General features: G+C 36.4%; 4 protein-coding genes and 1 non-coding gene across 6 annotated transcripts; 3 read left to right on the top strand and 2 right to left on the bottom strand.

The window, feature by feature from the left end:
• Positions 1-14610: 14610 nt before the first annotated feature.
• LOC107768229 (uncharacterized) lies at positions 14611-17486 on the top strand. The gene is made up of 2 exons (XR_012696926.1): positions 14611-17147; positions 17248-17486. It is a non-coding gene; the product is annotated as an uncharacterized LOC107768229 (transcript).
• Positions 17487-27854: 10368 nt separating this feature from the next.
• On the bottom strand, positions 27855-28472 carry LOC107797582 (uncharacterized). The gene is made up of 2 exons (XM_016620479.1): positions 28391-28472; positions 27855-28318 (listed from the first exon to the last, which is right to left on the bottom strand). The coding sequence occupies exons 1-2, from the start codon at positions 28470-28472 to the stop codon at positions 27855-27857; spliced, it is 546 nt and encodes a 181-aa protein (XP_016475965.1).
• A 13336-nt stretch (positions 28473-41808) lies between these two features.
• Positions 41809-50502, top strand: LOC107797584 (uncharacterized). The gene is made up of 8 exons (XM_075225088.1): positions 41809-41940; positions 42616-42639; positions 42718-42823; positions 42917-42985; positions 43517-44010; positions 48919-49180; positions 49902-50110; positions 50269-50502. The coding sequence occupies exons 1-8, from the start codon at positions 41936-41938 to the stop codon at positions 50333-50335; spliced, it is 1236 nt and encodes a 411-aa protein (XP_075081189.1). The 5' UTR covers positions 41809-41935; the 3' UTR covers positions 50336-50502.
• A 2249-nt stretch (positions 50503-52751) lies between these two features.
• On the top strand, positions 52752-56246 carry LOC107801802 (uncharacterized). Of its 2 annotated transcripts, none has more exons than XM_075225086.1 (6): positions 52752-52921; positions 53273-54348; positions 54445-54857; positions 54936-55161; positions 55246-55536; positions 55608-56246. In XM_075225086.1, the coding sequence occupies exons 3-5, from the start codon at positions 54547-54549 to the stop codon at positions 55291-55293; spliced, it is 585 nt and encodes a 194-aa protein (XP_075081187.1). In that variant the 5' UTR covers positions 52752-52921; positions 53273-54348; positions 54445-54546; the 3' UTR covers positions 55294-55536; positions 55608-56246. The 2 variants fall into 2 exon arrangements, with proteins under 2 accessions (XP_075081187.1, XP_075081188.1); XM_075225087.1 differs by having other exon boundaries at positions 52765-52921; positions 53482-54348.
• A 14575-nt stretch (positions 56247-70821) lies between these two features.
• LOC142165865 (uncharacterized) lies at positions 70822-71397 on the bottom strand. Its single transcript, XM_075224245.1, has 2 exons — positions 71253-71397; positions 70822-71210 (listed from the first exon to the last, which is right to left on the bottom strand). Exons 1-2 carry the CDS (start codon positions 71395-71397, stop codon positions 70822-70824), a joined length of 534 nt encoding a protein of 177 aa, XP_075080346.1.
• Positions 71398-72089: the final 692 nt, after the last annotated feature.

Raw genomic sequence — 72089 nt, 5'->3', positions numbered from 1 at the left:
TGAGGGTCGAGTTGATGTCGGATTTTGGTAAAATTGGTATGGTTGAACTCGTTGGGAGAAAGGAACCAGTTGATGTAAAAAAATTGAGTTTCAAGAAGTGGGCTCGGGGCTCAGGTTTTGCTAATTTCGAGATTTTTGGTGCTTTTCGATTTTTTTTGCTTGGGCCTTGTTCCCTTAGCATATTGTGACGTATTCGTTCTGATTTTAAATAGATTCGACGCGCGTGGAGGCCAATTTGAGGGGCAAAGGCATCGCGGGCTAGAGTTTTAGCCAGTTCGAGGTGAGTAATTGATGTAAATGATGTCCTGAGGGTTTGAAACCCCGGAATTTCACATCGTAACGCTATATTGAGGTGACTTGCACGCCGGATAACGGGCGTGGGGTAGAGCACCATTGGGGATTGTGACTTGGTCCGTCCCGAGAGATGTTTTTACCATGTTTTCTACTTGAACTAAATTGAGAATCATCCTTACTTGGATTTTACTGTTACATTTGGGCTTCTTGCCAATTATTCGAATCCTTCAGGGATTGACATCACTGTTTTCGCATACATGCATATCATTTGATCTCAGTCCAAGGTTTTTAAATACTGTTTTGCAAACTCAGCCATCTTTCTAAGATTTGAAAACTTTAATGGTATTTTTAAATGATATTTCGGGCTGAGAACTACTGTTTTACAAATGCCCAAGGGGCTTATGATGGTTTCTGGACTGAGCATGGATCGGGTTGCGTGCCGCAGCAGTATTACATTGATATTGAGGCCGAGAGCCTAGTTGAGTACATTGATATTGAGGCCGAGAGCCTGGTTGATTATACTGAGATTGATATGAGGCCGAGGGCCTAGATTTGATGCCACGAGATGGCTTGATATTGTGCTTGGGTTGTAGGAGCCCCTCCGGAGTCTGCACACACCCCCAGTGAGCGCCGTCGACGATAAATAAATGGATGGCTCGGGCTGCACGCCGCAGTGGGTACTAGAGTGTACCATAATATGCATTGCATTGCACTCATGCATTTATTTTTATCTGTTATACCTGTCTCAGTATTTGGTACTCTGACTTAATTGACTTGTTGCTTCACTATTTGTTGTTCAAAACTTCCAGTTATAGTTTACTTTATATTTTTCCATGATTTCTTATTCTCAGCATTTATTTATGTTTATTACTCACTGGGTCGGAGTACTCACATTACTCCATGCACCTTGTGTGCAGATCCAGGTACACTACAGGCTGAGTGAGGATTTGTTTAGCTGAGCAGCAGTATCCGGGAGTATCGAGGTAGCTGCATGGCGTTTGCAGCCTTGATCTCTCCCATCTATATCTATCTTTTATTCCGTATTTTTCCTAGACAGACTTGTAATAGGTGGATATTCTGTATTAGAGGCTCATATTCGTAACACCGGATTCTGTTGGGCTATGGTGTGGTATTTTAATTGAATTTCCGCAAATTTTATTATTAATTATACACTTGAATGAAATGACTTAGTAAATTCTCTGTGATATTTATCTATAATCTGAATAAGAATTTGGGGTAATGTTTTTGAATGGTCGGGCTTGCCTAGTAGTGTGTTGGGCGCCATCATGACCGGGGTTGGGGTCGTGACAAGTTGGTATCAGAGCCTAGGTTAATTGGTCTCGCGAGTCATGAGCCGGTTTAGTAGAGTCTCGCAGATCGGTACGGAGACGTCTGTATTTATCCTCGAGAGGCTGCAGAACCTTTAGGAAAACTTCACATTCTTGAATTCTTATCGTGCGTCCTTGATTCATCTTGAAAAAAAACTTTTGAAATTCCTTCCACGCGTTCGTATGCGCGCATGGGTGCTCAGTATCAGATGTGCCTCGATGTCTTATTATTCCCCGATCGAGGGGCGAGGTGTTATCTCTGTGAATTTATGGTGGGCCAGTCTGGAGGACTTGAGGTTAGATCTTTGCCAATGGCGGGAGCGCCAAGGTGCTGATTGTGTGAACAAGTGTTTTTGAACTTATATGTTCGGTAGTGTCCCTATTAGAGGAAATAATGGTTGTGGCTATGTGATGAGTATGTTAGTACTGCGAGGCATATCTATATGATTTGGAAGCGACGAGAAGGGTCTGCTGAATGATGGAAGAACTAATAGATGCTTGAAGTCCATCGTGATTCAAGTTATAGCCCGAGTTATGGGCGTGTGAAGAATCTTTTCATGTCTCATAGTTGGGAGTGAAGTAAATTTCATGTTGCGGTATGAGTATAGACTCAGGAAGATCAAGTGACTACGTAATGCTTATGGCGGTGGAAGGTATGCAGAAATGTTAGTTGGGGGCAAAGCAGGTGGGTCATCTCCTGCGGAGTGTTCTAAAGTTGTGTTATCCTTATGTTATCTATTAGAAGACCTCAATTGCAAGTGAATAAAATGTGTTGAAATCTAAATTGGATCGCCTAGAGAGTGGGCTTAACTGTTGTGTGAGTGAATGCGAGATTTGCAGAAGAGTTAAAAATTCTAAATGATTTATGTTTCCACAAGCTTATGAAGGATCGAGTTTAATCTCACTATGGTATTGAGGCAACAATGGAGTATATGCGTTATGAGTATAGTATGTTGTGATCTATGGCTTCGAGCCAAGTTGGGGAGCTTGCTACTATTAGTTAGAGGATTGTGCGGTTATGTACTATGTTAGTTCCGATTTGATGCATGCTGGTGAATCAGTTCTGGTTGTGGAAATTGGGCCGAGAATGGCACGAGTGAAGGAAATTTTTTGACAAGATGTCATGAGCTCGGATGAGCAAGAGATAAGTTTCGATGTTTACTGTAAATTGGTATTGTCTTCAGCGTCACCTAAGATCGGTGTTTTGTAAAAAGGGTTTTGCGTACTGGTTAATGATTCTTGATCGCTCTTTAGCGTTAGTGCGACCGGTGGTTTGGAGGTACACTCTAGATATTGTTGTGGTAGGTTGTGGGAGTGTGTCCCACGGGAAGATTATATAAGTGTGGCATGTGATCACTTGATTGATTAAAGATGTAAACCAAGTATGAAGTTTGTGACAGTGTCGTTAAATAGAAGATTCATGCCTGGAGGGCACTTGGCATATTGGGTTGTGAACTGGGGAGGATTACTCCGATTGTGATGGTTGTTCTTATGTGTTATGAGAAAAAAATGGGAGTTATTATGGACCTTTAAAAGGTTATCAGACTAGTTCAGTGTGATCAGAATCAGCTTGAAGTCGGTCGATAGATTTAATGTGAATAATGGCTCTGTATCAGGCCAGATCGCGGTCCTCATGGAGGAGTAGTTAGGTTGATGTTTCGTTGTCAGATATTTCGCGGAGTAATGCATTGCGCCATGTGAGCTATAAGACGGCTTGAGAAATTGCTATGTGTTGATAATCCGCGTAAGAATGACGTTATATGAGCATCTTGGCTCTTGAAATTTAGACTGTACATCGCACCTCAGTTGTGCTTGAGTTTTGTAGCTTATAATGCTATATGTCCCTCAGAGATATTATTATGCACTTAGCATGCTTACGACCGATACTTGGTATTTTGTTGTAATGAGCAAATTTGGCTCGATGTGCATCTCCTTATGTGAGATCTATGTGTGGATCGGGTGGCACGCCGCCATGGGTATGTTATCTGGATCGGGTTGCACGCCACAACAGTGTGATGTTGAGTATAGTTTTCTATATGCTATTTTGTATGCCTTGTTTCTTGTTTTCTAAGGAAAGTCTGTATTAGTGCGTGGGATTGGTAATTCGTTCCAGAGTTCGTTTTCTTTTTTTTTTGTATCGCGTTCGAATTGGTAGTCTATTGGCATATTAGGGCATCATATGCGGCTTTTGATTATGTCTGGGGTGGCTTATTGCCTGAGCAGTTCGTAATGGGTGAAACGATATCATTGAATTCGAGATCAGTGCAATCTAAGTATATGAAGTAAATTAAGGGGTTAAGACCATTGTTTGGTTCGGAAGGGAGGTGAAGTCCTCATGTTACCTTAGGATGATATGGTATATGCGATATGTTGTGAAGGATTGAGATTTGCGTGTGTAAGGTTATGGTTCAGTTCTGAATGGAAATTCATAACATTCTTAGGCAGTACGGGCAACTTTAGGTGATTAGGGGGATGAGCTTCAGATGATTAGGGTGAATGATTTTCAGATGATTAAGGAAATTGTATTTCTAATCATAGTGATTTGTAGAGGGTATATGTTTCAGAAAAAAAGGCCAATGTGATTAAGTTAATGGCACTTCAATAGTATTGCGACACTTTAAGGCTGGATCGACTACTGATATTCGAGTTGCTTGTATGGCACATGGAAAATTTAGAGTATTTATCATGGAATGATTGGGTATCAAAGGTGTGCATGTATTCGCACTGTGGAAACTGGAATCAGGTATGATGATTTGTGTGCCATATGGAGTTGGAGACTGGGAGTTCTCATGTACAGGCTAGGTTGTGGTGGTGGATCGTGTGTATTCGGCACCGTTTAGCGGCAATCGGGATTCAGAGGCTCGAGTGGATATTTGTTTGCTGGTATGTCAGATTTTGGATGTGATGTTTGAATTCAGACTGGTTGTCTTAGTGTTGAGTGATTCTGAACTATTGTGCTACGGGAAATACCGAAAATGCCACGGGTTGGGTGATGAAGTGCATTGGATTATGTTCTAGCATAGTGGTTTATATTTCAAAGGACCAGCGGACGGTTGGGAAGGATTGCTTTCTTAATTGGGCATTCGTGATGGATGTTAGTGCAAAGGTTGCTATCATTAATTCAGTTCCGGTGTTGGGGGAATTTTCAGATGAGTTTCATATGGTTATGCATGTCACCGGGCGAGGTTGTTGATTTCGGTATTAATTTGGTGTCGGGCACTAGATCGTCTAGCTCCGATAGGAGTTGTAGTAGTGGAAGTCGAGCGGGATGAGTAATTGGGTGTTGCTCGGTGAATAACGTACCTGTTATGTTCTATCAGGTTTGCGTGGTGTGTGTTATTTGTTTCACCATGGGTGTAATGATTTGTTTTGGCTCCAGACATCAATTGAGCATGGTTGTCGATTTCAAGCATAGTGACTTGAGGTGTTTCTTGTGGAGTAGTATTTGGATAGGAACGCGTGTTGCAGCAAAGCTGTGTGGAAACATGACATTGCGGGTCAAATTTGTGTGTCCTGTTTCTATGATGTGAGACAGGGTCTCAGCCTTGTGTTGCGGCAGTACTGGTGAGTTTGAGGTACAACTCTCTCAGTTGAGTCATTTTCATGAATTGAGTATGTTCGGACCGTTTCTTATCGGTGCACGTATTATGAAAGTTGTGGCTTAGGCATGTATTGATGTGTCATGTCACCTGAGTAGTGTGTTTGGTCAGAAGAGATCGTTGAAATCATTAATGAATGCGAACGGATTCGATTTCAGTATGTGTGATGGGTAAATATTAAGGTTCGTTCAAAATTTGCTATGGTAATTACCAGGAGAGAAATGACTTCATGAATGGTTGACATAGGAAATGGTTATGATTTATTATGTGTTTCCTTTATCATTGGCAGTATGTGAAAGTGTTGGAATGAGGCTTTAGTTGTTAAGAGGTTTCCTATCGATATTCGATTATTATGTGCAGCTACTGTGAATAAAAATTATCGTTCCGAGTTTCTGAGTTATGTGGTATATCAGATAATTGCACCTGATGTTGCAGGTATGAGTTATTACAGCTGGTTCGGGCTTATTCTGAGTATGGATGTGAAGTTCTAATCTTGTGTATGATTTCAGAAGGTGCAGTGTGGTTCTATGGTTTATGGACTAGATGGATTGTGAAATTTCAGCTATATTATGTTATCGTACCTATGCGAGATAGGGTAATGTGGGATCACCCACGGGTATATTCTTGCTAAAGTCGTTCAGCTATTGGTTGGCTTATAGGACAACTCTAGGTACGCTCGAGGACGAGCATTTGTTTAAGTTGGGGAGGATGTGACGACCCGACCCGTCGTCTCGTGAGTTATCGCCCCGTTTTCCCCATTTCCTATTTCTTTATGCTTAATTATCAGTGGTGGGTGTGAACGAGTTGATTCGGAAAGGTTTTGAAAGGAATTGAGAAACTTAGTCTCTTTTAAGAAGGCTTAAGTTGAAAAAGTCAACCGGACGTTGACTTATGAGTTAGAGGGCTCTGATGTGAGTTCCGATGATTCAGTTAGCTTCGGGAGGTGATTTGTGACTTAGGAGTGTGATCAGAAGTGGTTTTGGAGGTCCGGTGTAGAATTAGGCTTGAATTGGCGAAGTTAGTATTTTGGCGATTTCCGGTTGATAGGTGAGATTTTGATCCAGGGGTCGGAATGGAATTCCGAGAGTTGCTTTAGCTTCATTATGTTATTTGGGATTTGTATGCAAAATTTGAAGTCATTCCGAATTCATTTTATACGTTTTGGCATGCGCTTTGTAAAAGGAAAAGTTTAAAACTCATAAGTCCGAATTGAGGTGTGAATTGTAGTTTCGACGTAGCTTGGCATGATTTGAAACTCCGAGTAAGTCCACATGATATTTTAGGACTTGTTGATATATTTTATTGAGGTTCCGAGGGCCTCGGGTGGAGTTTGGATGGTTATTGGAGTTTAACTTGGGCATTTCAAGAATGTTTTGATGTCGTTCTTCAAGAGTAAGTGGTATCCCATTATGCAAATGAGCTCCAAATTCAGTTTTTATTGAAACATTAGATCCGTATAGAAATTTCGAAGCCATAGCAAAAAGAATCATCCAATTCGGACATCGCATGAGAGAGTTATGCCCCTTTTTCGTGTCGGGGAAAAATAATTTCCCATCGCCAGCGCCCAGGGTAGCGCGGGGCGCCATCCATGGCGCCGGGATTTATTTTGGCTACTGGAACTAGCGCCACAGGCAGCGCTCGGCGCCACCTGTGGCGCCCGAATCGGAAAAATGTTATAAAACGGGATTTTTGGCCATTTTGACAAAAATAGAGTTGGGGGAGCTCGGGTGAGGCAATTTTTCGAGAGATTTTCAAGAAAAACATCAGGGTAAGTTTTCTTAACTCAATTTTTGGTTAGATTACTCGAATCCATCGTTGGTTTTAACATTTAGTTTGTGATTTTAGTTGGTAAAATCTTGAAAATCCTCTTGGTTTAATTTGAAGATTTGAGGGTCGAGTTGATGTCGGATTTTGGTAAAATTGGTATGGTTGAACTCGTTGGGAGATAAGGAACCAATTGATGTAAAAATTTCTGAGTTTCGAGAAGTGGGACCGGGGCTCGGGTTTTGCTAGTTTCGAGATTTTTGGTGCTTTTCGATTGTTTTTGCTTGGGCCTTGTTCCCTTAGCATATTGTGACGTATTCGTTCTGATTTTAAATAGATTCGACGCGCGTGGAGGCCAATTTGAGGGGCAAAGGCATCGCGGGCTAGAGTTTTAGCCAGTTCGAGGTGAGTAATTGATGTAAATGATGTCCTGAGGGTTTGAAACCCTGGAATTTCACATCGTAACGCTATATTGAGGTGACTTGCATGCCGGATAACGGGTGTGGGGTAGAGCACCATTGGGGATTGTGACTTGGTCCGTCCCGAGATTTATTTTTACCATGTTTTCTACTTGAACTAAATTGAGAATCATCCTTACTTGGATTTAACTGTTACATTTGGGCTTCTTGCCAATTATTTGAATCATTCAGGGATTGACATCACTGTTTTCGCATACATGCATATCATTTGATCTTAGTCCAAGGTTTTTAAATACTGTTTTGCAAACTCAGCCATCTTTCTAAGATTTGAAAACTTTAATGGTATTTTTAAATGATATTTCGGGCTGAGAACTACTGTTTTACAAATGCCCAAGGGGCTTATGATGGTTTCTGGACTGAGCATGGATCGGGATGCGCGCCGCAGCAGTATTACATTGATATTGAGGCCGAGAGCCTAGTTGAGTACATTGATATTGAGGCCGAGAGCCTGGTTGATTATACTGAGATTGATATGAGGTCGAGGGCCTAGATTTGATGCCACGAGATGGCTTGATATTGCGCTTGGGCTGTAGGAGCCCCTCCGGAGTCTGCACACACACCCAGTGAGCGTCATCGACGATAAATAAATGGATGGCTCGGGCTGCACACCACAGTGGGTACTAGAGTGTACCATCATATGCATTGCATTGCACTCATGCATTTGTTTTTATCTGTTATACCTGTCTCAGTATTTAGTACTCTGACTTAATTGACTTGTTGCTTCACTATTTGTTGTTCTAAACTTCCAGTTATAGTTTACTTTATATTTTTTCATGATTTCTTATTCTCAGCCTTTATTTATGTTTATTACTCACTGGGTCGGAGTACTCACATTACTCCCTGCGCTTTGTGTGCAGATCCAGGTACACTACAGGCTGAGTGAGGATTTGTTTAGCTGAGCAGCAGTATCCGGGAGTATCAAGGTAGCTGCATGGCGTTCGCAGCCTTGATCTCTCCCATATATCTCTATCTTTTATTCCGTATTTTTCCTAGACAGACTTGTAATAGGTGGATATTCTGTATTAGAGGCTCATATTCATGACACCGGATTCTGTTGGGCTATGGTGTAGTATTTTAATTGAATTTCCGCAGATTTTATTATTAATTATACACTTGAATGAAATGACTTAGTAAATTCTCTATGATATTTATCTATAATCTGAATAAAAATTTGGGATAATGTTGTTGAATGGTCGGGCTTGCCTAGCAGTGTGTTGGGCGCCATCATGACCGGGGTTGGGGTCGTGACAAGAGTCTCTTGGGTGCAAGTACACAGGTGAAGGTGGAGTTCTGAAAGTTTCTCATTGTGCTCTTGTGATCATGAAAGCACGCAGATCTGGTACGTTGTATACTCTATTGGGATCTACTGTTACAGGTGTTGCTGCAGTTTCAATATCAGATAAATCAAATTCTGATATCACCATATTGTGGCATATGCGATTGGGGCATATGAGTGAAAAAGGTCTTTCCATCCTCAGCAAAAGAGGTCTATTGTATGGCTAAAGTACCGAAAATATGGAGTACTGTGAACACTGTGTGTTCGGGAAACAGAAAAGAGTCAGCTTCAAATCTCTAGCAATTCATAAAACAAAAGGTACTTTAGATTACATTCATTCAGATCTTTGGGGTCCTTCACGTACCCCGTCAAAAGGTGGTGCCAGGTATATGTTAACTTTCATTGATGATTATTCAAGTAAAGTTTGGGTTTATTTCCTAAAAAATAAAAGTGATGTTTTCTTAACTTTCAAACAATGGGAAGTTTTGATTGAGAAGCAGACAGGAAAACAAGTTAAGCGGCTTAGAACAGATAATGGCTTGGAATTTTCTAATGATGAATTCAATGAATTTTGCAAGAAGGAATTGCTCGATACCGTACTGTGAGAATGACGCCTCAGCAAAATGGTGTGGCAGAAAGGATGAATAGAACTCTATTGGAAAGGGCTCGTTGCATGATTTCAAATGTTGGGTTGACAAATGCCTTTTGGGCAGAAGCTATCTCTACAGCTTGTTATTGTGACGACCCGGCCAGTCGTCTCATGAGTTACCGCTATGTTTTCCCCATTTCTGTTTCTTTATGATTTGTTTATCCATGTTATATTATATCGGGTTGGTCGGATCGAATACGGAAGGAATTTGGTAAGGTTTGAGACACTTATTTAAGGAAGTTTAAGTTGAAAAAGTTAACCGGATGTTGACTTATGTGTTAGAGGGCTCGGATGTGAATTTCGATGGTTCGGATAGCTTCGGGAGGTGATTTGTGACTTAGGAGTGTAATCGGAATGCGTTTTGGAGGTTCGGAGTAGAATTAGGCTTGAATTGGTAAAGTTGTTATTTTGGCGATTTCCGGTTGGTAGGCGAGATTTTGATATAGGGGTCGGAATGGAATTCTGAGAGTTGCAATAGCTTTGTTGGGTCATTTGGGATGTGTGTGCAAAATTTCAAGTCATTCGGACATGGTTTGGTTAGGTTTTTTATCAAAAGCGTAATTTGGAAGATTTTAGAAAGTTTGGTTTGAATCCGATGTGTGTTGGATGATTTGATGTTGTTTGAGGTGTTTTGGTGATTGGAACAAGTTTGAATAAGGTTTTAGGGTATGTTGGTGCCTTTGGTTGAGGTCCCGGGGGCCTCGGGTGAGTTTCGAGGGGTTGAACGGATCATTTTGGAGTTAAGAAAATTGCAGAAATTGCAGGTTCAGCTGTTGCAGGTTTTTACTCTTCGCATTCGTGAGTGGACCCTCGCGTTCGCGAAGAGTCAGTGGAATTTTGGCCTTCGCGTTCGCGTAGAAGAATTGGGTCAGCCGAGTTAGTATGCATCGCGTTCGTGAGAGGCATTGTCACATTTGCGTAGGTTTGAGAGGCTGAAGTATCGCGTTCGTGATGGTAGGGTCGCGTTCGCGTAGGAGAAAAATTGGTCAAAGTAAATTTGTGCTTCGTGAATGCAAGGCTTTGGCCGCGTTCGCGAAAAAGGAAATTGGGCCTGGGCATAAGGTTTTTAAATTCGTCTTGTCCGCGAGGATTGAGTTTATTTCCTCCATAGTTGGTCATTTTGGGAGATTTTTGAAGGAGATTGAAGATGGATTCAAGGGGAATCGTTGGGAGGTAAGATTCTTGGACTTAAAACTCGATTATTATGTGACTTCCACCTAGAAAATCATGAAATCTAAGCCTAAAAATTTAAGAGCTAGGGCTTGAAATTGGAGACCAAACACTTGGGATTTGTAGGGCCATTTGTGGATGGATTTTGATGTTCTTGGTATGTATGAACTCATGGGGAGATAATGAATCTATTGGTGTGAAAATTTCTGAATTTTGAGACATGGGCCCGGGGGTCGGGTTTTGGTAATTTCGGGATTTGTGCCCTTTATTGATTGTTTTCACTTGGGCTTTGTTCCCTTAGCATATTTTGACGTCCTCGTTCTGATTTTGGATAGATTCGATGCGCGTGGAGGCCGATTCAAGGGGCAAAGGCATCGCGAGCTAGAGATTTAGCCGGTTCGAGGTGAGTAATGATTGTAAATGATGTTTTGAGGATTTGAAACCCCGGATTGCACATCGTAGTGCTATATTGAGGTGAGACACATGTTTGGTGATGAGCGTGGGGTCGTGAACTATTGGGGATTGTGACTTGGCCTGTCCCGATTGATGATTTTACCGCGTATTTGACTGGAATCTATTTGCTATCATCATTATTTGGGCTGGATGTCATATTTGGGCTTCGTGCCAACTATTTGAACTCTTCGGGGATTTTTATTGATATTTTCTCACTGTTTTGACTATATACTTGAACTCAGTCACGTTATTTTCCACTATTTTAGTACTCAGTCATGTTTACTCAGTTTTAATACTTAAATGATATTTTTAAATGATGTTTTGGGCTGAGAAACACTATTTTACTATAGCTCGAGTGGCTTGTGAGATTTTTGACTGAGTAAGGCCGAGGGCCTATGTTTTGAGGAAACATTTGATACTGATTATGAGGCCGAGGGACTGAGATATGTCTGCCACGAGGTGGCTTGATTGATATGAGGCCGAGGTCCTAGTGATGATGCCACGAGGTGGCTTGATATTACGTTTGGGCTGTAAGGGGCCCCTCCAGGAGTTTGCACACCCCCAGTGAGCGCAGGTACCCATTGTGATGTGAGATTGAGCCCGAGGGGCTGGTATTGTTCTATGTGATAGCCCGAGGGGCTGGTACTGTTCTGAGATGTTGCCCGAGGGGCGGATTTGTTGAATTGTGCCCGAGGGGCGAACTTCTATGTGTTTTACTGCTTCATTATAGAATGCCTTGTGCCTTACGTGATTTCTTGCTTTCAGTCTTTATTTACATTTATTACTCACTGAGTTGGAGTAATCACTTTACTCCCTGCATCTCGTGTGCAGATTCAGGCATTGCTGATCCTGCCAGTGCGAGTTGAGAGCTCCCGACGGACATTCGGAGTTCACGAGGTAGCTACTTGACGTCCACAGTCCCGTGTTTCTCTTTCTTTATCATTTCTATCTCTTATTAGACATTTGTAATAGTTGTAGACTCTTCAGACTTGTATTAGGTTTTATAGATGCTCATGACTAGTGACACCCCGATTATGGCTGTATTGTGTTGTTCTTTCGCGTATTTATGATATTATCTGCTACTTTGGATTACTTTATCATGTTTCGGCTGTTTCTAAATGCTTAATGGTTAATAAAATTTGAAAATGGGAAGTGTCGACTGGCCTTGTCTTCACGAGAGGCGCCATCACGACCGGGTCCGGATTTGGGTCGTGACAGTTATATTGTCAACCGTGCTCCTTCTGCACCCTTAAACTTTAAGACTCCAGAAGAAATGTGGTCAGGTACTCCTACTAATTATTATGATTTAAAGATATTTGGTTGCCCTGCATACATGCATGTAAATGATGGAAAATTAGAGCCAAGGGCTAAAAAGTGAATTTTCCTTGGGTATGCATCTGGGGTGAAAGGATACCGACTATGGTATCCTGATCCCATGGCACCAAAATTCATAATTAGCATAGATGTAACTTGATGAATCGTCTATGTTACATTCCAGAAAAGAGTCTTCTAGTTCTTATAATACAAATAAAGGGAAGAGTATAAAGAAGCAGGTGGAGGTTAAAATTGGCATTCCTTTTGAGCCAAGTTCATCAACTTTAGAGCAAAATACAATTGAAACTCCTGAAGTTGAGCGAGAAGCTAAAATTCCTGAAGTTGAGACTTCTGAAGTTGATCCAGAAGAAGAGGAGTATTCTATAGCCAAACATAGACCAAGAAGAGAAAGTAAACAACCACTAAGATTTGAAGATTATGTTGCATTTGCTTTTTTAGTTTCACAGGAAACTGAAGAAATTGGAGAACCATCAAAATATTCAGAAGCAATTTCTGGTGCTGACTCAACCAAGTGGTTGATGGCAATGAATGAAGAAATTGAGTCTCTCCACAAGAATGGTACTTGGTCTCTTGTGAAGCCGCCATCAGGAAAAAGAATTGTTGGTTGCAAATGGGTCTTCAAGAAAAAAGATGGCATTCCAGGGGTTGAAGATGCGAGTTATAAGGCACGATTAGTTGCAAAGGTCTATAGTCAGGTACAAGGAGTTGATTTTAATGATATTTTCTCACATGTTGTTAAACATAGCTCTATTCGTATTTTTCTTGCCTTAGTTGCCATGTATGATTTGGAATTAAAATAGCTTGATGTTAAGACAGCTTTCTTACATGGTGAACTTGAGGAATAAATATACATGCATCAACCCGAAGGATTTTAAATTGAAGGAAAAGAAGATCATGTTTGCTTGTTAAAGAAATCCTTATACAGATTAAAGCAGTCTCCAAGACAATGGTATAATAGGTTTGATTCATTTATGTTGGGTCATGGTTATTCAAGAAGCATGTATGATAGTTGTGTTTACTTCTGGAAGTTGAATGATAGTTCATTTGTGTACTTATTATTATTATATGTTGATGACATGCTCATTGCTGCTAAGGATTTGACAGAAATTCACAATTTGAAAAGTCAATTGAAAAGTAAATTTGAAATGAAAAATTTGAGAGTAGCTAAGAAAATCCTTGGCATGGAGATCAAAAGTGATCGAGGAGCCAACAGGCTATTCCTGACCCAGAAGAAGAACTTGGAGAAAGTCTTGGATAGGTTTGGCATGAAAGATGCTAAACCAGTGAGTACCCCTCTTGCTGCTCATTTTAAGTTATCAGCTGCTCAATCCCCGTAGTCAGAGGAAGAAGAGAGGTATATGGCACAGGTACCTTATTCCAGTGCAGTCGACAGTATTATGTATGCTATGGTTTGTACACGTCCAGGTATTTCACAAGCAGCGAGCGTGGTAATCTGATATATGGCTTGCCCTGGTAAAGCACATTGGCAGGCTGTAAAATAGATTCTCAGCTACTTGCAAGGTACTTCAAACACATGTTTAGAGTTTGGAAAAAATACTAACACTTTGGTTGGTTTTGTAGACTCAGATTATGCATGTGATCTTGATAAAAGAAGATCATTGACAGGCTATGTATTTTGCATTGGTTGTTGCGCTATCAGTTGGAAAGCTATATTACAATATGTAGTAGCTTTATCTACTATCGAAACAGAATATATGGCAGTGACCGAGGCTATCAAAGAAGCCTTATGGTTGAAGGGTCTCTTTGCTGAACTCAGTTTACACCAAGGTGGTATTATCATTTTTTGTGATAGTCAAAATGTCATTCACTTGACTAAAGACCAAATGTATCATGAGAGAACGAAGCATATTGATATCAAGTACCATTTTATCCGGGAAACCATTGCTGATGGAAAAGTTTCTGTTTAGAAGATCAACACTAGAGACAATCCTGCTGCTATGTTCACGAAACCTCTTCCAGTTGTCAAGTTCAAGCTTTGCGTGAACTTGATTGGCATTTATAAAGAATGATTTTGCCCACTGAGGCTTTTGCGGAGAAGGTGAAGCAAATTTACTATAATAGCCAAAATCAGACCAAGGTGGAGATTTGTAATAACGTGGCCTTGTTTTGGCCTTGTTGTAAGAGGCCTTGGTGGCCAATTTGAAACCATTAGAATTGAGATTTGCTGGTCAAGTTATAACCAAGCAAATCCAATTCCTTTGGTTATAAATTGAGCCGATTCTGGCTCATTTGAAGTACACCAACAAGATTTGGATTATTCATTTTTTGTTTCTTCTCCTCCTCCTTTAGTAATTAAGATTATTTTGTAAGAGAGTTGAGTGTCGGGAAATACTTGTGTGAACCCTTCTTTGGAGTGATCTTGTGAGATTATTCTCTTGGGATATTTGGGATTAATTAGAGTTTTTACTCTAATTTTGTACTCTCTTTTGTAGTCTTATTGTTATAGTAAAATTGCTCCTCTCCGCTTGTGGACGTAGGTCGCACTGACCGAACCACGTTAAATTGGTGTCCTCTTTATCTGCTTTAATTACCATTATTATCAACTGACATTATCTTTGTTATTGTCATTATAACATTGTTTGGCTAAATTTTGCACTACCCGGGTTCCCGATTCTAACATTGGTATTGGCTAGTAAGATGCAGGTCGTGATGCACATTTGATACCAAATGATTGACATTGTATTGTGTTTTTTCATCTGTTTCTCGTGGATCTGATTGATATTAACGGTAATTAGTGATGCCAATAATCAAGATATTGACAAAATAATATAGCTTATGGAGTTTGTGTACAATTTTTTGTATTCGGTTAGACCAACGACAAATTTTCCAAATTTTAAATACTGTCATATTAATTTACACTTTAGAAAATTTGATTCCATGCATTATTGATACTTAAATTTTTCCTAACAGGTGAAATATATAGTCCAGAGAAGGGATAAAGTGGAATATATAGCCAATAGAAAGGTTAGAACTTTGAAAAATAATAGATTTATCAATGAGAAGAGTGTAGCTAGAATTATGAGATTGCCAAATTTTTAGGGAGCAAACATGGAATATCTTTATTCTAAGCATGGTTAGAATCTTACTTTAACTAAATATTTCTAAACCATTAGTTTTAAAATATAACAAGCGTCTCCCATCCAAGTAAAAACTTTGAGAAAAATAGGGAGGAGTTCCATCCAACTATATGAGTGTTAACTGACCATAATCTCCATTTAATGCACAAAATATATAATGGTATGGTCACTTTTAATGTTTTAGAAAAAAATTTATGCATTATTTTCTCAAATATATAAGAGCTACGTCAATTTGAATCAAATTGAATGTTCTCCAGGAATAAAAGATAGCCAAAGATAGGTGTTTAAAAAAGATGAACACAGCTATTCTCCAAAAGATTTCTCAAAACTAATTCAATTATAGACATTCTTCAGTTCACTAGTCCTTTTCCAAAATTTATTTTTAATTATAGACCAAAACTAAATCTTAACACAATTTCTCGATTTCTCTTGAGTAAGTTTAGTAAACAAATTGGGTGAACTATAGGCTGTAGGGCTGCTTATCGGCTTTTAAATATATTAATTTGCTAGCCACCCGATAAGATATCGGGCGGATTGGTATCGGTTTAGCTCTTATTGAGCGGTTATGGGGCGGTTTATCGGCCTAATTCAATTTATATTGCGTGCATTAATTTTTTGCTAGCAGCCTAGCATATAAATTTAGAAATCGAAATTACACATTGAGTTCAGATATACATGTCTGTTAATGCCTACATAAAAATGATGTAGTGTGTCATGTGTTGGAGAAAAAAGCAGAACACATTGTACATTATATGCTACATTAACGGAAGATAAACTGAATGAGTTGATTCATTACCTTTCCAACATTGCCATTGCTAAAGATGTTACTGCAATTGAGATCTCTATGAATAACACAAGGGTCATGAGTGTGTAGATAATTCAAGCCCTGTAGTATTTGTCTAGACCACTTCTTCAATGCCTTAATCGAAACATGACGATGCTTCTTCGTATAATCCCTCAAATTACCAGAGGCACATTCCTCAGTTATAAAATTAAGGATGTTATGTTCATTGTCTTTCCAGACATGATATAGTACTGTGATGTTGTCATTCTTCAAGTTCTTCAACAGTGCAATCTCCGAATAGATCTTCAACAGTGCAATTTCTGGAAGTGGAAGGGTTTTTGATATTTAATATATATATGGATAAAATAAATTATATATATATATATATATATATATATATATATTCTTAACGGGTTAACGGATTATCCGTTAAGAAAATTGAATAATCCGCCCCCAAACCGATAAGCCGTTAATAAAAAAATTCAATCTGTTCTCCGTCCGTTAAACTGTTAACCTGATACTAATAAGTCATTAAGCTTCGGTTTCGATTCGATTTTCGGATCGGTTTTGAACACCCCTAATAGGATGTAACACCTCTAGCATCACGTAAATATATGGTTTCAATCTCACCAGTTATTTCTTCATTTATTTCTCTCTCTAGCCTCTTCATTGGCTCATCACACCTGAAATTATATTTTTCAAGAAAAGAAAAAATAAATTTAACCAAAGTCCTTAGCGGGCCGATCCGACCCGCCCCTTTTTATTTTACCCGAGCTGAGCATCGGGCAAAGCGGAAAATCGTGTGCCACTGTACTGGAACCAACAGAGAGTACAACAACAGAGGTAGCAGGAAAATGTGGAAAGACAGAGGACCTGGAGTGAAGATCCTCTGGCTTTGGGCCATTGGAACTGCTGGCAGTATAATACCCCTCTTCTCCATTTCTCGAGTTCTTTTTTTCATTTTTATTTAGGTCTTAATACCCTTTTGGCCAATATTCAATTTTCTTCTTTCTTGCAGTTTTAGTGGCCAGCGTTGTGAGGACCAGAATGCGGGATATGGAGCAGCTCATGAATTCTCAACAACAAACGCCTCAACGTATTGACTCACCTGTGATTAGCGACAATGGTGATACTCAAGCGGCGAATTCTGAGGACTTCATTCGGGAGGAGAAAGTGTGAGAAAGTTGTATGCTACGTGTTTGATGATTTGTCTGAACGATTATTGTTCTTCTACAGAATTTGGAATCTTTTGACTCTTTTCGGTTCTCTTAGGGTTTCTCCTTTTCTCATTTTGCATTAGCGTTTTAACTTCACCGGCTTTATTTGAATGCTGTATAAAGTACACAACCAGTAAATCATTTGATGGGCTTGATTGAGAAGTGATACTTGGTCATTATATAGGGATCTTTCTTCTTGTCGATCCTTGGTTTTCTTCATTATTTAGAATGGCATTCATCCGAGTGTGACTGTAGTTTCTAAAGTTTCTGCTTTTTCCTTGTATTAAGGTAATCCTTTCTAGAGGTAATGGCTTTCATAGAACCCAGTTTTGGAGTTAAAATGTGCAAATTAGTGCGTATTTACTGAAACTGAGCTTAATAAAGCTTGGTTCTTATACCATGTGAAAGAATATGAACATGTAATACTGAACGCCAATAACTAAAGTGATCCAAAACTACATCCAAGGGTGTGACCTAGTGGTCAATGAAGTGGGTTGAGAACCTGAGGTCTCCGGTTCAAATTTCAGCATGGACAAACACACTAGGTGATTTCTTCCCATATGTCCAAGCCTTGGTGGATAGAGTTACTTGGTACCTATTGCGGGTAGGAGGTAGCAGGTATCCGGTGGAATTAGTCGAGGTATGCGCAAGCTGACCCGGAATTATAAAAAAAAGGTGATCCAAAACCTTTAAAATATAATATAGTTGCTGTCACACCTCCTTTTTGCGCGTCCCGCCCCGAAGGGTTAAATGCGCGAGGGAGTTTTTCCAATTTAAGTGACAATATTCGAAATGGGATTATTTATTTAATTCAGAGTCGCCACTTGGGAAAGGTTTGGTTTTTGGTGTCTCAAGTCACCGGTTTATCTTGAATCCCAAATCGAGGAAATTTTCGACTTTTCCAAATGAAGTCTGCGAACCAGAAATTCTAAGTAAGTAATTCTGTTGACCCGAGGGAAGTTGTTAGGCACCCTCGAATCCCGTGGTTCTAGCACGGTCGCTTAAATTGTTATAATGGCTAAATATCTGATTTAAATACATGTTGTGACTTATGTGCTTTTATTAAGTTTAAAACCGTTTTTATTATTATCATTTATTTTTATAGAATTGCAACGTCGTGAAAATGCATCTCGAACCACGTCGCAATCAATGCACCTGTAGTTATTAATACATTTCGACTCCGTTGAGATTTGGATTCGGGCCACATCAATGTGCACCCGAGTTTAAGAATGTAATTTAATTAAGCCGCGCCTAAAGGGCCTAACGCGTTATTATCTTTGGGGAAGGAGTGAACTTTTCTAGACAGTCCATCCCAAAACTTACGTATTTATTAAAAGCGGTTTTTGAGGGCCCCGCGATGTGTGTCTTTATTTGACGAGGCTCGTCCCATTACCTTTTAAAGGATATCCTAAAGCGACTACATTTCTATTACATTTGTCTCTAAAAATAAAAGAGAAAGATACCAAACTTACTTGTTTAAGCAACTAACATACTAAATCTCTACTATGTTTGACGGATCCGAATTTTGCTTGATTACCTAATTGGTTGTTTATGAGGTGAGAATTATTTCATGCCTTGTCTTCAAAGAGTGAATAAGCTTTGTTAATTTGATAAGGGAGATTGCAAGCAAACTAATAACACATACTAAATTTACATTAAACGACCCTCAAGTTTGAATTTTAAAATTAACTTATTTAGGCTTGATAAATGAAACCGGCCATTTATTAAGAAAACTACTACTAACTGGATTCGAAAATGCCTATTAGTTTTCCTTAAAAGTCATCGCATTATTTCGAAACAATGAATCTATATTGAAGCCCATATCGAACCTATATAGGAACAAGTAATCTAACAAGAGGGTTGACATACATTATCACCCTGTTAACGTAACGCCGTATGAGAATTAGTTTGGGGTACACTTATCTTGAAATCAAATGGGACCAAATATAACAGATTTGACAGTTCAGAGATCTAGACAAAAATACATACAGATGCTTGCTATGATTCTATGTTATAATGTCATAACTAAAACAAAACCTAATGGTTGTATGCGTTAAACACGTCTGATCTAACAAACAAATGCTATCTAATAGTTCATCTCAAATCAGAATGTACGTTAATTCATACAGAGTATTTGCAGTTTGAAATTAAACAAATACAGGCCAAACTAACATTCGACCTATTTTGAACACAAGTATTGTAAAGTAAACAGACGTTCGTTTCTTTATTTCTGCTTCAAACTTCAAACTTTCAACAACATATGGTTTCAGAAGTTGTGTACCTGGAAGTGTTTTACAATTGAAGAAGTAGAGAAGTCAGCAGAGTAACAATGGCAACAAATGCAGCAGCAGTAACAGCAGGTAACCAATAAAACAAATCCCAGTGCAAGATGCAGTTAGAGCCGATGGAAAAATGGCAGAATGAAGCAAATACCCAATAGTGTGGAATCAGAGTTTAGGCAGAACAAATCCAGAAATGAACTAATGCTACACACAACCAGTAACCTCAATCAGGACTCAGAAGAAATTAGTGTGGAACAGGCAAATCCAGACCCGTGAGAATCAAGACAACGATGGAAATGCAATTCCTATTTTTCTGTGTTATGCCTCTCTCAATGTGTATCTGTATGTCCTCTCTATTTCTCTCTTCTTCTGAAATTTAGTGTCAACTTTCAGTCTCCCCTAAATCTGTCTGTCTTCTCTTTTTTTCAAAATTTAGTTCTCAAAATCAATCCAGTCCCCTATGTGTATCTGTGCCTGTGTCTTAATGTGTATCCCCCTCTTATAAGCCTAAAACTCAAACCTTTAACAGCCTGTTTATCAATCAGAAAACCCCTCACATGTGCTATCTTCTTTTCAGTTTCCACTTAGTATTTAAATAAAAACACACCCCCATGATATTCCCTGGCAGACTTACCTTTTGAGTAAGGTTTATTATTTCTGAACTAAAGCAGAATATGGGCAGCAGAATGTAATCTGACAGCATGTGCTGTCAAACTATTTTAATCCAAAGGGGCCTTTATGCACATGTTGTGCACCAATGCACATGCCCTCCAATTCACACTGTAACTAAACAAAAACATTCCTTTTACATTTCTGATTCAAATTAACAACTATAGGTAACTAAACTCAGTTCTTAATTGATTCAGGTAATGCTTAACAGAAGCAGGTCAATTTGTTATTGTTCAGACAGCTAAAACTAATTGACGACATATGTCGACTCGACTATACTAATCATAACATGTACAATTGGAACCATGATCAGATGTCTAACAGTATCGAACACATGACTCGAATCGTACTGATTAAGCAAAACTGTACTGGGGAATCTGTTAATCAGTCAAATTTGAGGTTCAATTGATTGCACAGCACATACACATATACACATTATCAGTGAAAATAAAAGAAGGACTCAATCAAACACAGAGGTTCAGGCAAGGTGGACAGGACACAGTTGGTAAAATTCAAAACACAAATTAAACAAGACATTTTGCCAATGGACAGACCTTTAATCAACACATGAACTGAATAAAGAAAAAAGAAAGAACAAACTCACCTTAAACCTCCGAAAAATCAGGAAATCTTAGGTCGGATTTGCACAGACCCTTCTTGGGGTTGAACGGACTTTAATCGAAGTGTTTCTCAAATGAGAAACACTTCGATTAAGGTCCATTAGACCCTAATCACTCGGCTCAAACAGACACAGACCGGGCTTGGGGTTTCTAGGGTTCATAGATGGTAGATTTGGGATTTGGGTTTCCATGGTTAGATTCGGACCAAACCAAACATGGTTTGGTCACGAGGGAGGTCCGGGGACTATCTGGTACGGAACTGGGGTGCATCGGTGTAAGTCGAGTTTTGACTCGAATCTTCAAATGAAGATTCGAGAAGGTGGGATGGGATTCGAGTTGAACGGTTGGTGGATTCATGTTCAGGGTGTCAAGGTGGTCCTAGGGTGTTAAGGTGAAGGCCACCGGCGTTCATGCCGCCGGGATTAATGGTGAGGAATAAGGGGGCAGCTAGGGTTTCGTGGGGAAGGGGATGAGGACGAAGGCGGGGGTCTTGGATAGGGGGCAGGGTATGGTAGGAAGCTTATATATGGAATGGGTGGATTGATTTCAGCCGTTGGATGAGGCAAGATGGAAGGCCAAGATCTTTCACCTGATGGGGAAACGGTGTCGTTTCAAATGCCAGGGTTTGGGTTGGTTCGGGTAAGACGGGTCGGATCTGTTCGTGGGTACGGGGTGTGTGATCTTGACCGTTGATCATTCTGAAATCAACGGCCCAGATCAGACCAGATTAAAACGGTGTCGTTTGGAAGTTCTTGAAGTAGGCTAGTCTGGACCGGGGCAAGCACAGATTTTGGGCTTGATTTGGTTCAGTTTTGGGCCTGTTTTGTTTTAACTTGGACTGGCCTGGTCCGAAAATCCTTCTCCCTTTCTTTTTTTTTTCTTTAATTTATTAAATTAATTTGCCAAATAATACTATATAAAACATTGAACAACAATTATCACGCGATTAACATTTAATTATACTAAACACTTAATGACAAAATACAATGAAAGATGCACACTTTTTATTTTTATTTTTAAATAAACGGATTACAGTTCACTCGACATATATATTTTTTTTTTGTTTGAATAAGATAGCCACGGGCAAGATCACAAATAACTAGCAAAAAATGCCACGTAAAAATCCAGAAAATGTACAGCAAGACCAATTGCTATTATTTTGTTTCTTTCGGAGTGATTGTCGCGTAAAAACAAAAATCACGTGCTCACAGTTGCTCTAGAGGGCCAAGGGCATATGAGAACATTTTTACCGGAAAGAAGGTTTGAATGGCTTGCCTATTGTCTTGTCATTCTGGAATTCATCAATCAGGTAACCTCACGCATGCCCATCTCATTGGCTTTAGGAAGGAAACGGGTTCATCTACCTTAGTAGCCATACTTTCTTCCCACGCTAAGGATTTATTGCCATTTATTGTTATCAAGACGTGGGAAAAGGCAGCTTTCTCGCTAGTCATTCCTCCTAGGGTAGCCCGGTGCACTAAGCTCCCGCTATGCGCGGGGTCCGGGGAAGGGCCGGACAACAAGGGTTTATCGTACGCAGCCTTACCCTGCATTTCACTTTGAAATTTTGCTCGACATTTATCGCCATTCTTTCGTGTTGCTGGGAGGATGAGGTTGGATAGTCTACGATTCTCAGTATAGGAGGATCTTGTATCAAGCTTTAGGCTCATATTTGATTCAAGAGAAACTGGGAATCTTGAGAACATATAGTAGCTTAAAGCTGCCTATCTTTGTCTTTTCATTAGTTTTATGCTTTGTAACGTCGTTTTACCGTATAAAGTATTCTTGTTGTATACATGTTGAGGCTAAATGGAGTGTATAGTTGATCTGTTATCCGTGAGTCTTAGACTTTACTCTTGATGGCAATGGCAGGGAGATGAACCAGAGAACTTAATAAAATTGTAAATTTTACTCATCCTTGATAGTTACCTTTGCTTTGAGGAGGAGATGAACTAAACTGGATATTAGATGAGACGACATTAATCTGCATCTCAAATCGAACACTGCCTCCTTAGTATCATAGATTTGAGAAAGTACATTATCTACTTATTTATTCATTTTTATTATCGACTCCTTGGTTTGGGTATACCTCCTTAATTTTGTGGATGTTGGGACAGTAGATAATGTACTTATCTGATGTGTTTCTGATATCATGTTAGGGGCTTGTGTTTTTTGTATTAAGGAAATTACTCCAATGATTAAATTGGAATTTTAATGATTAGCTGTTCAAGGCTGTTTCATTTTCGGGGCATGAGATTTGATGAATGGCAAGAAAGAAAGACCAGATTGTATACAAATAGGCTTTCTGATGCTTGAAATATAAAGCAGAAAATGTTCATGTGGTAAAGCCACACGAGAAAGGAACTGGGAGATAAAAGCTACATCAAGCCATTGTATTTAGTTGTGTAAACTGTAATGGGGTATTGCCCTCATAATTTTTGTTACTGTCAAGTTTGTCACTGAGAACAGGTGAGAACGAGCTCAACCATATCTGCCAATGCCATGGTGAAGAATGAAGCTTCTAGAGAGAATGAGAGAAAGAAAGAGAATAAAACTGATGAAATGAAGCCCAAACCTTTATTGAGACAATACGCAGTATATATATATATATATACATTTGTACAACTGGCATTGTTAACCAATACTAACCGACCTAACTAACACTAACATTACTTAATTGCTTAAACTAAATATCTGATTATGAAAAGCATTAAATAAGATATCTCAATACCCCCCTCAAGTTGGAAGTGGTGAAAACACTACCAACTTGTCTAGAACACTAGAATGTTTGATGCATGTTAGAGCGTTGGCAAGTATATCTGTAGGTTAATGGTCAGTTGTATTGTGATGCAATGAAATAAGACCTTCTTGCAGTTGTTTCCTCACAAAGTGGCAATCAACTTCGATGTATTTGTACGCTCATGAAATACGGGATTCTTAGCTATATGTAAGGCTGACAAATTATTACAAAATACTGAAATGGGATGAATAGAAGGAACTCTTAGCTCAGTCAGTAGCCTGCTCAACCAGACCAGTTCACCAACCACTTTTCTAAGGGACTTGTACTCTGCCTCTGCTGAAGATAGAGAAACAGTCTCCTGCTTTTTAGATTTCCAGCTGAGTGGGCTATTTCCCAACAGAACAATGTACCCACTCACAGACCTTCTTGTGTCTGGACAGGAAACCCAATCAGAATCACAAAAGGCTCTAACAAATCAGCCTCCGGTGTTGGACATGAAAACTCCCAAAGTAGGATCACCCTTGAGATATCTCACAAGTGATAGGCTGCCTTCAAGTGAGGTTCCCTAGGATTTTGCATGAATTGGCTTAAGTGTTATACTCCAAAGGCTATATCCAGTCTTGTGTTAGTAAGAAAGTTTAACTTGCCTATTAGCTTTCTGTAAAAGGTTAGATCATCTAATTGTTTGCCCTCCTTGAACTTTATCTTTTCATTAGGGTCGAGTGGTGAACTCAAAGCAATGTACTTCAAGCAATTGTACTCTCTCAGTAAATCTAGAACAAACTTTCTTTGAGAAATAATCACACCATCAGGCTTGTATAGAACATCCAGACCTAAGAGGTAGTGCAAGTTGCCCAAATCCTTTATCTTAAACTTATCATGAAGGAAAGCTTTCGGCTGGTGTATTTCCTCCTGATCTGTGCTTGTGACTAAGACATCATCTACATATACTGTCACATAAATCACTAAATCTCCATGTTGCTTGTAAAACAATGAATAGTCATTCAATAAGTGATTGAAACCTTTGGAACACAGGACCTCAGTTAACTTCGCATACCACTGTCTACTAGCCTGTTTAAGATCATATGGGGATTTATTCAATTTGCAAACTAGGGATTGATCTTTCACCATGAGGTCTGGTGGAACTTGCATATACACTTCTTCATGTAAATCCCCATGAAGGAAAGCATTATTTACATCATTGGAACATTGACCAATTATTATTTACTGCAACTGAAATAAGTGTTCCCACTGTAGTCATCTTCACTACTGGAGAAAAAGTCTCTGTGAAGCTACACCCTCCTGCTGAGTATAACCTTTTACAACTAGTCTGGCTTTGAATCTTTCTATTATGCCATCGGATCTGTGCTTCACTTTGTAAACCCATCTACAACTTATTGCCTTCTTGTTGGGAGGAAGAGGCACTAGGCTCCAGGTGTTGTTAGCAAAGAGTGACTCAAACTCTTGGACTATGGCTGCCTGCCAAGCAGGACTGACAGCAGCATCTTCAAAAGAAGATGGTTCACTATCATTGCAATGCTGCTTACCAAAGCCTGACTGTTAGGATTTATTGATTCAAGGGCTATGTGGTGACAACTAGAAACAGGGTGTTGAGAGAAAAATAATGTTTATCAGCATTACTAACATTGTGTACATAGTCTTTCAGATATCTAGGATTTTGTGTTCCCTCTGTGACCTTCTTAAAGGTTCATAGGAATGATGCACTGGTGGACAACTAAGAGAAGGAGGTGAGTATGAAGGAGAAGGTGCAGAAGTGTCAAGAAGAGAAATTGAAAAGGGAGAAACATAAGGTGAACAAAGTGAAGGAGGAGAAGTGGGTATAGAGTCAACTGGACAAGGTGAAGTTATATAGGAAGAATTAGGTGGTGAATCATTAGTGGGCATTCTGGTGGCATCGTCATGGCTAGTAGTCACAAGTTCATCAGAAGAGACAGCATCAAAGAATGTAGGAAAGGGCACAGACTTAGCCTTAGAACAGATCTCAAAAGTAAAGATAAACTCATGGATGATAATGTCTTTGGTAATGTGTATTTTCTTTGTTGACAAATCCAAAACTTTATAACCTTTGACACCAAAGGGTAACCCAAAAAGACATGTGGAACTGATCTTGGCTCAAATTTGTTGATGTGAATCTTAGGTGTTGTAGGAAAGCACAAGCAACCAAAGCTTCTTAGTTGTGCATAGTCTGGTTTCTTGCCATATAGGACTTCAAAGGAGACCTATTTTGGAGATATGTAGTAAGTAACATGTTTATAATGTGAGTGACTATTACAACACACTTCCCCCCATACTTCAAAGGCAGTTTAGATTGGAAAGTACAGCTCTAGCTATTTTAAGCAAATATCTGTGTTTTCTTTCCAGCACTCCATTTTGTTGTGGTGTATAAGGACAAGTTCTTTGGTGGACAATCCCTTTTGACTGAAAAAAACATTGGGTTCTAGATTGTTAAACTCCAATCCATTGTCAGATCTAATGGACTTGACATTGGTTTTGAACTGATTTTCAACTAAGGAGATAAAGGCCTTGATTGTTTGTAAGGCATTGCTTTTGCATGCCAACAATTGAGTCCAAATAGTTCTATTATAGTCATCTACCTTAGTGATGAAGTATCTATATTTGTCATGAGTGTGTTTATGATAAGGTCCCCATAAGTCTACATGGAGTAATTCAAAAACTTTGGAAGAAATACTGGCTTTTTGGGGAAATGGTAGTCTAGTTTGTCTAGCCATGGGGCAGATTGTGCATATGAATGGTTGCTTGGGGGAAAATTCAACAGGTATAGTGGAGATACCTTTTATTTTTGCAAATGACACATGCCCAAGACTACTATGCCATAAGATGTTCACATTATTGGACAAACAAGAATTAGATCCAGGTGCATCAACATTCAAAGTAAAGATATTAACAGTTGAAAGGTAAAGGTTCTGCATTTGATTCAGAGGTGACTTATTTACAAATGAAGGTGAATGATGTTGCAGATTATTCAAAAAAGGACTATTTACATCACAAGAATGATCAGAAGCTTTGGTGGAAGAGTTGTTGTATCTCAAACACTTGGAGCAAAGCAGGTACAAGCCATCTCTTACTTTACCAATCTTCAGATGCCTCTTCACTGAAGGGGCCTGCAGAAGACAAGTATTATCAGTAAATGATGACATGCCTTTAAGATGTTTGGTTAACCAATAGACAGACACAAGGTTGAACTTGAAAGAGAGAACTAAAAGGACTTTGTACAGTACTATTTTTTATGTGAGAACAACATCACCAATCTCCGATACTTTGACTTTGTATCCATTATGTAGGACTACTAGGAGAGGATAAGGTAAGAATTTAATATTAGACAGTAAGGATTTATTAAAGGTCATGTGATTGGAAGCCCCTGAGTCTAGTATCCATGTATCAGTTTTGGATTCAAAGCATTTACATGAAAGTTTTCCAAAATCAATGGAAGAAGTGCATACTATCATACCTGCAAAATTGATAGCATTGGCGCTAGATGAACGTGAATTCCCTGAGGATTTCCCAGCATCTTCATTCCCCACATGAAATTGTTGAAGTAAGCTCACAAGTTGTCAATACTGTTCTTCAGTTAGGTTCACATTCTTTCCATCATTTGGTGTTCTGCTTTCATTTTCCTTAGTGATAACAGTTTCATTGGGAGTTCCTTGTACATTTGCAATTACTCATTTGCCTTTATTGTATCTAGAATTTTGGCCATAGTTCTGACCATTTGGGAAGTGCCTTGGAGTGAAGTTCTGAATAGAATTCTGACTGTTCTGTGGGTAACCATGAAACTTGTAACATCTCTCCTTATTATGTCTTGGCTTTTTGCAGTATTCACATATGAGTCGAGCTCTAGGAATTTCACTATAATTGTTATTTGTTGGAAAATTTGTCTTAAATGAACCTCGTCCTGACGCATTCACGTTTAGTGAGGTTGACTCAACAGACAAATGGCTAATTGGCTTAATCTCTCTTTGTTTCTCATCCTGAACTAGGAGTAAAAATGCTGGTGCTAGGCTTGGTAATGGATTCATTATAAGTATGATGCCTCGAACTACTATGTACACCTCATTCTATCCCATAAGGAACTGTATCAGTCTCCTATCTTGCTCAGCTTTGTACATACTCTCTTTTACACCATAATTACAGGTACAACTGCATTGAGCCCTTTTGTTCAACGTAGTGAGTTCTTCCCAAAGTTTCTTCAATTTAGTATAGTAAGTAGTAATATCAAGAGTACCTTGAGAAAGGTCGTTGATTATATTCTGAATTTGATACAGCCTAGATCCATTAGTTTGTTTATAGCGATCCTCCAGTTCCTTCCAAAGTTCAACAACATCATTTGCATATTCTACACTGTCTGCGATTTCCTTATAAAGTAAATTTAGGATCCAAGACGTCACCATATTATCACATTGCTCCCATTGGCAAAATTGTGGTGACGAAGGATCTGGTTTTTTGCACTCACCGCTTATGAAACCTAGTTTGTTCTTCACAGACAATCCCCTCAATACACTTCTCCTCCAAGACTTGTACCCTACTCTGTCAAAAGCAGCTTAAACGAGCATAGCTCCTGGATTATCAAATGGGTGGAGGTATAGAGGATTACTTGGATCAATTCCTGTGCTTGTAGCAGTAACAGTGGTGGTAGTTTCCACTCCAGTCAAATCGTCTTGGTCAAGTACGACCATGATTGAATGAAATTGGTGAAGAAAATAAAGGAATTTTCAATTATCACAAATTTTGACAACAATTCGCTAACAAATAAACGAAATCCCTAAAATTAGGGCAAAGTTTGAAATCTAATAAAATCGAACAAGGAGACAGATCAAAAAAGCAAAATGCAGGGGAAGATGATGTGCGGGATTAACCTCGCTCTGATACCATGTCAAGTTTGTCACTGAGAACCAGTGAGAACGAGCTCAACCATATCTTCCATGGTGAAGAATAAAGCTTCTATAACTCAGTGTGAGAGAATGAGAGAAAAAAAGAGAATAAAATTGATGAAATGAAGCTCAAACCTTTATTGAGACAATACACAATATATATATATATATATATTTGTACAGCTTGCACTGCTAACCAATACTAACCTACCTAACTAATACTAACAGTACTTAACTACATAACTGCTTAAACTAATTATCTGATTATGAAGACTAAGCATTAAATAAGATATCTCAATTGTTACAACAATTTTCGGATTTAACGAATGTTTCTAGATATTCACTATGATTTTACTGGTAATTTCAGTGCATTTCTTTCAAAAACGGTTCAACAGGAGGTTTGCCTAGTTCGAGAGAATGGAGGATTTTCATCAACTCATAGTTTCACAAATTATGCGAGGTGATTTTTTCCTTTAACAAACTCCATAAGTTGAAGCATGGTCAAGTCATTTGCAAGTAAACAAGCAAGTAGACATTTATGTTATCGGTATTCTATATCAATCCAAAGAATATATGATATATGTCTCTTTGTTTATACTTTAGTATAGTGTGTTATTCTTCTTTTCTGTACTTTCTGTTCCGCATGAATTGTGAAACTAAAGATGATGGTATGGTTTTAAAAAATTTCAGTTCAGTATTATCGACATTTGATTTCTTAAAATATCAAATACTATGTCAAAACCAAACATGATTAAATTCGATAAGCGTTGATTTTTCTCTTTTTAATTTTCATGTTATTCAGTACAATTTGTTCGGGTCAAGTCTGATTATCCAGTTTTTACTGAACTATGAGAACTCTTAAACTAGGTATCGTAACACAAACAACCAAAGATGTATTAATTGGGAAATGATCCTTATCCCTCGAGGTAAAGCTCGGAATTCAACCAAGTGGATCATTCAACCATTTGAAGCATGAGACCAGCAAATAATATTTTAATTCTAGAAAATATATACATAAAATACCTAGTTTAGCGAAAAATCTTCACTTGCCCCATATATTAGACAATAAATCAATCCCTATTTGTCAACATTTTTAGTTTAAATGGTGCCTTGTATGTTAGATGATAAATCAAATCCTATCTATCAACATTTTTAGTTTAAGCGGTTGGATGATCGATTAATTAAGTTAATTCCTTCCTTCACCTTGGAAATCATGGGGGAAGTGAGCCTGAATATTTTATTACCAAGACTAAAGTACACATCGCATGGGCCATGAACAACAGGTCTCGAAAACATCAACCATAATGCACATGCTTTTATTCTAGATAAGGAAAAATATTATATAGATGTATGGAAATATTATATAGCAACTATCAAAATAATAGTCGATATGGATGGATAGATAGATAGATAGATAGATAGATAGATAGATAGATAGATAGATAGATAGATAGATAGATAGATAGATATTTATGTATGTTATATATAAAAACTATGCAACAATTTTATATGATTTTGCGGCTACTGAATATAATAGATAGATAGATAGATAGATAGAATATTTATGTATATTATATATAAAAACTATGCAACAATTTTATATGATTTTGCGGCTACTGAATATAAATAATAGGGATTTTTACCTATCTATACTACATATGAAACTTATTTACCTTCCCTAATCAAGTTTTAACTTAATTACATGGGCATATATAATTTACCAGTTATATAAAATTTAGTATTAATGAGTATCCTTTTATATTAAGAATTTAATAGGAATCAACTATTTCCCCATCCCTGCTCTCTCTCTCTCTCTCTCACTACAAGAAACTGGACTTATTATGGCGACATATTGTGGCGACCCATTGCGTTGCAGCAAAAGTTATAGTTTTAGCGGCGACTTTAAAATGTCGCTACAAAATGACAATATTTAGTTGCAACTTTATTAGGTCGCCTCTGATATATGCAACTAAAGGCTGAAATATTTCATTCCCGCGAAAGTAAAATTTTGGCTCCACGGATTTTGTGGCGATTTTAATAGAGTCACCGCTAAATAGTTTTTGGAGCGACTGGGTCGACTCTATTACTTAGTTATTTTAATTTAAAAAAAAGAGGCACATAACAATTAAAACAACAGAAGACCTTAAAAAAATAAAATTCTTGCTTTCCTCTCCATTTCTCAATTTTATTGTTCCCTCACTAGAAACCCTCTTTCTTCTAAAACTCACTGCTCTCCCCTACTCTGCTCAAAATCCCTAAAATCATAAAATGTGAATCTCATATAGATGCTCCATTTCTCAACTACAAAGGAAGAACTATGTTGGCTGCTCCGTTTCTCTGCTTCCAGTTACTGACCCAAAAACTCAAATCATGTATGTGTTAAAATCTCTAAATACTTTCATTTTTCTTTTGGGTTATACGAAAGCATGTTGGGTTTTCTTAGGATTTCCAAATACAACAAGTATTAAGGGAACATTTTATATTTTGGGTTCTTTATAATGATTCTAGAAGGCAAAATTTTTAGCATGCAGCTAGCAATAATTATTATTTTAATGTTTTTACATTTGTATTCTCATATTTCATCTCAAATTTCTTTGACCCATTTGAATATTTACAGGAATTCATACAGTTTGTGTCATCTAAGTTTTGACTGAACTCTCAACTATATATTTTTCTGGGTAAGTGAAAGTTTCTTCTTGAAAGACCCTTTGGTGTTGTTATTGTGATTGCATTTTTGGTATTTCATTCTTTTTATGTTTTTATATGGTTATGTGCATTTTCAATTTTTTTGACAATATTTATCTGGGTTTTGTTCGAACCTTCAATCTGAGGTCAGTTTTATTTTTCTATGTTTCTCTTTATTTTTGTTCGAACCTCAATCTGACACTATTTCATTATTTTTATGTTCTTATATACTTTCTTAAAATTAGTGAATGAGTCTTTTTGCCGTATGATTTGATATTTAAACAGAAGGTAGAGTTAAAACATTGGAAGAAGATTTGTGGCAGTATATGCTCTTGAGGAAAAAGCCTAATTTGAGTGAAACTGAAGCAATCAATTTAGGGGACCAGGATGATGTTAAGGAAACCAAGATAAGTGTGCATTTAGAATCGCAAGTTAAGGATGAAATAATCAAAACAATAAAATACTTTGCTGAATAAGGGAACATGGTAAGAAATGAGTTGTTGTAATGTGTATCCTAAGCGTAATAGCTACTGTTATTCAAGCTTTTATCATAAGCGATCATTCTTATTTAAAGAAGTTCTTCCCGAGGGGTCATTGAATAAGTTTAATATTGTTTGAAAATTGATATGAATATCCCTATATTAAATTTTAGAGTAACATGTTTGCTATTGAAAATATATATAATTATGGTCAATATATAGTTGTTGAGAAAATAGGTATTAGTGGCGACATAATTTGTTCACACTGTTGGTTTCTTTGTTTTGTAGCGACCGAGGTCGCAACAAAAAGACAATCATCTTTTCGTGGATTTACCACTTTTTGTGGCGATAAAAAGTTGCCAGTAAACTTATATTATTTGTAGCGTTGATAGTTGCAGCTAAAGCTCACATACAGTGGCGACCCAATTAAAATTTATTCTAGTGAAATTATTTTTTGTAGCGTATTTGTATACTTTTTGTGGCGACCAGATCGCCACAAATGGGGATAGTTTTTGTGGCGACGCGTAAATATCGCCGCAAATAACATTTAGTTACGGTTGTACTTGCAGCAATACGAAAGTCGCCACTAATACGTTTTAGCAGCGACTTTCATAGACTTTGCAGTGACTTTGGTCGCCACAAGAAGGCTGAATTCTTGTAGTGTCTCTCTCTCTCTCTCGTCTCGCCTTCTCTATTCTTTCCCCAACTTTTATTCCTTCATACTCTGCTTTTTATCCTCTCTTTCATCAATGAATTTCAATTGTTTTAATATAGAGTTTTAACTTAGCAATTTTTCATGTTGCACAATTGGTGTTCGAATTAAAATTATCAATCAATAAATTCTGCAGGTGTTTGACTCTCCACCATTGACAACCATTAAAAAGTTTCGAAGCTTTTGAATTCGAATTTGAGTTTTTCAAAAATATTATTTATTTGGATTAATGTTGTTGCAAACAATTGAGAATATTCTTTGGAGTTTATATCTCAATTTTGAGGGTATTTGGTAAAGATTAGACTTGATTTTTGCTTAATTTCATATTGAAAGAAGAAGAAGAAGAAGAAGAAGAAGAAGAAGAAGATATGATGCACAATTACTTACAAAATTGTATTAAAGTTGTATGTAATTATTTAAGTTGTATTTTATTATAATTATATACTCCATCCGTTTCAATTTATGTGAACTCATTTGACTGGGCACGGAGTTTAAGGAAAAAGAGAAGACTTTTGAATTTGTGGTGTAAAATGAAGCACATATATTTTGTGTGGCTATAAATCATTGCATAAAGGTAAATTGTTTCCAAATAGGGAAAGAGGTCATTCTTTTTGGCACAGACTAAAAAGGAAATATGTTCACATAAATTGAAACGGAGGGAATATTTTTTATTTGAATATTGTATGAAAGTCGAAAAATAGTTGTATAATGTATGAATCGTTTTATGAAATTTGTATTTAAGTTATAAATATTATCTTTTTACATAAAGTTATTGATATGTATCAAAATTGTATTAAGAGATGCTTTCATTGGAATTTCAAAGAGAAACAAGAACACACCACATACAAAATACATAAAAAAGACATATTGTATAAAATTTATACGAAAATTATATTTAAGTTGTATGATGTTGTAGTTGTATTTAACTGGATAAAAATAATGTATGAAAGTTGTGTATGAATTATAAATAAGTTGTATATTATATAATTAGTTGTATAAAATTTATTTTTAGTTTATATTATATTGTTGTAGATATATCAAATTTCTAACGTTTGCAAATTGGCTTGACACGAAAGCTGGTTCTAATTTATATCCATATTTTTGCATATGAAATTATGAATCCGTAATTTAAGCGTAATAATATCCAATAATTACACAACAACTCATTAACTTAATAATTAGTCAATTTTTAGGGAGCAAGCACTAACCAATAAAGAGTATAAGTAGAATTGCGTCGACTCACAAAGATCCACAAAACTAGAACAGTAACCATCTTTTCAATGGTGACGTCCTGTAATGTGAACTAATAGCTTGGCCAAGTTTCTAAAGACAAAAAAATATTTTTTTTCTCAAAAGCACTTTTTTTTTTTAATTTGAGGTGTTTGGCCAAGCTTATTTGGAAAAAAAGTGCTTTTGGGAAGAAGCAGAAACAGAAAAAAGTAGATTCTTTCCAAAAGTAGAAGCAGTTTTGACTTTTCTTCTTACCTAAAATACCCTTAACAAAATATAGTGTATACCAAAATAACCCTTAAACCTAATACTTAGGATATTAATTTATAAATATTTCTTCTTATTTTTAGGAAACTTTCTAATATATAGTGTCTCTAGGGGTGAATGCTTTTATATTTGTTGAAGGAATTTTAATATATTTAACTTATATTAAAAGAATTAAGTACTTTTTAATTTTATTTTCATATTTTACTTAAATAAAATGATTTTTTAATTATTGCATGTAATAACAAAAATTTGATATTATTTATTTACTTATAATATTAATTATTAAGTAAATCTATTCATGTCCTTATTCGTAATTTGACACTTAAAAGCACTTTCTAAAAAGCTTGGCCAAACACAAATTATTTCTCAAAAGTGATTTTCAGACTGATTAGCCAAACACAAACTGATTCTCTCCAAAAGTACTTTTTTCAAAAGCACTTCTCAAAATAAGTTGATTTCTCGAGCTTGGCCAAACAGGCTATAAGACTAGCAGAGTGATCGATATTATTAGTTGTTCGAGCATTGAGGATGGACAGTTAAGGCACTGTTGAAAAGAGGAGAGGAGAGAAAAAAAGGAAAAGAGTGTAACTAAATTTCTTAGGGGTCGTTTGGTATGAAGTATAAGAAGGTTAAGGATGATATAAAAATTTAATACCACCTCAATACTCTATTTGGTTTCCAGGTAAGTTATTCCGATATTAATTTTAACACCAGGATAACTTATACCTTATAGAAGGTGAGGTAATTAGCACCAATATAACTTATACCTTCTTCTTAGAAATTATGCAATTGTCATTCTTAATACAACATACCAAACAATGAATAAACAACAATCCTAGCATAACTAATCCCAACATAACTTATCCTAATATAACTTATACCGGCATAACTTATACCGGTATAAATCGTATTCCAACCAAACGACCCCTTAATTTAAGCCATTAATAATGGATTGTACATGAGAGAAGCGACAGAGAATAGGGAAAGAAGAGAGGAGAGAAAAAAGAAAAATGCGTAAGTGAATCCCCTAATTTAAGACACCAATAATGGATTGTATATAAATTATAGTCAATCCTTGTTTTGGGTGGATAATATTCAAAAGAGAAATTTTCATAAAGCACTATCTTTTGGTAGTAATTAGCCATCTATAGATACCATTTGCTATATTACGGATTATAGATACATTTTGTGTGGTTATAAGATGTATTTGATGTATTTAAGCTATTGTATTCATGAATACAGTAGCAAAAATAGGCGCGAATCAGGGAAGTCCAGCTAATCAATTGTTGTATTCGAGTGTATTCGACTGTATTCATGGAGTGAAACAGGGGATTACAGTTGGACAGATTATTGTATTAAACTGTATTCGACTGTATTCACAACGTGAAATAGGGGATTACACTATTTTTAAAACGGAAAGTGAATCAATTAACATAATAGACTCCTAATATAACTCAACAAACTCAATTATAACACACAAATTTTGTATTTTCAGTAATAAAAAAGATTATCAACAGAAAAATACCCCAAAAACATAGCAATCTTCAGAAAAATTATATAATACATCTGAATACATAAATTATATTAATTAAAAAAAATATATGAATACATTCATGGCATATAGTGAGACAATGAATTAATGAAATACATATAATACAGCGGGATACATTGAAATACAATGAAAAAAGGCAGTGAATACAATGAAATACATGGAATACAACGAGATACATTGAATTACAATGAAAAACCCTAAAACACTAATGGATCTATTCAAGCAACCTACAACAAAGCGGCTAAAACGGGTCTCCTCGCCATTTCCAGAGTTCGATCTATCACCGCTTCTGAAAAACTCGGCCGAGAAGGTGAAAATCCGAAATGCGAAGGGGAAGAAAATTGAGAAGTAGACGGAGAAGTACTATAAGTTGTTGAATGTTCGGGAGAAAACCAATTAAGAGTTCTCATTCCTTTTCTCGGCATCGTCTTCAGTTTAGATAAATTATTCAAAAATTTCAGTGTTTTGATATGGTTTTTGGATGAAGAAGGAAGAGTACAGTGTCTATGATTGAAGTTTTGATATGGATTTCCATGGCGGTTGAGGGAGAAATACTGGCGTTGACGGAGAAAGGGTGGAGAAAAATCTGAAAGAATGAGAGAGAAAAATAAGACAAAGAGTATTTTATGGCTTAAGAGTAGGAGGTAACCATAAATAGATATTTGGCTATAAAAATCAAAAGGTATCTATAGAATATAATTTTTTAAAAGGGTATTTATTTAAAATAAATAAGGTATCAACCTTTGCTATATGAGGTAAAAATTCCTATTCAAAATTAGGATAAATTTGATACAAAAGTTTCAAATATTGTATAAGAACAAAAAAATCACAATAATTTTGATCGCGGGCTAAAAGTAATCTTTGCCAAAGATTTAAGGAATCTTACAGAAATGTCCCAAAAAGGTCTTAACTTACCAACATCTAGCCATTAATCATAAACTTACCAAAACTAGTCAAATACATAGAAAAATTGAAAATCCAAAGAAATAAGGTTCTTTCTCTCCAAGAATCACACACAAAGATCTTCTTTCATATTTTAAGCGTGATTAGCAACATTAGATGCAAGACGGAAAGAAAATTTCATGGATGAAGTAACAAATAAGATGACAAAATACAAAAAATATATATATATATATATACAAGATTCCAAAAATTTAAGCAAAAAAGATATTTTTTCAATGGGTATGGTTGAGATTCATTGAAAACATATAGATGAGTCAATATACAAATTTTAGAGAAGATTGGAGGTAATTTGGACTGATTTGATATCAAAATTCGTAGTAAAAATCGGGTTTAAAATTTTGTTTCTGCAACACATGTATCACGCATGTATCTCACACGCAGGTATACATGGATATACATACATATTTGATTCAAATATGATACATATGTGATACACCTATTATTTTTTCATGTTCATCATTTACTTTGAATTTTCAATTCAAACCATCTCAAAACTCCACCAAATTATCCCAAAATTGAGATTCAAGCTTCTTAAGATGTACCAAATCTATTTTAATAACACCCACACAAAAGAAAGTAAAAATTTAACCTTTTTTGACTACAAATAACTATTTGACTAATATTAATAATATTTTATAATAAATTACTTATAAGTTATAAATAGACATAACTGATATTTTCCAAAGATTTATCTCTTCTGTTCCTTGTTATTATCAAGTGGACCCTCACTCCTCCACATTTACAAAAGCCCAACGTGACAATTGTTGAGCTTTTGCAAAAGCCCACCTACTTTCCCCAAACTTTCGGCACGGTTGCCGCGGAACACTTTATTTATTGATTTAATCTTCTTTTTGGAAAATGCAAATTTTAATTGGCATAATACATAGTTTACCCCTGATCTTGAGGTCAAATCCCTATGACACACTCCTTTAATACAAGTATTTTTTTGCATCCATAACCTTTTAAAAGTGTGTCAAAAACATACAATATTTGCTCACCTGGCATTACGTGATTTACACCCAATAAAAGCGAGTGAGTATTAACTTTTTTGTGTATGGAGCTATAAATTGACGCCACGTGTTCAATTCTTTTCATTTTTTTATTTTTTTTATCTATCTTCTTTTTTCATCAATTTTTTAATCAATCTTAAATTTATTTTTTAAAAAAGTTTTTGGGCCTCCATCTTCACCATTCCTTCATCGCTGCTCCGCCGCCATCCTCCATTGTCGTCGTCCAATATCACCTACCTCAATCTGTGCTACACCATAAATCTTTTTCATTTCCGCCGATTCAAAATTAAAACCCATAAACCACAAAGGAAAAAAAAGCTACTATTTTGCCACTAATTCAATAAAACCCATTTCAAATTCTTCATCACAATTCCCATTGTTCTAATTTTCAAGCACTATCAATGTAGCAAATTAAAGTTCAAAATCACAACTTTGAATGTTAAGGTATTAAGGAGTTAAATGAAAAAACTTCAAATGATGAGCAGGTGATTGAAATTGGAATTTTCCAACTCCAAATTAAATTAGTTTTTTTTCTAGAAAACTGATTCGGAAAGTTTAGAGAAAGAAAGTTCCTACAAATAAATTGCTCAATGTTGGTTAATCAGTTCCACAAAATCTAGTTTTTAATTCGTAAAGCTGATAACCATTTTGAGAGATGGATTTTGGCTAAAATGGTGCCTTGGGTAGATTAAGAAGGATGAAGTTTTTCTATTTTATTTAAGAAGATGGATATTTTTAAATGTAATTTTTTTAAAGTTTATGACATGTGCCATGATATTAATGGTGTGTGGCATACACTTGCTGGGAACAAAGTGGTCAAGCGCCGAATAGGTGTGTCTTAGAGACACTTTGAAAATGTTAAGTGTGTAAAAGGTTGCCCGTATTGAAAACGTGTGTAAGAGGGATTTGGCCTCAAGGTCAAGGGGTAAATGATGTATTTTGCCAATTTTAATTATATAGTATACCTTTTTGACATCTTTTTTAGTAAATCATCAATCTTTTTATTTACAGAATTAAAAAAAAAAACATAAAATTTACGGAAAATGGCTAGATGTGTCCCTCTACTACCATAAATTAGTTATAAGTAGCCTCCATTATACTATTCGAAGGTTTTTGTCCATATGGTTACCCATTTTGATAGACATGTGGCTACATTTTAAACACCTAAATTATGTTTCCTCTTAGATCCAAATCCACTCGGTCCAGCCCCGAACCTGAACAACACCTCAGAAACCCCTCTCCTCTCCTTACCCTCCTCCTTTCTCGCCTAGTATTCTTCGTCCCCCTATTCCCCTCCTCTCTCTTCCCTTTTTACTTTTCTTTCTTCCTTTCTTCTTACCTTCTCACCTTATTTTAATTTTTGTCAACTCTTAAAGCACCAATGAACCTAATAGCTGGAAAACCCACTCAATCATACAGAAAAATTATTCCAAAATTTTATATAGATCAGTGGAAATGGGTCTTGGAGTTTAAAATTCCAATGGCTTAGACCAATTTGATTTGATATATCTAAAAATTTGCCCAGAAGTTCATTGAAAGTTAAAGTCGAGCAAATAGAGGAGCCTTTGTCTTGCATGTTTACTGGAGTAGTAATTTTGATCGGGGTTTGTTGAGTTTTTTTAATGGATTTTTGTTGGGATTGTGAGTTGATTGCCGCCTCTATTTTTGTCCGGTGGCTCTTTGTTAGCGGTGATGATGGAGCTCAGTTGGTTCTGGAGTCTTCAAAAGCATCTCATTATGACTCCGATAAATAGATGGCGTCCAAGTTGACCGTTAGATGGAGGGGTACATATTTTTAAACAGGTAACGGTAGGGACAAAAACCTTCGAATAGTATACTTATAACTAATTTATCATAGTAAAGGGACACATTTAGTCCTTTTCCGTAAAATTTAAGAGACCAAGGGATTGAAGGGTATCTCCCCATGTGAGCCCTTCATTACTCATCTCCCACAATTTCAATTTGTATTCCTTAGAGGTACAATAGTGGAATAAAATAAGGATATCCCATAGAATTAATTATTTTATATTTTATATGGGCGCTATTTTAGTGCAAAATTTATCCCTAAATTAACTAATACCTATAACAAAACATGAGATAAATAAAATTTAATTCTATTTTGAGATTATTATCCTTATCCCTTGTATCAAATGACCCCTTAATATATACTTCTTTTGTCCCAATTTTATATAACATTTTCTTCTCGAGAATCAAACTATGCGAACTTTGACCAACAATTTAAAATATATATTTTTCGTAACTTATAATATTTTTCATATAATTTTTGAATATCTAAATTTTAATTTTAAAATAATGAGTTGATCTAATCCAATTTAGCGTTAAAGATTATTCAAATTAAGTTTTGATAAGCGAAAAATGTCAACATAAATCGGACAGAAGGAATAGCAAATATCAAAATTAAACTTATTGCAAACAATCAAGTGAGAGATGATAAGAGCTTGATGAATTCATTTTATGTTTATCTCTGCTAATAAAAATCAGCGATTATATCAAGTGGAGTGCTAATAAATAACAAGTCAATTAATAAGAAAAAATAAATGGAAAAGGGCCAAATATGCTCGTGTACTATCAGAAAAGGTTTAAATGTACTCCTCGTTATATTCTGAGTCCAAATATATCCTTGTCGTTATACTATTGGCTCAAATATACCCCTTCTCTATTAAGTTTGTCTAAATTGGACATCCAATCTTACATGCACAAACATTTGATGAGGTGGATGCCACATAGCTTGCCAACTCAGTGCCCCTAACCTATTTTACCCTCCCTTTTACTTTTTTCCACCACTAAATTTTTTTCCCTCCACAACTATTGCCACCATTACTGCTATTATGAAAAATATTGTATTTCAAATTTAATTCTTTTATATATGGATTAGAGGCGCTGAGGTGGCATGCCATGTGGCATCCACCTCATCAAATATTAGTTCCACGTATGGTTAGATGTTCATGTTGGACAAATTTAACAGAAGAGGGGTATATTTGAATCAATATTATTACATAGGGAGTATATTTGGACCCAAACTATAATGAAGAGTATATTTAAACATTTTCTCATAGTACATGGGTGTATTTGGCCCTTCGCCAAAAAATAAAACATTGAGGTTAAGTAAGTTCCAAATAAAAAACTGTGTTAATCTTTTAAAATATACTCCATTTGTTTCAATTTACGTGAACTTATTTCCTTTTTGGTTCATGCTAAAAAGAATGACCCCTTCTCATATTTGGAAACAATTTACCTTATGCAACGGTTTATAGCCATACAAAATATGTGTGACTCAATTTATACTACAAGTCCAAAAGTTTCTCTTTTTTCTTAAATTCCGTGTTAAATCAAACAAGTTCGTATAAATTGAAACGGAGGAAGATAAAGGAATATTTCTGCAAAATAGATGAAGAGAGTATTCCAATTAATGTCGGTAAAGTACAACCATGCTAGCATAAAGAGACAATACAATTTGAACAGTGCAAATTCAAAGAGCTAAATTTTCCCACATCTCAAATCTCGTATATTTGTTCTAAAAAAATGAGAAGTCCAAAATTAAATTTTCGAGGGAGAGTATTTAATAGTTATTTCCCACTCATTTTTTTGCTCAAAATTAATTATTATAGAGTGATTTCAGACAATTACAAAATATTAATTTTAGTGTATGTGCGTTTACGTGTGTGCCGTGTCAATTAATAAATATATTTATATATAAGAAGAACAAATTATTGAAAAATAGTAATTTATCAAAATAAATTAAATATTTTCTTAAGGAAATCACCTGTAAAAAATGATTAAATTTTTATATATTAAGACTTCTGGCATGGTTCAAATAATATATATTCGATAAATAAAATTGATTTTAAAATCCTAAATAAGTAAATATTAGAAAAATTAACACATGAAATAATTATAGTTGTGAAATAATTTAAGCAACCAAGAAAATATTTTCGTATGAAAATAAAGGATCAAACTTAAACTTGCACGATAGAATTTTCCCTGTACGACATAGGCAGAATATGTTTATTGAAAATTATACAATATTTTTTAATTGTAAAACATAACTATTAAAATTCTTTAAATAATCACGAGATAAAATACATTTCATTTTTAGCACATTTATAGAAGCTAAAAAATATACTACTTAAGATTATCTTAAACCTACCTCAAATATAAGGGTATTTTTGTTATTTTATGAAAGAAAGAAGGTAATTTCCTATCTTTCTATAGTATTATAAAATGAATATCTGAGCAGTGGCTTCAGGAGAACTTATTCTCTTTCCTTTCTTACACCTCTCTAAATTTTCTTCTCTCATCGCAAAGCGCAGAGAGTCTCTGCATCTTCTTCGATTCCCCTTGTCTTGTTTATGAGGTATGTTTAGTTTTTCTTATGTACTAAGTAACTATTATTTTTGGATCTGCTCATTTCCTATGGAACTTCGTTTTTCTTCTCTGTTGCTATCATTTTGGATCTAGGATCTACTAGCATTCTCTCTCTCTCTCTCTCTCTCTCTCTCTCTCTCTCTCTCTCTTTGTATGTTTTTTTCTTCAGAATGTCTCTTAAATTGGTCTGTTTAATCCGAAACTATGTAGGTATTGTGTTAATTGTTAGGCTTAGCTGCCTTGTTTTTTTTTTTTTTTAAATTTTAAACTGAAAAAACTTAGGGACATGCTGCTTCTTTGATGTGAAAAGTTCGAGGTATTTATCTTTATTTGTTACGTCTATGCGTTTATGCTACATATAAATGATGTATGATTACAGTGCATACTCTTTTTTCTTTTAGTAATTGTTTGTTTCAGCTCTTATGCTGGTCTAAAGCCAAAATTTGATTTTTTATGTGCATTTTTTTGGTGGTTTTATTTTACGTACCAACCAAAAAGCAAGCTTTGCCTTGTTTTATTCTTCATTTTTTGTTTGTGTATTTCGTAGTACTGGTTATGGTTTTTGTGATACTTGTAGAGTTTAAAATATCAACTGTTTGATCATTTGTGTGGTTGTAATAATACTGATTTTTTGTCTTTCTTTTTTTGTTTTGTGGAATTAAAGCTCAAAGGAGAAACCCACTCTTGGGTAAGCCTTGTTCATCCTCTCATAGTACTTAACGTTAGTTTATTCTACTATTTTTATTGATTATTGTTGTCATTGCAGTGGTACGCGGATTAAGACCCGCAAACGGAATATTGCAGCGCCTCTGGACCCTGCAGCATTTGCGGATGCAGTGGTCCAGATTTATTTGGATAATGCTGGTGATTTGGTAATGCTATTATTCAATTTGCTTTTCCATATTTGTTTTGATATCCTATTGTTACTTGCATTCAATCTTTGTTATATGTTTTATGATGCACAGGAACTTGTTGCCAAGAGCATTGAGTCTACAGACCTTAACTTCTCAAGATACGGTGACACCCTTTTTGAGGTAACTCTTTTATATTTCCCCTAAAATTATCATTCTTGAAGTATATTTATTGGACTATTGTTAAGGTGCATATGGATAGGAATTACTGAAGGTGGAAAGAAAGTACATTTATTTATTAGCGTTCTAAGATTGAATTATATAGTTTTTAGTTTCTTTATTTAGGTCTATTTTCCTTGCATGACTACTTCTTTTGTTTTCAATGTTTGTGCTATTTTCCTGTGTCCTGATACCATAGCTTTAATCATTTGAGTTAGATTATAAACTCGTCATGTGCTATTCTATTATACTGAAAGTTTTATGATATTTCCTTTTTGATAGATTAGTATTCTAGTGTTGCTTCCATTTGTTTAAAATTTTAACAATGACGAGAGTTTTATGCTTTAATTGGAATAACTTGTCAATATTGTAAAAGCTTGCATTTTTTAATTTAACAATCAAAAATATTAATTGGATAACATGTCAATATGTTCTTTCGTTTCTACTCATTGCTGCGTCATTTATGCTTCCAATTTGCTGTGTGGTTCGACACAGGTTATCTTCACAGGGGGCCGTACACAACCTGGAACAATTAAACCTGATGAAGGGGACCGCCACCCTTACTCTGTAATTGAGTGTGAACCTAGACGTGAAGTCATTTTGCCATCTGTAATCTATGTGCAGAAGATATTGAGGAGAAAACCGTTTCTTATAAAGAATCTTGAAAATGTTATGCGGAGAATGTTGCAATGTTTGGAGTTCTTTGAGGAAAATGAGAGGAAGAAGTTGGCAATTTTTACAGCCCTTGCCTTTTCCCAGAAGCTTTCTGGCCTCCCGCCAGAAACGGTTTTCCAGCCATTGCTCAAAGATAACCTTGTTGCCAAAGGGCTAGTCCTCTCATTTATCACAGACTTCTTTAAAGAATATTTGGTTGACAACAGTCTTGATGATTTGATCTCAATCCTTAAGCGGGGTAAAATGGAAGGTAATCTCTTGGAGTTCTTCCCTTCGGCAAAGCGGACACCTGAAGCTGTCTCTGAGCATTTCACGTGAGTAATTTTCCCTTTAACAATAACTTGAGATTCTAGAGAGGAGATTGGTAATTTAATTTGTCGTCATCAATGTCACCGCTGTTAATTGAATACCACTTTATTGTGTTATTTACATTGTAGTACCATTAGGTATGTTGTTATGACTTATTGGGGTTTTTCAAAGTATAGTGATTGTTGTAGTTTTCACTTTGGAGCTATGCTTTAGAAATAATATGTAGGTTGCAATAATTGGAGACCTTTTGATCGTATAACTTTGATGTGGTTTCCTAGGATGGTAATAGTAAGTATTTGTTGTGAAATTAAGATGTTCTCTTTAATCCTGGCCGACGGAAGAAGTTCATGATGATGTTTCTTGAAGGTTGTTTAGTACTTCTCTTCCTATAAAAATATATGTGCTCCCGTTCTATTATTTATTCTTATGCACACAAAGTTTCTTTTTCTCATTAGAAAGGATGCCATATTTTTTTAAGCACATCATAGTCACTGCCCTCTGAATGTTTTTGTTTTCTTCTGGCAGTGGATCATTTATTTTTCATAGTCCCTTTGTCCAGTTTGTTTGGCACCATTCAACCAAGCAGGGTGTTTGAGAAAGAAAGGACTTCTGACAAATTAAGCCAAATATACACAAAATACTAAGACTTTCTTGTTGGGGTCCACAAAAAATAATGCGAACTCATATATGGGCATCTCATTAAGAACCAAATGGAATGTAATATTAGGGGTTTCCACTTAAAGAAAGGTGACTTTTTGGGACAAACAAAAGAAAATTGGGGTGTTGGGGGAGTGAATAATGACAGAGCTTGGGCACCTTCAGGTGTTTTGTCTAGGATTTGAGAAGCTAAGATTTAAGCTAAGTGATCAATTCTTGTAGTGTGCTTTTTGCTTTCTTTTCTTTGGTTGGGTGCTATGGAGGAAATTCTAGTTGCTTTAAGTTGTAATCCAGTTCGTAGTGCCCAGTGTTGTGAATAGCGTGAAGCTAGGAAAAGCGACAACCCCTATTTCACGAAAAGCGAGAAGCGAAGCGCCCGCTTTTTTGAAGTGAAGCGGAATTTTAAAAAAAAAATTAAAATAAATACTGCATAGACAACACATGTAATTGGAAGCAAATGTTCAATACTTAAATTAAAAAACTAAAGAGTAGCATCAATTAAAGCACAAAATGAGCATCCTATTCTTCTACAAGATTGTCAAGAGTAGCATCAATTAAAGCACAAAATGAGCATCCTATTCTTCTACAAGATTGTCAAATTCTTGTATTCCACTATCATTATTATATTGCTCGTCATCTTCTTCAACTTCATCTTATTCATCAACTAGGGACAAAGTAGCTGTCTGTTTTCCCTTCCTCTGTAAACTTGAAGTTGAGGTACTCCCCCTCAAACCATAAATCTTCTTCCCAATTCCACGCGCCTCCGCAACATCACCCCAAGTGATATCAGAAATATCCTCAAATACTTCTTCATCTGCATGATCTTCCGGGACTCCAAATAGCCATTCATTAGCATCATCGATGTTGTCCAAACTAGTTGGATCAATTACATTGCGAGTGTTGTAACGACGCCTCAATGTTCTGTTGTACTTAATGAAGACTAGATCATTGAGACGTTTCAAGGTTAGTTTGTTCCTCTTTTTGGTATGAATCTGCAAATAATAAGTAATTAGTAAGATTAGGACAATTGAGATATAATTTAATCATCTCAATATACTAAATCTTTCTTATTAGTTCTTACATGCTCAAACACGCTCCAATTCTTTTCACAACCGGACGAGCTACATGTTAAACTTAGAACCTTGATGGCAAACTTGTGTAAATCTGGAGTGGAATGACCATATTGCTTCCACCATTCAACTGTAGAAGTAGAACAAATTTTCAAAACATAATATTAATAAAGAAATAACTTATTAACTATAAAACAACATATAAGCACTCGCTCACCTGGTGACTTCGTCTTTCTTTGTGTAATGGCTATGTTTTTTCCAAAAAGTTGTTTAGCATTCCTATAAATACTAAATTGCTTTGTGATTTTATCTTGCACGGATTCTTCGGGTATCAACTTCTCAATGCATTCATAGTATCCATTCCACAAAGGTTCATCTCCTAGAATCCTCTCTTTATTGTCATAAAATAGTTCCGGGTTGAAAACAAGTCTAGCTGCATGCAAAGGGCTATGAAGCTTACTATTCCACATTTTATCTATGATCTCAAAAGCTCTTTTGTATTTTCTTTGATCACTAAAAGAGGCTTGAATAGCCTCCTTTGCACGATCAATTGCTTCGTACAAGTAGCCCATTGGTGGCCTTTTGCTCCCCATCCACCAAATGAAGCACTTTAACTAAAGGACCACCAATCTTCAATGCATGAACCACATTGTTCCAGAATGAAGGAGAAAGTATAATATCTGCAGATTCTCTCCCTCGAGCTTCCCTTCCATAGGCACTGCTAGTGTACTCATCTGAAACAAACTTCTTCAAATTGCTTTTTTGCTCATACATCCTATGCAAAGTTAAGAAAGCAGTAGCAAATCTAGTTTTTGCAGGTTTCACCAATCTTTTTTGTTTAGTGAATCTCTTCATCATGTTCAATAATAAAGGCCTTTGAACAATATAGGAATGCACTCTAATTGCCTGATTAAAGACAGTACTGAAGGGTCTTTCCTTGAAAATATCACCGAAGATCAAATTAATGGAATGTGCTGCACACAGAGTCCAATAGATATGCGGGTACCCAACGGACATCAAATCACCAGCTTTAACATTTTCACTGGCGTTGTTCGTGACAACTTGAACAACATTTTCTGCTCCAATAGAGTCTATTGTACTCTTGAACAAGGAGTACATTTTGGTTGCATCAGTTGAAGAGTCACTTGCATCAACGGACTCAAGAAACAGGCTTCCCTTAGGAGAATTCACCAAGATATTGATGATCATTTTTCCATTTCTCGCCGTCCACTTATCCATCATAATGGAACAACCAAACTTGTTCCATTCTACTTTGTGCTCCTCCACGATTTTGTTCACCTCTGCCACCTCCTTTTTTAGATATGGCCCTCTAACTTCATAATAAGTTGGAGACTTCATTCCTGGACCATATTGGCCTACGGCCTCAATAAAAGCAGCAAAAGTGTCAGTATAATTAACACAATTAAAAGGAAGACCTGCATCATACATCCACCGGGCAAAGCAAGTAACTGCACGGTCCCTCAAAATCGCTTTGGCATCAACTTGAGGATTACTACTTTTTCCTCCCTTATCTCCAGATTTTTGCAGGAAGTAACAATCCATAGGACCTTTGGTCTTGCCAGTAGATCCACAACTAGAAGACATTGGTGGAAGCATCCTTCCCCGCTTTTGTGATTTTGGTGGAAGCGACGAAGCATCGTCACCTTCTTCTGTTTCATCATCATCATCATCAAGATTATAAAGTTCTTGTTCATGAATCATTTGAGTCTTTAACTCTTTTTTTTTGAAGGTATGCTTTCAATTCTTCCTTCACATGCCCCGGAACTTTAGGACAAGATGCGACATTTGGATCACCATCGATTAGATGCGCTTTTTGACGATAGATTCCTCCATTTGTAATCTTATCACAAAAAGACATCTAATGGCTATCTTGTTGGTCTCGCTAACTCTTGCAGAGTAAGCCCAAGCCGGGTCTTTCCTATCTTCTTTTGGTGCCATTAAAATAACAACTACATAACACATAAGAAAGACAATAAGAACTAAGAATAAAAAATATATAATTGGGCAGAAACGGGGCAGAATTTTTCTGAAAAAAATTCGCCAGCATTTCGGCGCTTTTTGGACATTTAGAAAGAAAAAGAAGAAGAAGAAGAATGAAAATAAAAAGTGCAAAAGCAAAACATACCCGTTGAAACTTGAAAGCTGTTGTTGTAATGTTGAAGAAGAAGAAGAAGAAGAACCCTAGTTTGCTTGAACAAATCGCTGGTTTTTTGAGGAAGAAAAGGCTGGTTTAGAACCCTAGTTTGCTGCTGAAGAAGTGTCTAAAACAAAAGACTCAACGATTTGGGTCTTTTACTTGAAAAAAGACTCGTTTGGGCCTTTTAATTCAAAAAGCGACCGCTTCTTCCGCTCCGCTCTGCTTCACCGCTTCTCGCTTTTTAGAGAGAAGCGGTCGCTTATGTGTACCTGAGCCGCTTTTGGTTGGGGTAGCGACCAGCCCCTCGCTCCGCTTCGCTTCTCGCTTAAAGCGAGGAAGCAGGCGTTTTTTCATCACTGGTAGTGCCTAAAATGTCAAAGGATTTCATCATGTGCTCTGAGATGCTTTCTCATTTGATGAAAGCAAAGAGAATAAAAAAGGATGTCTCATCAAGTTAATGAGGCCACCGCGTGTTAAGAGTCAACACTTTCTGTCATATTATTTTTGTGAGCTAGTATGCCTTTTATCCTGGATGCTTCGTCCTTTCAGTTTCTTGTTCACCAGGTCCTGTAAAAGTAATATTTGTTTCACTAAAACATATCTGATATAAATGTTAGCTTGTGAAGCAGTCAAGGGTACTATTGCTGATTTTTATTTGTATATGGAAGTAATAATCTTGTTACATTATGGAATTTACAACTGTTTATGCTTAATGGAAACCTGTCCTTCATTTCATCTATAAAGAACACTGTTGACAAGCATCCACTTATTATCGCCAGACCCTCTCTAGACAAATGATTTGTCAACCCAAACCGCTTATCATTGGTACATCATTCCGTTGCCTTCGGAGGAACTTGTATTTAGAGGTTTATGTATTCAAGCTTTCGTAATATAATAGTTAATTTAAGAACATTGCTTTTAGAATGGGGATAAGCTAAGATGATCATTGCCTTTAGATTGCGGGTATTTCAGTAGATTTTTTTGAATAGTGGGGTGTATGTACGGGTTATAAACTTTCTTGTTTTCAGCAAGGCTGAGCTTATACCTTTGGTCGAGTACAATGAAAAGAAGATTTTTGAGGTGAAGCTCAAGGAAATGAAATCTGCTGTGACGACTCAGATAGCAGAAGAAGCTAATATTTCTGAAGTTATAGAAACTGTCAAGCAACACGTCAAAGATGCTAAACTGCCAGATATAGAAGTTGTGAGAATTCTGTGGGATGTCTTGATGGATGCTGTGCAGTGGTCTGGGAAGAATCAACAGCAAAATGCTAATTCGGCCCTTCGCCAGGTAGTTTACATTTTAAAAGCTGCATATTGTGGTAAATGAACATGCATAATGAATTAATGATAGCCTTCCTCAAAATTTGGAAATAACCTATGAATGAACTCATTCTTTACTGGTCGCTTTACCCAGTGTTCCGGGAATAAAAGTATCGTTCTAGTTTTTTTTTAAAATGTCAATTAAGAAGTAAGCATGATGACTGGGTTGGTTGGGAAGTTAATGTTCTCAAAGAAGCATTGCTCAACAAGTATCAGAGTTATAAAGATAGGCAACTGCCAAATTAGCCATGGCTGGCCCTTTAGTCTTCCTTTTAATTTGTGCATGCATTTCTAATTCATTACTCTTGTATTTTCGAGAATTTAGTATTCCATTAGCTTTCCTAAATGAATCCAGCAGATAGGACTTGTGGCAACTTGTCTTGTTTTAATGAAATCCGTCAAATGTGAGTTGACTACCTATTATTGGCAAACATTGACTAATTTAATCAACAGTGGTAGTGTTGCAAGGTTTGATTAATTGTTGAACTAAATTTGAAAGCACACGGAAGTTAGATTAGTCTATAGTTGCATGCTTTTCTGGCTTCTCTAACACTCAACCTCGGAAGGACTGATCAGTTCTGCTGAGTGGGACAAATTCCCTTGCGCTTGTGAAGTCTAGTTACTTCTGTATTTGTATCACATTTCTTCTCGTTCCCACTTTTCCTTTTTTCTTCTCTCTTTTTTTGCAGGTGAAAACATGGGCGCAACTGTTGAATACATTCTGCACAACAGGAAAGCTTGAATTGGAGCTTATATACAAAGTCCAAGTTCAGTGCTATGAGGATGCTAAACTGATGAAGTTGTTCCCAGAAATTATAAGGTCCCTCTATGACCAAGATGTGCTAGCAGAAGACACCATTCTTCATTGGTTCCGCAAGGGAACTAACGCCAAGGGCAGGTATGCATTTGTTACGTTTTTCTTGATTTACTGTTTTTATGGGAATGAAACTGTTATTGAATTAGTTTCCTTTCAAATCTATTTTTTCTTCCTTGAGCAATATTCTATTTTTAATATATTAAAGGATTGTGATGTGATATCATTTTAAATTATGGCAGGCAAGCTCTTGTCAAGGCGCTGGATCCCTTTGTTAAATGGCTGGAGGAGGCAGAGGAAGAGGAATGATTTCTTCTGATGCTGCGTGTCAGTTGAGATGATCTTTCCAGTTTTTCTTTTTATTTTTCTGGAGAACTTATTCCTCCTAAATATTTAAAATAATGGATTCCAAATTTTCACACGAATTTACATCTGTTTCCTTCATGTTGTTAACTAATTTGTTATGACTTTTCTCATTTGGATCTTAATTTCTTTATTCTCACACTGCTTCCATCCCCTTTTCTCTCTTCACTCCTGGAGATCCCACTTATCTAATATTCTATTAATATCCTGGAAAGATCGGATGCCATTTTAATATTTTAAAAACCCTTTCAAAAACCATTTTATTAGTTTGAGTTTTGTTTTTAGAAAATTCTTGCAAGAGCACGGTGGAAAGCGAATATGGATATTTTGCTATGCATGCTTATTTTGCCTTGAGAAAATGTTGGCAATAATTATTGTCTATTTATTGAATTGTCTGGATTTGTCATTGGTCATCGTTAGGTTATCATGCTTTAGCTGTATAAAAGAGGAGAGTGAAGAAGCTGTTTGAAAAAAAATATTCTACTAATTTTATAGCAAGCATCCAGGCCAGGGGTGGCAAACGGGCGGCTTGGGTTAGATAATGGTACGGATAAAAACCGGTAATACAAAAACGAATAAATTATCCGACCTGATTCATATCCATATTATTATCCATGGTTTCTTAAGTATGATCACTTATAAATGTAAAAGTTAAACCTATTAGTTGTCCATTGGTTATTCATTTTTTAAATGGATAATATGGTTTTTATCCATATTTGATTTATTTTTTAAAAAGTTCATTATCCAACTCATATTTAATAAATAATATAGATGAAAAACTGTTTTCTTTTATTCATTTTGCCACCACTAATCCAGGCACTGAGATTGTGTTTGCATTTTGATAATATGGGATTATGAGATGTACTTTTAATGAGAAGAAATGGGGAACAAGAAGGCGAAACCTTAAGGAAAAAAGATAAGGCATCGAAATTGGACAAACAAAACCCAAAAAAAAGAGAGGAAATTTTATTAATTAAATAAAACTTTTTCAATTAACTCATACAAAATTTGATGATGAGAATAAGAAATTAGGATTTTTACTCAATGATGTTTGATACCTTTTTCTATTTTCTATTCATCTATCAAAAGGATAGTTACATACGAGTTAAGGGCATTGTTATGTAAACATAGCCCTTGACTAACCCTAATGATAGCCTAGAGAGCTGAAGAAAATACATTTGACAAACCTGTGAGGTGTCCAACCTATACAAAAATATTATCACCTATCAAAAGACTATTTGAATGGATTTCATGAATCAGGGAGGCTCATTGGTAATATCTGCTTTCCTTCAGTTAGCAATACCAATAGCAGGGATTGAGACTCAACCTGTCCACATTTATGAAACCTCCAACTAGTCTGCAACCTGATTCATTCGCTGTAGAAGGACTACTCTAACACAAAGAAAATGATAACAAAACTAAAAACAAGAAACAAGGCTAAAAAATATTCTTGTTAATTATGGCCAATATCAAGTATATAAGCAGGGATTCAGATCCAGAGGTTAATGTACTTTGGCATTTTTACGTAGTACAATTTGGTTAGATAATTTGATAAGTCAATGAGCTTTTTTGTGTTTTAGACTACAATTAACCAATATGTTAATTAATTGATTACGATAAATTGAATCGATTTTTGTTATTTTTTTCTTGTAGTATCTCGACGTGGCATGAGTGTGAATATTTTATAGTTCAATCATTACAAATCAATCAAACGATCACGTTAACTGAAATAGTGAGTCAAAAAATTTAACCTAACAAGATTAGTATTTTAGGCTAGCTAGAAATTAAGTTGGAAATGAGTTTGTTAACAAATGAGTACATATGCAGATAAGAAAACAAATTTAAGGTTTTTACATTTTTGATCGGGCAAATAAAGAAAGGAAAATATTTAGCCATGCAATCAAAATTAAATTCATGTTTTGGTAGATTTTTAAGTTAAGTTAGGTGTAATTTTGAATTTTGAAATCTAATTGTAAAATAATATAGGAAGTTATTTACAAGCTTCCCATATTTCATAATTTTTGTGTTCTTTCCAATTTTGGCATGCACCCTTAGAGCAACTATAAAAGACTCCCACTTTATTTCTTTATTTTCATCCCACAATTGCATTATCTACTTCTTCTCTCTACATTTTCTCCATTTTGCATATAATAAATGGAAAAGGTCCAAATATACCCGTGAATTATGCGAAATAGGACAAATATGCCCGTCGTTATTAGTTTGGCCCAAATATGTCCAAACCGTCCAACAGTTGTGCAAATTGCCATTATTAGACGGAAACCATATTTTCTTTTCTTTTTTTAATTTACTGATACCAAACCCGACCTAAAAACAACCCACCCGGCCCAACCCACCCTAATTCTAAAAGACCCAAAACATAACCAGCACTGTATCGCCCCTTTCCAAACAGACAGGTGCACCCACCTTCCCTCTTCTTCTTCTTCCTAAACCGTCCATCTTCTTCCTAAACAGGTCGTCTAGGGTTTCCATCTTTGAGTATGACAAGCTAGGGTTTTCTATCTTCTGACTAAGGTATGACTACTTTATTCTTTCTTTGTGTGTTATATATGAGATTTCGAGTTTTTTCTTGTGTGTTTCATATGTAGGGACAAACTATGCTTTGTTAGACTTAATTAAAGAGAGATATTGTTTCTAATATCTTTTTGTATTTTAATACACTAAGGAACAAAATACAGTCAGTTAATTTGGGCGGATTGATGGTTTTGTCGGGTGGTTGGGGCTTTTTGTATTTTAATACATTAATTTGAAAATCTTTGACAATATTTGCTATTTGTTTTTTGGTTTGCGTTTTGAATATGACTACTTTATATATACTGATGTGGTCCCTTCTTTGTCCCTTTTTCTATATCTTTATATGTGAAGTCCATTGAAGATGATTGATAAAGTGGATTTGGTGTTTCACTATGGGAGTAACCGGGCCTTTTCCCCCGAGATAGTATATAACAAGATGTCGGTGCACACTTTGTCTGGTTATGTCTCTTATCTTGTTAAATATGATTTTATTTGTGAAGAGTTTACAAAAACGTTAGGGTTTAGCTCTGTCGAATAGCTTTTAATGACTGGACCCTCAGGGAGGTACTACTTGATAACTGATGACGAAGGTGTGAAGACTCTTCAGGGCTTGTTTTCTAAAGACTTCAAGGTGATTAATTTCTTTGCTGTTGATGAGTCTGACTTAAAGGTATTTGCTCAAAATATTACTCATCATACAGAGACATATTCTATAGACATTGATGTAGCTTCTGAATGTGAACATAGTCTTGGGGGAAGTGACTTTGATGAATCTGATTGTTTTGAAGATGATTCTATAGAACTTGATGGTATTGTCAAAGAAAAGAAGATGGTTGTAACTGATAATTTGGAACGTTTTAAAGAGTTAGAGGTAGGTATGACATTTAAGGATATTGTAGAAGCTAGAAGGGCAGTAAACTTCTGTGCAATGGTAAATAAAAAAGGGTTGAAGTTGAGTTGGAGAGTGGTTTTGATTTAAATGTGTTCAAAAGTAAGCTCAAAAGGGCCAAGGGTTTGGCTCTTAAGAAGTTGGAGGACAATTTTGTTGATGACTATAACAAACTCGAGGCATATGGACAAGAAGTAAGACAATCTAATTCAGACGGTGATGTTGTGATCAATTTATTAAAGAATGCTCTTGAAGAAGGGAAAAGATAATGTACATATGCTTCAATAAGTTGAAAAATAGGTGAAAAAGTGGCTTGAGACCACTGATTGGGATGGATGGTACCTTTCTTAAAGGTAGATTTAAGGGTCAGTTGTTAGTGGCTATTGGTCAAGATTGTATGAACCAATTTTATCCTCTTACATGGGTCGTGGTAGACAAGGAAACTTCCAGGACTTGGGGTTGGTTTTTAGAGTGTTTGAAGCTTTATCTTGAGCTAAATGATGGACAAGGAGCGACTTTCATCTCAGATATGCAAAAGGTAAACACTACAACTTTCATCTCTGATTTCTATTATTCTCTGGTATACACTTATATATTTTACTATTTATGACTATTTGTTCCTATTTTATCATAGGGGTTAATTGATGCTGTGTAGAATATACTTCCTGAAGCTCATCATAGGTATTATGTAAGACATATTGAGGCAAATTGCCAGAAGAAGTGGAGAAGTGGACATATGAAGAAGTTGTTGTGGTGGTGTGCTTGGAGCACTTATGAAGAAGATTTCAAAGATCAACTAAAAAAGATGGGAGAGCTATGTGAGGATGAAGATGCTTCTTTTGCCAAAGATCTCCTGCATTATCCTCCACAGTCTTGGTGTAGAGCATATTTTGACACTCAATGTAAAAACATGATGGTCGACAATAATTTCACCGAGTCGTTTAATGCATGGATTCTTGAAGCTAGATATATGCCAATTATCAAGATGCTCGAGGAGATTATAATAAAGGTTATGAATCTGTTGGCTATCAATGAAGATAAAATCAGGTAATGGCTAATTATAGTGAATGTTCTGCTTTTATTTTACACTCCTTGTATTTTACCTCCTTGTATCTATTTTGTCAGAAAATGGAATGGTGACTATAATCCAAGTGCTTTGATGCTTTACAATGACTATAGGGCAATTGCTCATTATTGCAAGGTTGAATTTAATGGTGACTTTGGATATGAAATCACACAAGGTGATGATAGACATACTTTGGATCTTGAACATAAAAAATGCACTTGTAGATTATGGCAACTTTCTGGGATCCGTTGCCCCCATGCTATCAAAGCTATAATATATGATAGGGTATGAAATATTTTAAGTTAGTTTTCTCACTTAAGCTCATATTTTCAAAGTTATCTAATTAGTGTTATTTCTTGATTTTGAAAGGGTGATCCTAAGGAGCAAATACACTGGTACTATAGCAAAGAAGCATAATCCTTGACTTACAAGCACAAGTTTCAACCAGTTAGGGGTATAAAATTCTGGAAAATTGATCCTAGCCAAGCAATGGATCCACCTGAAATTGCCAAGACTGTGGACAGACCCAAGGTAAAGAAAAATAGGGAACCTGATAAAGCAAGCAAGAGGAAGGGGGAGTGGAGTTATTCAAGGAAAGGAACAGTGATGACATGCAATAAATGTGGTGGAGAGAACCACAATTCTAGGACTTGTTTCAAGGTAAAACAAACTTATAATGGAAATTTAAAGTATGACAACTAATTCTTATTAACTAATTCTTTGGATGGCAGAGCAAAGATGGTGAAGAGGGTGCAACAACGACTCTTAGTACTGAAGATGATTGGTTGGGATTTGAATTTGAAACTGAAGCACAAACATAACAATCTGATTACTCTTCTCAAGTCACAACACAACAATCACAAGCCTATGATCCAAATATTGGCGATGAGGAAGATCCACCGTTGAGGCCACAAATCTTCTCTGAGTCACAATCAATACTTAAGGAAAGAAGGCTGAAAGCAAGACTACCAACTAGGAGTAGAAGGATTCAATTTATTTGGGGTGAAAATGGAGTCTCTATGCCGACAAACTTGCCTTACTCACCAACTAAGGCAACCTGGAAGAGGAAAGCTGCAGTTACACTTAGCCAGCTCCAAGCTGAAGTAAGAAAAAAGAAAAAGAAGATGAAGCCAAATGGGGAAGGAGTCCTTGTACCAAATGCTGAAATTTAGCAAAAGTTGGCTAGTTATTTTTGTAAAAAACTTAAGTAACTTAGTTTATGGATGACTATTATGCACAAAACTATTGATTTTTTGGTGAATGTTATCTTGGTTTAATTGGTTATTCAGCAGTGTTGCTGTTGATGTTAGCATAATACTATATGTTAACTGGTTATTTTTGTGAATGTTTACATCAGTGGTTATTGATTATCTCTGTTTTGTAGTTGTTTTTTCCCCCAGTTATTTTTTTGAATGCCACCTTTTCAGGCACTAGAGCTTCTTTCTTTTGTTCAATTTTGGGTGGTCAGTGTTTGTGGATCTCACGTGTGTTCGCATAATACTAGATGTTGGGGAATGCAACAATACATGTTTTGTAGTAGAATTGAATCGTCTAAAACTACTATAACAAGTGCCCTTGCAGCTTGTGCTCAATTAGGTTCATTAAAAGTAGGAACTTCTATACATGGCTACATGTTGATGCAAAGAATTGCCATAGAGACTCCTGCCCAAAATTCACTTGTCACCATGTATTCAAAGTGTGGCTATTTGAAGCAAGCACTTGTTGTTTTCGATATGATAAAAAGCAGAGATGTGGTTTCCTGGAATGCAATTGTTGCCGGGAATGCTCAGAATGGGCATTTAGCAATGGCCTTGCATCTGTTTAATGAAATGAGGATAGACCATCAAAGACCTGATTCAATTACATTTAGGCACGACTTTAGTTGATATGTACTGCAAATGTGGTGACCTGGACAATGCGAGTTTCCAGAACAACCACAAGTTAAACCTCATCACAACACCGGAATTGAACTATGCTGCTTGAATTTCCAGAAAGTTGAGAAATTACACAACACCAGATACATGAACTGAACGATGCGAAATAGTTGAGAAATTACACAACACATGAAGTGAACACAAATGCTACTGAGAAATTACAATACAATGCATATTACAACCATTTTCATCCAACCATTACAATACAATGCATCTAAATTATACAACTAAAATAACTATAAGCAATTACAACCATAAACAATTACAATCATATTTTCAAGTCTTCCCTCAAAACATAAAACTAACCACAAATCCAATAATGAAACCCAAAAATATAAGAAACAATTTTTCCACCCTGTTTCTAAGTCTTTCTTTAAGAAGAGCATCCTTTTTCCTTTTCAATTTGTTGATGACAATAATAGCTCTTGATGACAATAATAGCTCTTGTTGATGACACCTGAAAAAGCGTCTTACGGAATTCATTTCAGTCCGCGATGTGAGATGGAGTGCAGCAACTCCACATCCACACACCCTTCGATGACTATTTGAAAACTCGAATATTCCGACATTTAAATCCGCCCGTTGTTCCTGAAAAATTAAAGGAGTGATGGCCTGTTGTTCCTGAAGGAAGAAGATGAATGGCCTGTTGTTAAAGATGGAAGAAGATGGACGGCCGAAGAAGAAGATTTAAGGAAGAAGATGACTGACGGAAGAGGGAAAGGGGTGGGGAAGTTTGTTCAGGGCTGGGCGATACAGTATAGCTGAAGCATATGTTTTGGTTCTTTTAGAATTAGGGTAGGTCGGTTGTTTTTAGGTCGGGTTTGGTATCAGTAAATTAAAAAAAGAAAAGAAAATATGGTTTCCGTCTAATAATGACAAATTTGCACAACTATTGGATGGTTTGGACATATTTGGGCCAAACTAATAACGACAGGCATATTTGTCCTATTTCGCATAGTTCACATGCATATTTGGAGCTTTTCTGTATAATATATGGTCCAAAACTATGAGACCTACAAAATTTTCCAAAAAATTGCCCGATCCTATGACCTTCATCAAAATCCAAAATTTTCAACCCCAACAATGCCTAAGGATTAGATATGAGATTACCGAAGAAAATATTGAATGGAATTGCTTTCTTCGACAGTTAGTGGCACAATAAGTGGCATGTCCCCTCCAGGATTAGGCATAGGGGTTAACTTTAATTGTAGTCATTTTAAGCATATCACAGCCTCTTTAGCCAATTGATTCACTACTATATTAGGTGCCTTCACAATCTTGTTAGTCAAAATTAAAAAATGTGCATGATTTTCTAATCATAACCTTATATGGCTAGAAAAGCATACACATTTTACAAATTTAACTGACAAAATTGTGTAGGTACCTAATGTTGTGGTAAACGAGTTGGTTAAAGAAGTGGATACTTGCTTGAAACGGCTCCAATCAAAGATACCCCTACTCCAAATCCTATCGAGGGGCATGCCATTTAATGCGCCTCTAACTGATGATTCCACACTAACTTTCTATATGTTCGTATCTCTGCACTTTCTTAGTTTGTGTAAATACATTTTTAAAGAGAAAAAAAAGTTTACCTACATAGAAGATACGGAAAATGGCCATACATGTCCGTCTACTAGCTAAAATAAGTCATATGTGTCCCCCATTATACTATTCAATTAAAAAAAGTCCCCACCATTTGTGCCCAAAAATTAAAATGTCCCTCCGCTATCTACTTCTATGTTTAAACTAAAAATATCCACGTGTCAGTCTTTTATTGGATGAACTAAACCCACCCCTTAGTTTTTAATTGACCCACCGACCCGACTTATTTTATCCGACCCACCCGATCTTTTAATTAAAAAGATCCCAAACACATCGGTCTCTCATTCCCTTCATTCAACCAATGAGACCAAATTAGGGTTCTTCAAGAAAGAGTCCAAGAGGAAAAGGACTACTCCAATTTCTTTCATTATCAGTTATTTGATCTTATTAGGCTGTAAATATTGTCCAAAAATTTGGCATGTCAGAAAATAGTTCTTCATCCAAGAGGAAGTGCCAATGTGGGGAATTTGCTAACCACTTCACTTCAACTACTCTTTTTAACCCTGAACGGAGATTCTAGAAGTGTCCAAAACCAGAAGTAAATGATTATTATTAAATCTTGTGGTGTTTAAATTTTTTTATAATTTAACTAATTGTTTCCCTTTGATTTGTATTTTGGTGTTACATGATGCTTCATGTGGTTATTCGGAATGGTCAGATGATCCTATTCCCGATAGAGTGCTCGTTGTAATCAACAGTTTAAGGTCTCATTTGGATGCGGCAAATGTTAAAATCAGTACTTTGAAGTCGTCGTTGTACAATGTTAAAATTGAAAGGGATAAATTGAAGGAGAAAATGGCCGTGAAGGCAAGAAACCATATTCAAGTGACTAAATTGGAAGAGAAAATCCTCAAGATGAAGATTTTCATTATCATTTTATGTAACCTTTTTGTTGGAATTTTAGCTGCTAGAGTAATGAATTGAAGCTGATTATGATAACTGATGTATTTGGTAGGGAATGTTACTTTTTTTTTTGATGTTTTGTAATTCCAAAAATTATGCAGGCTCATATATCATATGAGTTCTCTCTTGTTTAGACTACTTCAAATCTTGTAACCTTGATGTTTTAAGTTGAAGTTTAAGTTCTAATGTTAATTGCTCTTGTTGGTTCTACTATAGATTTAAGTTGAAGTTTAAATTGCTACATGTTTAAGTTGAAGTTTTAAGCTGCTCTTGATATTTTAAGTTGAAGTTTTAGTTGATCCATATCAGTTGGTTGTTCATATAGTAAGTCTCAAACTGCAAATTCAACAAACTGCAGATTCAATAATTGCTCAAACTGCAGATACTGTAGATTCAACAAACTCTGCACATAGTTCACATGAAATAAACTCCGCAAATTCAACATACTGCACATACTGCATATTCAACATTAGTTGCAAAATAAGCAGATTCAATATAATGAATATACTGCAAATTAACTGCAAAACTACAGATTCAAAACCGAAATAATAAATTTAGCTAGTAACTGCATATTTCATTACACAAAATAAATTTAGATTTGTAGAGACACAGATGCCATATTATACCCCCCCAAACTGGCACAAACAAGGGGATAATATGACATCCAACCCTAACTTTTAGAAAAAAGTGTTAACAATTAATATAATAGGAAATGTACTGTCACATGACAGTAATTACAACCCAACAAACTATACAAAGACGACCTATTTAGTTCTATTACAATAGACTTCAGTTGCTTCCCCTTCTTGGCTTCAACTTATTCACTTTCTTTTTTGCTTTGCATCTCCAGCTGACTTTCAGTTACAATACTTTTGTCCCTTCCATTTGAGGCCTGATGATTTGAAAGGAAGTGATGATGAAGACTAACACCATCTGTATCACCAGTGAAGGAAATTACCCTTACACTTGAAGTTTGAGGTGGTTTTTGACTTTGCAGAAGTCTTGTTTTAGATTTTGACACAATTGTTGGCCTTATAACTATATCTAGATCAAGTTTAGAGAGGTCAAAGTCAGTGAATGGACTTCTTAGATTGATTGTGCACAGATGGTGTAAGCATGAATACAAATTTGAGTCTTGAACACTCGACTAACTTGTTTGCCAAGATTGGGGTGATGTTAGGTGTATTTCTTCTTCTGATTGTTGCCTCACACTATCATCTTCATCAACCAGATGTCTTGCATTTTTCCTTTCCCTTTTTGCCATGGGCGACTATTGTTAACAAGTAAAAACAATTAGATGAAGTAAATTTTAGTATTGTTAACAAGTAAAATAAGTTAGATAAAGTAAATGTTACCTTCTCAGAACCCCTTGCATTATGATTTGCCTTTTCATAGTTGGTGCAAGTCATTACTCTCCCTTTTCTTGAAGCTGCCCATTCACCTTGCCTTTTGATTGCCTCATCTTTTTGTTTGGTTCTCTTGATTTTAGGCCTCCCAGCCATCTTGACTAACTCAGCTGGTTCCATTGCTTGTGATGGATCTACCTTCTAGAATTTTTTACCCCTTATGGCTGCAACTTGTACTTGTAGGCAATCAGATATGCTTCTTTGTTGTACCACCATTGATTTCATTCATAGGCTACAACTTTTTGTATTGCAGGGATTTAATTGCATGTGGGCATGAGATTCCAGTAAGATCCCATCCCCTACATGTGCATTTATTTTACCACCATATTTACAATGTGCTTATCTATCCCTTTCCTGATTTCATAACCATTGTCACCATTGCACTCCACATAACAAGAAGAGTTAGCTATCTTCAAGTACTCATTGTATAGCTTCAAACTATGTGGACTGAAATCATTTGCCTATGACCTCACAACTTTCTCCCTTTCCCTCAACTGGTTCATTAACTTTATCCTTATCTCCTCAAGCATTTTAATAATTGGCTTTTACCTTGCTTCAACCATCCATGCATTCATAGATTCAATGAAGTTATTCTCCACTTTTTGGTTCTTGCACATAGTATCAAAATAGGCTCTACACCAAGCCTGATGACGATACTTTAACAATGATTCAACAGCTTCCTTACTCAGTTCACCAATACTCTTCAAATGGTCCTTGAAATCTTCCTCATAAGAGCTCCAAATACTCCACCATAGCAACTTCTTGAACTCATCTGTCCTCCATATTTTGCACAAGTTCGACTCTTTGTGCTTCACACAAAATCTATGGTGTGAATCAGGTAGCACATTCTGTATTGACTCAATTAATCCCCACACGATAAAAGTGAATTGTTAGATTGAGTGCCCGTATAGATTACTATAGAACTTGGTTCTTTACCGTGTTCCTTAAGCGTAAAGTAAACAAGCAATAAAATGAACACAACGATTTTTACGTGGAAAATTACCCGGCTCAAAAGGTGAAAAAAACCATGACCTACCACGTAGGATTTTCCAACTCCACTAGAACAATGAGCCAAAATGTATCAATTACAAGACTGTATCAAATACTCTCCAGTACTCCTACTACTCCTATTTGATTCATAATTTACTCTTACTTGTAAATCAAAACACTCACTCCAACTCACTAATTGTTTGTGACACTTGATTACAACTCAATTTCCTAAAATACATTCACTAGATTGACTCAGGAAGAATACAAGGCAAGTACTCAACACAAGTAAACACTTTATGATTCTTTAGTTGATGTGTAAAAGTATAGTTCATAAATCCAAAGTCGATCCTATTTAAAACACAACTTGAGATCTTCTAGGAGTTCTATTCATAGTCAGCTTCCTCTTTGATTGGACTCCTACTGTTCCATGGATTCCACAAGCTTTGGAACTTTAGTCTCTGACTGAATTATCCATACCTTCTTGAGCAATGACCCTTATCTCTTATCGTAGCCATCTTTCACCAAACTTGGACCTGGGTAACTTTGAGATAAAGTTACTGTCTTGTACAAGCATACAAATATCTCTTATAAGGAGCCGATTCTTTCTCTTGAGGAGCTGGTTCTTCAGAACAATTAAGCAGCTACGATGAGGACCTGGTTCTTTGCACATTTAGTCGTACTTTGTTAATCATCAAAACTTTAATACACAACAAGTTTCCCCTTTTTGATGATGACAAGCTTTATATATAGCAAAACCATAACAGAACTAGATAATCATATCAAAGAACCAGATAGTCACAACAAGTACGATTGATAAATATGTATGTTCACAACACTTTCCAACCTTATCTTCCCCCTTTTGGCATCATCGAAAACACAAAAAAATATTAGACATTAAGAATAGACAATGTAAGATTCAAGGCCAAACAGGCTACAACACAAGCTTAAGAAAGAGAAAATAAACTAAGTTGATGATCCAATATAGTACAAAGCAGTAAAACAAAGAATTATGAGACAATAAGTAGTGTCAAAAGAAACCCAGAGCCTTGTCTTCATCATTAGAACAAAATAAACTAAGCATACTGCAAACTACTCAGACTAAGACAAAAAGAATAAAAGATAAGGCATCACTGGAATAACAAAAGAGCTAAGTATACTAGGAAGGAACATGTTCATGGGTGAGAAGAAAATGGGGTCAAGGCTTTCACTAGTGTGGCAATCTATTGAGCATGAGCCTCCCCGTCTCTTCTGATATCTTCCCTGAGTTGCTTTGTTTCCATTCTCAGCTCATTATTTTCTTCACGAAGCATGGCATTCTCTTCAACAACCAACTCCAACCTCTTGCTAAGTTCTGCAACCCTACTACTCCCAAGGAGAATAGTAGATCCTGTGGGTCCTCTAGCCTTGATCTCCTCATATCCACACTACTTGAGGTTAACAACATCCGAAACGTCATTGTGGTTTCCAAACTTAAACTCAGGTAAGGCAATGTTGAGCTTGTCAAATAACTCAATCAACATAAAACCATATGGCATATCATGCTTGGGTTTGGAAGTATCTGCAGCTCTTTCCATTTGCTGAATCATTAGGCTAGGAAGATTGATAGGTCTACCAGTGTCAAGCAACTCCATCACAACCATGTCCAACAGAGTAGCTTCATGCCTTTTTTTAGATCTCTGAAGAATGCACGAGTTTACAAAATGAAACAAAAACTTGTGGAAGGGAGTCATATCAGTCTTGTACACTTTCCGTGGAGTATCTAGTTTAAAATTTTGGGAGAACTTCCTGGTGACCATAATGCCAATATCAACATCATTTTCTATGGCTGGCCACTTGTTCTTCAAGTAATTGTCAAATCCCAAAGAGGAGATATTTAGAAGCATCCCTAGCTCCTCAACATCAAACTCCATGTCCAAGCCCCTACCTTACTCTTGACTACCTTCCCATTAAATGTGAAATTTGCATAGAGCTCCACCACAACAGGAACACATACTAGGGGAAAAGTTTGACAAACATGTGCTTCCACCCCTATAGCTCAAGTTTTTCAACCAGTTGAGCCATCCCTTTCTCATTAGTGTTCGCAAGAATCTTCCAATTTAGCACTTTTCTCTTTCTGAACTCTCTGAGTCGATCAACTGCAGCTGACACATTCTTTCTTATGTTACCCCTACCGGTCCTTATAGAAGAGATAGCAGGTTTGGTGACTTTGGCACCTCTTTGGTGTAGCAGACTTTGCTAGCAAGGCAAAGTCAGATTCATCTTCTACATCCATATCAATAATAGGTTCCACAATTGAAGCCTTATTCTTTGGCTTCTTTATACTTCTGGACTCCTTGATGATTTGAGAATCAACAACCTATCTTTTACTCCTTGTGAGAGGAGTTCTGGAAGGAGGAACCACTCCTTTCCTTGTTGAGACTGCTAACTTTGTAGCTTTCACAGGGGTCTTCCTGGATTTTTTCCCTACCTCAGATAGTGGCACATCATCTTCATCACTGCTAACTTCTTCATCTCTAGTTAAAGGAGTAAACAAAGACCTAGGTTCTTGAGCCTTTGTCTCTTCACCTATTTCTTCTAAAGGGGCTATGACAGTGTTTCCAATTGTCATGGAACCTTCAGATTCCTCATTTACATTCCGCTCTTCTTCCTCACTCTCTTTATCACCTCCTTCACTCTTACTTACCTTTGCTTGATCCTCACCTTCAATTTTTGAAACCTCCTCTTTTTTACTATGATTTTCTTCTTCTGCAGGATCATTAACCTGTTCACCTGTCTTATCCTCTGTATCACTGTCCTTCTCATCTCCAGATGCTCCCTCATTCTCACTCTTTTCTTCTTCATTGGCTATATTTTGAGCATCATGTTTCTGATGACTGTTCACAGCTTCTTCTTCTTTTTCACCCCCATCATCTTCCTCATCCTCAGTCCAACTAAGGGAAAGACCATCAAAAGCCTCATTTTTCATAGGTTCATTACTTTCCCCCCTCAACCACATGCTTCACAGTCGTCATGTCTAACTCCTTCCCCAAATCCCCTGCACCCTTTTCTACAGTGAATTTCTCCACTTATGGCTTCTTACTCATGGGTGGGAGAGTATTTAGGGGTGCATAATCTATAGCAGACAACAAAACCTCTAATTTGGAAGGAGGATGTTGTACCTGATCAGTAGTAACTTTCGCCGATTCCCCCTAAACCACAAATTCCAGGGCTACAATGTCACCCTGCATAGCAGCATTAGACACTTTCTTGATAGATTTTCTTGGAGTGTCTTTGACCTCTATTGACTTAGAGGTATTTTTCGTAGGAAGCTCAGGTGCATGGGTAGTTGTTTTTAGAGGAGGGGATACAGTGGAAGTGGGAATGATGGGAACAACATGAATAGTAGGAACATGGGATGATGATGTAGGTATAGTGGAGGATATCAAAGGAGAAGAAGTAAGTATGGGTATGGGTTCTCTTAATGGCTGGGCATTTTTCTTCGATTTGGGCTTCAAAATTTTGGGTTTTGCTTCAGCCTTGGTTGCTGATTTAGCTTTAGAAGGTGTTTGACTGGCTTTAGGCATGGTGATCAGATGAGAGATTCGAAAAAAGAGAAAGAGAGAATTAGTTTTTGATAATTGCTTTTAATTCTTGCTTAGGGTTTGAGAAAAATAGTGATGTTAGAGAAGCTGATCATAAGAGCCTTTTAAAAGAGTTACTCCTGATTTGACTGGAAGAGATATGGTGATCGAATTTGAGTTCTAATGGGACTCTTATAATGGTTACTTTGACTTGTAGGATTTCAGGAGTAATCGATCTCGAATTGCACTGTGATTCCCCCTTACTTTTTGATAGAAGACAATTAGAAGTGATGCCAGCACAATTAAAAGTCTGAGCATAGCAATACTTTTAGAATATAAAGTCCTAGTGACTTAAGACAGTATGGCACGTACCTAAGTTAAAGAACCAGCTACTTAGCAACTCCTTGTTTGTTTCTGCAATAAAGCTTCATCACTTCATATTAGTATCATGCAACACAGTTATCAGCCAGATTTTCAAAGAAAGTGTGTGAGCTTAATACAAGCACAAAGCTGAATCAAACATATTTTACTTAATTATCTACATCTTATTGTGCCTTTTCTAACCAATCACTGGGATTCAACTTAGTGGGATGAGTTGATTAGACCTAGTTCTAGTCTATTTCTTTCAAACTAATCCCTACTAAGAGCTTTAGTAAAAATATCAGCAATTTGATCTTCAATTTTACAAAAGTTAATTGAAATATTCCCCTTTTCAATATTGTCTCTGAGAAAGTGATGTCTAATGTCAATGTGCTTGGTTCTCTTGTGCTGACATGGATTTTTAGCAATATTTATGGTACTGGTGTTATCACAAAAAATGCGAACACAATCAATAAATATACCATAGTCCCTTAACTATTGTCTTATCCATAGCAACTGAGCACAACAGGATGCTGCTGCCATATATTCAGCCTCAGCTGTAAATAAGGCCACTGAGTTTTTCTTCTTGGTTCCGCAAGATACCGGACAAGAACCTAGAAAATGAGCTATTCCTGAAGTGCTTTTCCTATCAACATGAAAGCCTGGATAGTCAGCATCAACCTAACCAACTAGATCAAAACTATGCCCTCTGGGATACCATAGATAGAGGTCAGGAGTACCCTTGAGAATCTTAATATCCTTTTGACAGTCTTTAGGTGGGATTCCTTGGGATTTGCCTAAAATCTTGCACATAATCCCACACTAAACACTATATTAGGCCTGTTTGCTGTGAGGTACAACAATGACCCAATCGTTCCTCTATATAATTTTTGTTCCACACTTTTCCCTTTTCATCAAGGTCCAGCTTTATTGCAGTTGCAATGGGTATGTCAATGGACTTAGAGGAATCCATGTTGAACTTCTTTAGTAGGTCTTTGATATATTTCTCCGGATGTGTCATGGTTCCAGTAGGTGTTTGCTTGATTTGCAGTCTCAGAAAGAAGTTCAATTTACCCATTATACTCATCTCATACTCATTTCCCATCATCTTAGCAAATTCTTTGCACATTACTTCATTGGTAGCCCCAAAGATAATTTTATCCAGATACACTTGCACAATAAGAGTATTTTTCCCTATGGTCCTTAGAAATAGAGTGTTGTCCACATTTCGTCTTACAAAGTTGTTGGCAAAGAGGAATTTTGAGAGCTTTTCATACCAAGATCTTGGAGCATGTTTCAGTCCATAAAGAGCTTTATCCAGTTTGAACACATAGTCAGAAAATTCTTCACTTTTTAATCTAGGAGGTTGTTTGACAAACACTTCCTCCTTCAGGTGACCATTCAAAAAGGCACTATTTACATCCATCTGTTATAAAGTAAACTCCATGTGGCCAGCAAAGGCTATCAACATTCTTATAGCCTCCATCCTAGCTACAAGTGCGAATGTTTCATCATAGTCAATGCCCTCCTCTTGATTGTATCCCTAAACCACTAGTTTGGCCTTGTTCCTTGTGATATTTTCTTGTTTATCCAACTTGTTTCTGAACACCCATCTGGTACCTATGACAGTTCTGTTCTTAGGTTTCTGTACCAGGTGCTAGACCTTACTTCTCTCTAACTGATTTAGCTCCTCTTGCATGGCTATGTTCCAATCTGGATCATTTAGAGCTTCTTTGATGGTCTTAGGTTCAACCTGTGAGAGGAACGCTGTGAGTGCACATAGATTTCTTAGAGAAGACCTGGTTGTACCGCTGCATTTGGATCAGAAATGATATTCTCAAGAGGATATGAATTTTGATGCTTTCATGGTCTGATCTATATACCCAACGGAGATTCACCGGAGGAGTGACCCAAAGGAGCAGGTTCAGTAGGTGTGGCTTCATTAGTATGTTCAATAGTTAGAGTGGTTCTTTCTTCTTCTTGTTTCTCATGGTCACTGTCAATTTCCTTGTGTTTTACATATCCATCTTCATCTGATTCCTTTGTATCTCCATCACCAGTGAATACTATGTCATAATCTTCATCCTGCAAACCTTTCTCAGCCAATTTGTTAGATTCATAAAAAAATAACATGAATATTTTCTACCACACATATAGTTCATTTATTAAAAACCTTATAGGCCTTACTATGTGGAAAGTAACCCAAGAAAATTCCCTCATCACTTATGTCCTCAAACTTACCTAGAGCTTCTTTTCCATTATTATGCGCAAAATATTTGCACCCAAAGTCTCTCAGGTGAGTGATGTTGGGTTTTCTTCCTCGAAGTAACTCATAGGGAGTTTTCTCAATAATGAGTTTGACCATGCATCTATTTAGCAGGTAGCAGGCAATATTGATCGCCTCAACCCAAAAATTCTTCGGCAGTCCACTAGTAATCAACATGGTCCTCCCATGTCTTCTAAGGATCTATTTTTTTCTTTCTATAATCCCATTTTGTTGTGGAGTTCTAGATGTAGAGAAATTATGGTAAATGCCATGTGAGCCACAGAACTCGAGAAATTTTTAATTTTCAAATTCAGTTCCCTGGTCAGTTCTTATACTTAAAACATTACATGCTAGCTTTTATTGGATCATTCTGACAAATACACAGGAAACATCAAAGGTTTCATCTTTGGATCCCAAAAACAAAGTCCAGGCATACCTGGAGAAGTCATCAACAATCACAAACACATACATCTTACCTTCTCTGCTCCTTATTGTCATTGGTCCTCATAGGTCCATGTGAAGGAGTTCGAGAGGTTTAGAAGTACTTACAAACCTTTTAGATTTAAAGGATGACCTAACATGGTTTCCCTCTAACACAAGCATCACATACCTTGTCAAAGGTAAACTCAACTTTAGGTAGCCCAAGGACCAAGTCCTTTGCTGCAAACTTGTTGAGTTGAGAGATACTAGCATGCCCAAGTCTTCTATGCCATAGGAGTGGATCATCTTCCATTACACTCAAACATGTGTGCTCACTCTGGGGAAGTGACATAATCTATATCTTGTAGACATTGTTATGTCTCTTGCCCTTTAACACAATTTCATCAGTATCAAGCTTTGTGACAGTGCAAATTTTGGAATTGAATTTTACCTCATTTGTTTTTTCGCACATTTGATAAATGCTAAGAAGATTGTGTTTAATAACTATCACATAATACATATTTTTTCTAGCATGAGAGAGTGACTTGACAACCTTTCCAATACCTGTTATCTGGCCCTTTTTTCCATTTTTAAATGACGCACTCCCTCCTTGGAAGGCTGTCAGTGAGAGAAAGTTTTTCTTTTCTCCAATCATATGTATTGGGAATCCACTGTCTAGATACTAGTCCTGATTATTTCCTCTCACCTTAGCATGGATCAATATTCACAAGTTAGTTTTGGGAACCCAGACAAGCTTGGGACCTTTTTTGTTTGAAAATGGATGAATCAGATCCCTTCTTGCCCAGAAAGGAAGAGGGTTAAAATCTATTTTCTTATTGAACTAAATCCACTTAGTATGGACAGGAGACTTAACCTTTGGCTCCTCTTCCTTCTTCACGTTTTTAGCAATACCAAAGGTGTTTCTAAACTGAGCATGAACTAAAGCAGGACAAGTGTCTCTAAAGTGTCCTACTCTTCCACAATGAGTGCACATGTTATTATCAATAATTCCTACATACTTTGGGTCAAACTTAGAAACATGTTTTCTGTAGCTAATTCCTGATTTATTAGAGCTATAATTTTCATTCAGACAATTCAAGGCATCAAAAGATCTATGCCACTTGCTTAGTCTAGAGAATTCATAATTAGCATTTTCTAGGTTTTTATGCAGGACTTTATTTTTATATTCAGCATCACAAAGATTATCATTAGCAGTTTTTAATTCCTTTTCAAGCTTATCTTACAGATCACTCATTTTTCTTTGCCATGTACATTAGGAGACTTCTCGTTCTTAGGAGTAAGCTCAAGAACCTGGTTCTGAAGGTCTTTGACCTGTTTCTCTAAACTAGCTTTGTCAGATTCAAGCTCTTTAATATCAAGTTTGACACAAGAAAGGTTACTTATTAGTTGATCATTTTCAATACTCATTTTATCCATCTCATTAATTAAGGTCACAATTATGGCCATTAGTTTTTTTTAGACATAAAATGAATATTTTCTTTCAAGTCAGATATGCTTCATCTTCAGTTTCTAAATCACTCATGGCCATAATTCCTATCACTTCTTCCTCTATTTTGGATTATTCAATCTCCATCAAAGCCACTTCGATATTTTCATTTCCAAAGTTAGTTTCAAGGTCCTCCATATATCATGGGCAGATATGTAAGAGGAAACTCTGAGGAGAGTATTTCTAGGCAGGCTTTTGTATAGCAAGTCCTTTGCTTTAGCATTTTCTGAACTAGTTGACGATCTTTCTTATCATATTCCTCTTCTCTTTTGTTGCACATGTTACCTTCACTATACAATTTGGTTAGGAGAATTGGTCCATGACTGACACTTATCCATAGGACAAAGTCAGTAACCTGAAGAAGTATTTCCATACGTAGCTTCTATTCATATTAGTGGTGTTCATCAAACAAAGGAGGTCTTTCAATGTGCATTCCAAGTTGTATTGGGGATTCTCTCTTCATAGCTTTGTGTTCATCGATCACAGAATATAGACTTATAGACTCATCCTCCTTTTATTCCTCTTGATTACTTCCACTGTCCTCATATGCTGCCAAGAGTGCCTTCTTCATTGCTTCAGTAAATCCTTTGCCTAGGATTTTTCCTTTGTTGGAACCCTTTTCTCTCATCTTCTCCCGTTTCTCTTTTTCAGCTCGTTCTTTCCTCCGCTGAATTTCCCACATTGGACAGTCTTTGACTATGTGATCTAGCTTGCTACACTTGTAGCACCCATCATAGTTGGCTTTATCGATCTGCTTGGGCTTACTTCTGGCCTCTTTCTTGGATGCACTTTTGGAATTCTTCATAAACCTCTTGAACTTGGCAAACATTGCTATATCAGGATCATCATAGTTAGATTCATCATCCTCGGACTCTTTAAGAACCAAGGCCTTATCCTTCTTTAGTTCTTCCTTGTGTAGTTCTATCTTTCTCATTTCATGAGTTTTTAAGTTTCTAACCAACTCATCAAGTGAGATTTTATCCAATTCCTTGGCTTCCTAGATTGCAGTGACTTTTGATTCCCATGAAGCTGGAAGGATTCTTAGAACTTTACTAACCAACTCTTCTAAGGTAAACACCTTTCCAAGTGATTTTAGTTCATTGGTTATTATAGTGAACCTAGTCATCATATCTTGGATGGGCTGAGACTTCTTCATGGAGAAAATCCCATAGTTTCTTATGAGTAGCTCAATCCTTGATTTCTTTACTTGGTTTGTTCCTTCATGAGCAGTTTGGAGTGCATCCCATATCTTCTTTGCATTAAACCACACATAAATTCTATTATACTCATCAGGACCAAGTCCACAGATAAGGATTTTCTTAGCCTTTGCATTCTTCTCCATCATTTTGAAATCTACTGCCACAATTTTGGAGTGGTCCTTAGGAACTATTTCATTTTGCGCATTTTGTTAAATAGGAATCAAAGGACCTTGGTTCACTATGGTCCATAGTTGATCGTCTTCGGCTGTTAGGAAGTCTTCCATTCTTGCTTTCCACCAACTATAATATTTTTCATTGAACAAGGGAGGCCTAGTAGTTGATTGTCCTTCATTAATTCCTGGTAGAGCACTCATCTTACTTCCAATATCTCTCTAGGTGTTAGCCGTGTAAATGAGAAAACTCGCTCTGATATCAATTATTAGATTGATTGCCCGTATGAATTACTAAAGAACTTGGTTCTTTACCGTATTTCTTAAGCGCAAAGTAAACATGTAATAAAATGAACAAAATAATTTTTACGTGGAAAATCACCCGACTCAAAAGATGCAAAAACCACAACCTAGCACGTAGGATTTTCAACTCCAACTCCACCAAAATAATGAGCCAAAATGTATCAATTACAAGACTGTAATTAAATACTCTCCAGTACTCCTACTTCTCCTATTTGATTCACAAGTTACTCTAAATTGTAAAGCAAAATACTCACTCCAACTCACTAACTGTTTATGACACTTGATTACAACTCAATTTCCTCAAACACATTCACTAGACTGACTCAGGAAGAATACAAGGCAAGTACTCAACACAGGTAAATACTTTATGACTCTTTAGTTGATGTGTAAAAGGATAATTCAGAAATCCAAAGTCGATCCTATTTAAAACACAACTTGAGATCTTCTAGGAGTCCTATTCATAGTCAGCTTCCTCTTTGATAGGACTCCTACTATTCGAAGGATTCCACAAGCTTTGGGACTTTAGTCTCAGACTGAATTATCCATACTTCTTGAGCAACGATCCTTATCACTTATAATAGCCATCTTTTACC

Source organism: Nicotiana tabacum, chromosome 11 (assembly GCF_000715075.1).
Source record: "Nicotiana tabacum cultivar K326 chromosome 11, ASM71507v2, whole genome shotgun sequence".
Taxonomy (NCBI): domain Eukaryota; kingdom Viridiplantae; phylum Streptophyta; class Magnoliopsida; order Solanales; family Solanaceae; genus Nicotiana; species Nicotiana tabacum.
This window is presented reverse-complemented; position numbering and strand designations above follow the sequence as displayed.

Coding starts and splice junctions, on each gene's coding strand:
- LOC107797582 (XM_016620479.1), bottom strand. CDS start 28,472: ATGGTCGTACTTGACCAAGACGATTTGACTGGAGTGGAAACTACCACC. Junction 28,319..28,390: donor AAGCACAGGAATTGATCCAA/GTAATCCTCTAT, acceptor TTGACAGAGTAG/GGTACAAGTCTTGGAGGAGA.
- LOC107797584 (XM_075225088.1), top strand. Junction 49,181..49,901: donor CTAATTCGGCCCTTCGCCAG/GTAGTTTACATT, acceptor CTTTTTTTGCAG/GTGAAAACATGGGCGCAACT. Junction 50,111..50,268: donor GGAACTAACGCCAAGGGCAG/GTATGCATTTGT, acceptor AAATTATGGCAG/GCAAGCTCTTGTCAAGGCGC.
- LOC107801802 (XM_075225086.1), top strand. CDS start 54,547: ATGAAGAAGTTGTTGTGGTGGTGTGCTTGGAGCACTTATGAAGAAGAT. Junction 54,858..54,935: donor ATCAATGAAGATAAAATCAG/GTAATGGCTAAT, acceptor CTATTTTGTCAG/AAAATGGAATGGTGACTATA. Junction 55,162..55,245: donor AAGCTATAATATATGATAGG/GTATGAAATATT, acceptor TGATTTTGAAAG/GGTGATCCTAAGGAGCAAAT.
- LOC142165865 (XM_075224245.1), bottom strand. CDS start 71,397: ATGAGTGCTCTACCAGGAATTAATGAAGGACAATCAACTACTAGGCCT. Junction 71,211..71,252: donor ATGGACCATAGTGAACCAAG/GTCCTTTGATTC, acceptor AAAATGAAATAG/TTCCTAAGGACCACTCCAAA.